The 71,194-nt window shown below is 48.7% G+C and overlaps 2 protein-coding genes across 2 annotated transcripts; one reads left to right on the top strand and one right to left on the bottom strand.

Annotated features, from left to right (window-relative positions):
• Positions 1–23,800: 23,800 nt before the first annotated feature.
• LOC101412972 (mastin-like) lies at positions 23,801–25,744 on the top strand. The gene is made up of 5 exons (XM_058286732.1): positions 23,801–23,861; positions 24,021–24,201; positions 24,412–24,683; positions 25,335–25,480; positions 25,580–25,744. The coding sequence occupies exons 1-5, from the start codon at positions 23,801–23,803 to the stop codon at positions 25,742–25,744; spliced, it is 825 nt and encodes a 274-aa protein (XP_058142715.1).
• Positions 25,745–47,707: 21,963 nt separating this feature from the next.
• On the bottom strand, positions 47,708–50,087 carry LOC131275656 (mastin-like). The gene is made up of 6 exons (XM_058286708.1): positions 49,957–50,087; positions 49,824–49,884; positions 49,479–49,659; positions 48,980–49,251; positions 48,203–48,348; positions 47,708–48,101 (listed from the first exon to the last, which is right to left on the bottom strand). The coding sequence occupies exons 2-6, from the start codon at positions 49,882–49,884 to the stop codon at positions 47,937–47,939; spliced, it is 825 nt and encodes a 274-aa protein (XP_058142691.1). The 5' UTR covers positions 49,957–50,087; the 3' UTR covers positions 47,708–47,936.
• Between the last annotated feature and the right edge of the window lie 21,107 nt (positions 50,088–71,194).

Raw genomic sequence — 71,194 nt, 5'->3', positions numbered from 1 at the left:
AAGGCAGGAAATACGTGCCCAAAATATCACTGACATTTGGGGGACCAAGAACTAAGATGCACCCGGAGTCCAGAAGGACAGGAGAGGAAAGACATTAAAACTGACAGTTGAGGAAGAAATGGCCAAAACCTTTCCTTATTTGTTAAAAATTGTCAACGGATGGATCCAGCCATCTCAGAACCCCAGACAGAATAAACCCAGCAAATGTGTTAAGGCACATCAGGAATTGCTGGAAACCAGTGACATGGAAATAAATATGAAAAGCACCCAGGGTTTGAGTGGGCTCTCACCAGCCCTCGCAGAAAACCACTGAGTGGGGACGAGACCCACCCGGGAGCTGTTCTGGGGACCACAGAGCAGGGGCCCCGGGCGTGGACCTGGAGGGAGCTGGACAAGGAGATAAACTGCTCAGCGTAAAAGCCTGAGGTTCTAGGCGGCTCCGCCCACCTCAAGGCAAAAGCCTCCTGCTGGCCCAGCGTTCTCTGAAGGTGGGAGGGTCCTGGTGGAGGGTGGGCAGGGGGTTCCCCTGTGGGGGTTGGTCTCCTGACCCCTGTGAGCTTTGGGGAGCACAGCAGCGGCTCGAGGCGGCACCGGGGAGGGGGGGCGCCTGATGCTCCTGACCGCCCGGGTGGGGGGCCTGGCCTGGAGGGAGTCAGGCCACTGACTGGTCCAGCTGAAAACCACCGAAACGTCACCTCCCCTCAGGGAGGCGGGTGGTGGGAAGCTTCCAAGAGCCTGTTTAGGTGCCCTGGAGGAGGGCTGCTCTCAGAGAGGGCTGAGAGGCGTTTCTTTCCACATGAGTTGAGTCACCAGGGCCCATGTGAGATTCAAGAGGGAACTGCTCCTGCTCCCTGGAGAGAAGCAGTAGGAACAGAGAGGGGCAGGGAGGGCTCCAGATCCACAGGATCCACCCAACTCCAGAGCCACCCCTCCAGGGAGGCGACGGGACAGCTTTCTAAAGAGCTGACTGGCCAAGAGGACGCTTAGCTCAGTGGGGGGCTCCCGCCTTGATACACGAGGCCCCGAGTTCAATTCCCGCTCCTCTTAGAGCAGTGCCCACCAGGACATCCAGCATCCAGTGACACTTCAGGACAGGGACAACAAAGTCATTATCCCTGTATCAGCTTCTCCTGGGTCTCTTATTTTCCCTAAAAATAAAATTCGACTTAGTTTACTTGCTAAAACCCACTTCAGCACCTGCGGAGGGCAGGCTGCAGGCAAGTGGAGAGCAGCACAGCCGAGAAGCCCCTCAGGGCCCAGAGGGGAGGCTGCTCGTCCTGAGGTTTTCTGTGACTGCTTTCTGTGGGTTTGTGTGTTTGTACCGTTTTCCTGTTTTTTCTTCCCTCCTTCTTCGAACCCCCCCCCTTTTTATTTTCCAGATTGGTGCTGCTGGATTGTTTCTTGTTCCCTTGATTTCCCCTTTTTGTGTACGCTGATTTTGTCTGCCAAGGCTCTTTTCCTTCCTTCATCTTCCTACCTTCCGCTCTCTGGTTGTTCTTATGTTCCACCTCTCTTTGTTTAGTCCTCAGATTTTCTGGCTTTTATTTCTATCATGTCCATTCTGTTTTCTTTCTTTTGTCAACTGTTTTTCCTTTTGTCCTTTCTTTTCTCTTTCCGTCTCTCCTCAGCATTCTGGCCTTTTAGTTCATTATATATATTTTTCTTTATTCAGTTTCCCATTTCATCATAGGTTCTCCACTTTTTAATTCTTATTCCTCTACACTGCTTACATGAATTAAGCATTCATTTTCATGGTAGTGGATGTGGCTCAACTGGTAGAGCATCCGTCTACCATATGGAGGGTCCAGGGTTCAATCCCCAGGGCCCCCTGACCCATGTGGTGAGCTGGCCCTTGCGCAGAGCTGCTGCGTGCAAGGAGTGCCGTGCAGTGCAGGCGCACCCCCGCGCAGGGTTGCCCACCTGTAAGGAGTGCGCCCCACAAGGAGAGTAGCCCTGCATGAAAAAAGTGCAGCCTGCCCAGGAGATGCACCACACACATGGAGAGCTGAAACAGCAAGATGACACAACAAAAAAGAGATGCATTTTCCCAGTGCTGTTGGATAATGCCAGTGGACGCAGAAGAACACACAGCAAGTGGACACAGAGAGCAGACCAAGGGGGGAAGGGGAGAGAAATAAATAAAATAAATCTTTAAAAATAAAATTCATTTTCCTAGGTCTTATACGGTTCCTCTTCTAACTTTTACTATTATTATTACTATGATCCTTTTTCATTTCTTAAATTTTTTGCTTTCTCTGACCCTAATCTTTTTCCTTCAAGGGAACACAGAAAACAGCAAGGGGAAATAGAACAAGAAGAAAAAAGTGTTAAAGAGAAAACTTAACACACACACTAACAGCTGCTAAGTAAAACCCTAGAGTAGAGAGAGAAGTCATCTGAATAAACCCATCAAGATAAAAAGATGACCAGAAACAAGAAAGTTACAAACCATACCAAGAAACAAGAAGACATGGCCCAGTACAATGAACAAACTAAAAATCAGAAAGAGATGCAAAACATCAAACAACTAATCAAAGCTGTCCAAACAAATATCATGAACCAATTTAATGACATGAAGGAAGAGATTAAGGATGTTAAGAAGACACTGGGAGAACATACTGAAGAAATTGTAAACAGATGTAAAAAGATAACGAATATGAGGGTGATGAATGGCACAACCCAAGAAATCAAAAATATACTGGAAGCAAATAACAGCACATTTGAACAGGCAGAGGAAAGAATTAGCAATGTGGAAGACAGTACATCTGAAATCAAACAGATAGTAGGACAGATAGACAAAAACATCATAAAAAGCCAGCGGGGACTTAGGAATTTGAACGACAATGCAAAACACTCAAGCATATGCATTATAGACATCCCCGAGGGAGAAGAGAAGGGAAAGGGGACAGAAAGGGAGTTGGAGGACATAATGGCTGAAAACTTCCCAAACCTATTGAGGGAGATGCAAGTACATGTCTAGGAAATGCAGCACACCGCAAAGTATAAATCCCAACCAGCCTACTCCGAGACATCTGCTTGTCAAACTCTCCAATGCCCAAGACAAAGAGAAAATACCGAAGGCAGCAAGAGAAAAGAGAACCACCACATGCAAGGGAAACTCAATAAGATTAAGTACTGATTGCTCATCTGAAATCATGGAGGCAAGAAGGCAGTGGTAAGACATAGTTAAGATACTAGAAGGAAAAAAAAGTCTATCAGCCAAGAATTCTCTATCCAGCAAAGCTAGCATTCAAACCTGATGGGGAGTTCAAAATATTAACAGATAAACAGAAATTAAGAGAGTATGCCAATAAGAAACCTGGCCTCCAAGGAATAATAAAGGGGGTTCTGCAGGTTGAAAGGAAAAAACAGAAGAGAGAGAGAGAGAGAGAGAATTGGAGGAGAGTGTAAGAACAACTAAAAAGACAAAAAGAGGAATAAAAACAACATATGACATACATAAGTGCAAAGAAAATATGACTAATGTAAGTAATTCCATGAGAGCAAAAACATTTGTATTAGTCAGCTAAGGGGTGCTGATGCAAAAAATGAGAAATTGGTTGGTTTTTTTAAATAAAGGGTATTTATTTGGGGTAGGTGCTTACAGATACCAGGCCATCAAGCTTAAGTTAATTCCCTCACCAAAGTATATTTTCAGATGTGGGAGCAAGATGGCTGCCGACATCTGAAAGTGTTCAGGCTTCCTGGGTTCCTCCCTTCCAGGGTCATGCTTCCAGGGTCTCTTCCAGAGGCTTCCTTCTCTTTCTTCTGTGTGCTTACTTCCTGGGGATCCAGCTTAAGATTTTAGCATCAAACTCCAACAAAAGAACCCCCAACCCTGTCCTTTGCCCTGCCTTTTGCCTGTCAGTCCCCACCCACCAAGGAGTGGGGATTCAATGCCTAGTTATGCCGCCCAGTCAAAGCCCTAATCATAACTCAATCGCTCCCAGGTATAGACCAGATCACAAACATCAACCAATATCTATTTTTGGAATTCATAACCATGTCAAACTGCTACAACACTGAATATTAATGGGAGATGCAAATAGACAAAATAAGAAATGAGGAAGGGGATATCACCACTGGCCCTACAGAAATAGAGTATCATAAAAGGATACTTTGAAAAATTATATGCCAACAAGAAGGACGATTTAGAGGAAATGGACAAATTCCTAGAAACACATAAGCAGCCTTCATTAACACAAGAAGAAATTGAAGAACTCAACAGTCCAATCACAAGTAAAGAGGTAGAATCAGTTATTAAAAATCTCCCAACAAAGAAGAGCCCTGGGTCAGATGACTTCGCAGGTGAATTCTACCAAACAACCTGGAAAGAACTAATGCAAATCTTGCTTAAACTCTTCCAAAAAATCTAAACAAAAGGAACATTGCCTAACTTATTCGATGCCAACTTTACTGTAGTACCAAAGCCAAACAAAGACACCACAAAAAAGGAAAATTATAGAACAATCTCTCTAATGAACCTAGATGCAAAAATCCTCAACAAAATACTTGCTAATTGTATTCAGCAACCCATCAAATGAATTACACGCCATGACCAAGTGGCTTTCATCCTGGGTGTGCAAGGGTGGTTCAACATAAGACAATCAATGTATTTAATACACCACATAAACAGATCGAAAGAGAAACATGACATGATCATCTCTACAGATGCAGAAAAAATATTGGACAAAATACAGTGCCCTTTCCTGATAAAAACACTGCAAAAGACAGGAATAGAAGGAAACTTTCTGAACATGATAAAGGGTATATATCAAAAACCCACAGCTAGCATCACCCACATGGTGAAATCCTAAAAGCTTTCCCTCTAAGATCAAGAACAAGACAAAGATGCCCACTATCACCCCACCTATTTAACATAGTGTTAGAAGTACTTGCTCAAGCACTGAGGAAAGAAAAAGGTATAAAAGGCATCCAAATTGGAAAGGAAGAATTAAAAATTTCACTATTTGCAGATGACATGATCCTATGTGTAGAAAGCCCTAAGAAATCAACAACAAAACTTCTAGAACTTATAAATGAGTTCAGTAAAGTTGCAGGTTGTAAGATCAATGTACAAAAAAAAGTAGCATTTCTGTAGACCAATAATGGGCAATCTGAGGAGGAAAGCAAGAAAAAAATACCATTTACAATAGTAACTAAAAAAAATCAAATACTAGGAATAAATTTAACTAAAGATGTACCTGACTTATACACAGAAAACTACACAGCGCTGTTAAAGGAAATCAAAGAGGACTTAAATAAATGGAAGAATATTCCCTGTTCATGGATAGGAAGACTAAATAGCATTAAGATGTCTATACTACCCAAACTAATCTATAGACGTAATGCAATCCCAATAAAAATTAATCGCATTTTTTTTTACTGAATTGGAAGAATAACTATGAAATTTATTTGGAAGGGCAAGTGGCTCTGAAGAGGCAAAGACATTTTGAAAAAGGCAAAATGAAATCAGAGGAATCACACTACCTGACTTTAAAGCATAATAAAAAAGCTACAGTGGTCAAAACTGCTTGTCATCGGCACTAGGATAGACTTACTGACTGATGAAACATAACTGAGAGTTCTGGCATAGATCTTCACAGACACAGTCATCTGATGTTCAGCAAGGACACCAAGCCCACTGAGCTGGGAGAGAATGGCCTCTTCAACAAATGGTGCTTGGACAACTGGTATCCATACCCAAAAGAATGAGAGAGGAACACCAACTCACACTTTATACAAAAATCAACTCAAATGGATCAAAGATCTAAATAGAAGAGCCAGGACCATAAAAACCTTGGACGATAATGTAGGGAAGCATCTACAGGACATTGTAATAGGAAATTGTTTCATGAACTTCACATCCAAAGCAGGACCAGTGAAAGAAAACATTGATAAATGGGACCTCCTCAAAATTAAAACCTTTGCATGTCAAAGGAGTTTGTCAAGAAAGTGAAAAGGCAGTCTATCCAAAGGGAGAAAATATTTCATAACCATATATCTGATAGGGGCCTAATATCCAGCATATAGAAAGAAATCCTATATCTCAAAAAGAAAAAGACAAACAATCCATTTAAAAAATGGACAAGTGATTTATTTGAACAGACACTTCTCCACAGAAGAAATACAAATGGATAAAAATACATGAAAAGATGCTCATCATCATGAGCTATTAGGGAAATGCAAATCAAAACTACAATGAGAGACCATCTTACACCCATGAGGCTGGCAGTTATTAAAAAAAGAAAGGACTACAAGTGTTGGAGGGGATGTGGAGGCATGGGAACCTCACCCACTGCTGGTGGGAATGTAAAATGGTCCAGCCATTGTGGAGGACAATTTGGCGGTTCCTTAGAAAACTAACTATAGAACTGCCATATGATCCAGCAATTCCACTGATATATGCACAGATATATGCACGCTAATGTTCAGAGCAGCATTACTCACTATTGTCAAAAGTTGGAATCAACCCAATTGCCCATCAGCAGATGAATGGATAAATAAAATGTGGTATATACATACAATGGACTACTACTCGGCTCTAAGAAGGAATGCAGTGTTAACACACGGGGTAACATGGATGAATCTTCAGGACCTTGTGTTGAGTGACGCAAGCCAGGCATATTACGTGAGCCCTCTGATATGCATTAAGCAGTTCGAGCTGACCTAGAGAGCTAGAGCCTGGAAGAGAGGGGTAAGGACATAGAAAAGGAGAAGTCTGTGAGCCAATGCACAAGTGGGTGAAATCTATGATAAGATGGAAGTGAGCAGTTGTGCAGTGAAGGGCTGTGACAGGAATGTGGGGATACGTTGGTTGGGTGGTGCAAGCTTGACAGGGGGCTAGGTTGGAGATGGTGGGTTGGATTGTCCATGGAACTGGGGGGAGGGTTGGGGGAGGGAGCAGGTGAACACTGGGGATTGGCAGGTATGTGGTTGAAACTACAATGTTGAGAAAGCTCTTTTGGCAACATGGCAAGGAAGGGCTACTGGTTTAAGGTGTTGGGAGGGGGCAATGAGGATAGGGCACACCTGGGGCAGGTTTCTAGAGAATGTGCGAGTGATCATTTTGTATCAGTGGGGGGGGACCCACATAATGAGCAGGAACACATTTTGGAGCACTGCTGCACCACGTAGATAATAGTTTATCCTCTGGCTCACACTCTCCCCCAGCACATTCAGTGGGTTGTGGCAGGATATATAAAGTCCAGCATCTGGCCCTGCAAAATCATTTAGGACGACCCAAAGTCCCAAAAATACCCCCACATCACATCTCTTCTTCCCCCTCCCTGCCCTCAGCAACTACTGTGGCCACTTTCTCCACCTCAATGCTACAATTTCTTCTATTACTAGTCACAATAGTTATATAGTAGAATATTAGTAAGTCCACTCTAATCCATATTTTATTCCTCCATTCTGTGGATCCCGGGATGCTGATGTCCACTGCACCTCTAGATCAAGAGGGGACTTAGCTTCCACATGGATGATGGATGCAATGCCTCTGCTTGCAGTTGTTGGCACTCCTGGAACCCTGGTGTGGTGGTTGACCATCTTCACCTCCCTGTTAGCTGACCTGGATAAGTCCCATGAACCAGAGAGTAGGAGTCACAACTCTGCTGAGGCTTGGCGCTCATGTGGCCCATGGACAGTCCAGCAATTCAAGTCCCCTGATATGCATCATCTGTAGCACCAACCACATGTTCAGTAAAAGTGACTGAAGAGGCATGTGTAGAAAAGTCACATCTGAGTCCAGCTCCATCACACCCAGGAGCACAAATTCCTAAGTAGGGCCCTCTGACATGGCACAGAAGACCAAATCCATCTGCCATGACCAAATACCCAGTGGATCGCCATAGACTAGAGGACAGCCAGCACCTAAGGTTGTATCTGCTTTGGCTCTCTCTGGGTTCCTGTTGAGGTGTGCCTTAGCATGACCCCTCTGATGACCTCCTGACTCTTTTTGAATAACTCTTAGGCATATAAACTCATTTGTCTTTGCCATTTCCCCTTTTTATTCAAGGTCAAAGAGCAGTTTTTATAACTTGAACCAACATGTAGGCTGAGATATTCTGCAGATCTGAGTTGGCCCTTTTGTTCAAGGTCTCTTCCTAGTTGCATCACCAGTTAGTGATTGGTAGTAATCCCTTGGCACCAGGCTCATCCCCAGGGGTCACGTCCCATGCTGGGGGGAAGGTAATGCATCTACATGCTAAGTTAGGCTTAGAGACTGGCCACATTTGAGCAACATGGAGGCTCTCAGGCGGTAACTCTTAGGCACCCTGCAGCTCTAGGCCTACTTCATATTTCAGGCACACAGGCTCACAGGCATAGTCATCAGTATCAAGGGCTCATTATTGGACCACCCTTCCTTGCTGGTCTTTGCCGTTGCACTTGGGGGATTATTGCTGTTCCATTGGCAAATGTGACAGACCTCCCCTGGGTAGGAACTCTGCACTCCTTCAGTTGATGTTTGTAACTGTAACTACTATAAAAATACCCAACATATATCAGAACATGTTTATGTCCCCTATATACATGTCCTGGAGAACTCTGCCCCCCTACTCGTGTGCCCCCATCAATGTCACCCCACACCAGGGTTCCTCCCCTGCCATAGTTGAACCTCTCTGTGTCCAAAACTTCTTCAACAATGAAGCCTAACATACTGCCAAATTCAGTTCATAGGAAATGGAAATATAGTGATGGGTTTAAAGTTTAGAAACAGAATACATACAAATTTAGAAATACTAAAGTAAAGTAAAAATAAATTGGTGTATTAATAAAATGAAACATTATAAAGATTGGTTTCAAACATTTTGCCTTTCATCAGCGTAATAGGTGCTGCGCTGTATGTACAGTGGCAAGGCATTTTCTTTCATTTCTTCCTCCTTGTCTACATCCTTTCTTTTCTTTTCTCATTTTTAATTTTGTCTTCAAAAATGTTTTAGATCACAGTAATTCACATATACAATATAGGGGAATTCCATATATCCAATATCAAATCCTTTTCCTATTTCCCCAGCAATGATCTTTTTATATGTTACATTTGCTGCAGCTGATGTACAGATTTTGAAGCACAGCTATCAACCATGATTCCAGTTTGGTTTACGGTATGCGCAAAATGTGTTCACTGAGTGCGATGAGTGTGCCCCAATGATGGAGGAGGTTGTTGGTGTGGGAGAAGTGGGGTGGGGGGTGGGAGGTATATGGGACTCTATATATTTTCTAATGTAGTATTGTTTTGTGATGTATATATCTTCGAAAAAATACAATTAAAAAATGATTGGGAGGGGGATGGGGAGTGGGTATATGGGAACCTCTTATGCTTTTATGTTTTCTTATGTTTATTAATGTAACATTCTTTATGATTTATTAACTTTAATTTTAAAAGTGTAAAAAATAAAAAGTAAATTACAATGTGACATGTTAAAAATAAAACTCATTAAATGTGCACACACACACACACAAAATAAAAATAAAAATTAATGAGCAGGAAGGAATTGGACTCCCCTCTCGGGGAGGCCCGACATGTTCTCAAACAGTGGGAGGGCGTCTCCCGAGAGCATGGGCGGTTCCTAACGGGGAGGACAGGCCAGTGGGTCCAGCCCTCAGCGTTTTTGCAAGTGTCTATGAAACTTGTCCTTCCAGGAGTCAAGCCTGGTGGTCGCCGTAGGCCCTGAGGGGAGGGGGAGGGAGGAGTGAACTAGATGGAAGAGGGGGTAGTTAGGGCAGTGGAAGTGTTCTGCCTGATCTTGCCATGATGGATACAGGCCTTGTTGAATTTCATAAACAATCTATAAAAGCGTATAGTCTAAAATGTAAACCATACTGTAAACTACTGACCATGGTTAGGAGCTATGTTTCAATAGTTGTACATCAGTTGTCACAAATGTACCACCCACATATAAAAAGATTATTAATAGGGAAGGGGGAAAAGAGAGAGGATGTTGGGTACATGGGAATCCCCTATATTTTGTTTGTGACTTTACTGTGACCTAAAACTTCTTTGAAGACAAAATATGAAAAAGTAAGACACTGAGGAAGAAATGGAAGAAAATTCCACTGTACATCCTGGACAACAGTTTTTACAGTGATGAAAGGCAAAAGGTGAAAAAAAATTTTAATACCCCAATTTTTAAAAAAACTTTAGATTTAGTTTTTCTAAATTATTATATATTTTATTTCTTATGTTTAAACCTATCCTTACTCTCTCATTTTCCTATTAATTGAATTTGACAATATTCTTTGTTTCACTTTTGAGGAAGTTTAAGATCACAAAAGGGTTACCACTATGGCAGGGGAGGACCATTGGTGTGGGTGTCAGTGATGGGGCCTCATGGGAGGAAGTTCACCTGGGCATACATGTAAGGCATATAAATACAATTGAATGTTCATGGGGTATGGCCACAGTGGGTAGAGATTCACACAACAATGGAAAGAACATCGAATTCCCATCCTGGGGAGCTCTGCCACATTCTCTACTGGAGCAGCAACACTCTCCCAAGTACAGGGTCAATGACTGGTGAAGAAGGATGGCCCATGGATGGGCCCTAGATACGGACAATTATGCTTATGAGCCTTTTGCTCTTAAAATTGTAACTTAGCTTATTTTTCTAGGTTGCCTAAGTGTTACCTCCTGAGAGCCTCCATGTTGCTCAAATGTGGCCACTCTCTAAGCCAATATCAGCTTTTTAAAATTGAAGTATATCATTCATACATGAACACAAATAAACAATAAGTGTTTAGTAAAGATTGTGAACTTACAAAATAAATATGCATAACATCACACAGGGTTCTCGTACATCACCCCTCCACCAACTCTTTGCATTGGTGTGAAACATTTGTAACACACTATGCTAGAGCATTGTCAAAACATTACTACCAACTATATTCCTTGTCTTACATTTGGTGTATTTTTCCCCTCACCCATACTATTTTTTTAAACGTATTTTTGTTGCAGATATTGTGAACTTGCAAAACAATCATACAGATGTGTAGATTTCCCATACAACTCCACACCCTGGTGGAACATTTGTTACAGATTATGAGATAATATCATCAGACTATTACCTCCAATCATGGTCTATAGCATATATTTGGCACATTTTTTCTGTATACCTCCATTATCAACACAGTATGCCTTGGCATTAATGCAAGAATATTATAGTATTGTTGTTAACCACAATCTATAGCTCACACCAATTGTAGTTTTCTCCCTTGTTTGTCCATATTCCCATCACCCTGCAATAGTGATGTACATCTGCTCTAGCTCAGAGAAGGACCCTCTTGCATTTGTACCCTTAACCACAATTCTCAACCACCTCTGGGTTCACTGTGTAATTCAGTCCCTAGATTATTCTTTAGCTTTCTTTCTATTGACATTTACTTCCCCAGACTAACCTTTTCAGTCACAATCCCATTTACAAACCAGTTACTACTCACTATAATGTGTTACTATCAACTCTATGCATCTCCACACTTTTACAGTCAAGTTAATTAAAGCTTCTACATACATTAAGCATCCATAGTTCTTTTCAACCCTCCTCTTATCTCCTGATAATGTATACTGTAGGTTTTAATTCCATGTGGTTATTATTTGTATTTAATTCATATTAATGAGACCATGCAATATTTGTCCTTTTTTGTCTGGTTTACATCGCTTAGTAGAATGTCTTCAAGACTCATCCATGTTCTCACATATGTCCCCATTTCATTTCTTCTTATTGCAGCATAGTATTCCATCGTATGTGTATACCACATTTTGTTAATCCATTCATTCGTAGGTGGACAATTGGTTGGTTTCCATCGTTTGGCAATTGTGAACACCACCGCTATGAACATTGATGTGCAGATGTCTGTTTGTGTCATAGTTTTTAGTTCTTCTGGATATATTCTTAGTAGAGGAATTGCTGGATCATATGGCAGTTCTATATTTAGCTTCTTGAGGAGCTGCTAAACTCTCTTCCACAGAGGTTGCACCATTTCACACTCCCACCAACAGTGAAGGAGTGTTCCTATTTCTCCACATCCACTCCAGCACTTATTGCTGTCTGTTTTTTTTAAAATAATGGCTACTTCTATGTGGTGATAGATTGTTGTTTTAATTTGCGTTTCCCTAATAGCTAGTGATATGAAACATTTTTTCATGTGCTTTTTGGCTATTTGTATTTCCTCTTTGGAGAAACATCTATTTAAATCTTTTGCCCATGTTTTACTTGGATGGCTTGCTCTTTTATTGTTGAGCTGTATGATCTCTTTATATAGAATGGAAATTAAACCCTTATCGGATAAGTGGTTTCCAAATATTTTCTCCCATCGACTGGGTTACCTTTTTAGCTTCTTGATGAAGTCCTATGAATCAAAGAAATGTTTAAGTTTGTGGAGGTGCCATTTATCCATGTTTTCTTTTATTGCTTGAGCTTTTGGTGTAAGGTTTAAGAATCCACCATCTACCACCAGGTCTTGAAGATGTTTCCCTACATTTTCTTCTAGGAGCTTTATTGTATTCCTTTTCTATTTAGGTCTTTGATCCATTTTGAGTTAAGTTTTGCATAAGGTGTGAGGTAGGGATCTTCTTTCTTTCTTTTGGCTATGGATATCCAGTTCTATCAACATCATTTATTGAATAAACTGTTCTGCCCCAACTGGGAAAGCTTGACAGGTTTGTCAACAATCACTTGGCCATAGACGTGAGGGTCTGTTTCTGAGCCATCAATTCAGTTCCATTGGTGTATGTGTCTATCTTTATGCCAGTACCGTGCTGGTTTTACCACTGGAGCTAGGTAATATGATTTAAAGTCTGGAAGTGAGAGTCCTCCAACTTCACTTTTCCTTTTGAAGATATTTCTGGCTATTCAGGGCCTCCTACCCTTCCAAATAAATTTGATCATTGTGTTTTCCATTGGCTTAAAAAATGCTGGTGGAATTTTTATTGGGATTGCATTGAATCTGTATAACAATTTGGGTAGGATTGACATCTTAATGATATGTAGTCTTCCAATCCATGAGCATGGAATATTCTTTCAATTATTTAGGTCTTTTTAAAATTTCTTTTAGTAATGCATTATAGCTTTCTGAATACATGTGTTTTGCATCCTTGGTTAAGTTTATCCTAAATATTTGATTCATTTAGTTTCTATTGTAAATGGAATTTTTTCCCCTGACTTCCTTCTCAGATTGTGCATTATCAGTGTATAGAAACACGACTGATTTTTGCACATTGACCTTGTATCCTGACATGCTACTGAAATCATTTATTAGCTCTAGCAGCCTTGTAGAGTTTTTGGGATTTTCTAAATATACAATCATATCATCTGTGAACAGTGAAAGTTTTAATTCTTCCTTTCTAATTTGGATGCGTTTTATTTCTTTTTCTTGCCTGATTGCTCTAGCTAGAACTTCTAGCACTATATTGAACAACAGTGGTGACAGTGGGCCTCCTTGTCTTGTCCCTGATCTCAATGGGAAAGCTTTTAGTTTTTCATCATTGAGTACAATGTTAGCTGTGGGTTTTTCATATATGACCTTTATCATGTTGAGACAATTTCCTTCAATTCCTATTTTTTGTAGTATTTTTATCAAGAAAGGATGTTGTATTTTATCAAATGCCTTTTCTGCATTAATTGGTAAGGTCATTTGATTTTTCTTCTTTGATTTATTAATGTGGTGTACTATGCTGATTTATTTTCTTGTGTTGAACCAGCCTTGCATGCCTGGTATAAAACCCACTTGCTCATGCTGGATAATTCTTTTAATGTGTTCTTGGATTCGATTGGCAAGTATTTTATTGAGGATTTTTGCATCTGTATTCATTAGAGAAATGGGTAATTTTCTTTTTTTGTAATATTTTTATCTGGCTTTGGTATTAGGGTGATAGTGGCTTCATAGAATGTTTGTTAGCATTCCTTCTTGTTGAATTTTTTGGAAGAGCCTGAGTAAGTTTGGTAAATTTTGAATGCTTGGTAGAACTCACCTATGAAACCACCTGCTCCTGGACTTTTCATTTTGGGGAGCTGTTTGATGACTGTTTCAATTGCTTTACTTGTGATTGGCTTGTTGAGATCTTCTATTTCTTCAAGTGTCTGTGTAAGTTGTTTATACATTCCTAGGAATTTTTCCATTTCATCTACATTGTCTAGTTTTTTAGCATAAAGTTGTTCATAGTATCCTCTTATGATCTCCCTTATTTCTGTTGGGTCAGTAATAATGTTCCTTTTTTTATCTTTTATTTCATTTATTTGCTCCTTCTTTCCTTTTTTCTTAGTCGGCCTAGCTAAGGGTTTCTCGATTTTGTTAATCTTCTCTAAGAACCAACTTTTAGTTTTGTTCGTTTTCTCTCTCTTTTTTTTTTTTGTTCTCGATTCCATTTATTTCTGCTCTGATCTTTGTTATTTCATTCCTTCTGCTTGCTTTAGGATTAGTTTGCTGTTCTTTTTCTAGTTACTCCAACTGTGTAGTTAGGTCATTGATTTTAGCTTTTTCTTCTTTTTAAATGTAAGCATTGAGGGCTATAAATTTTCCTCTCAACACTGCCTTCACAACATCCCACAGGTTCTGATATGTTGTATTCTCATTGTGATTCATCTCGAGATATTTACTGATTTCTCTTGAAATTTCTTCTTTGACCCACTGATTATTTAAGAGTGTGTTGTTTCCTCTCCATATAAATGTGAATTTCCCCTTTATTTGCTGCTTATCGATTTCCAGCTTTACTCCATTATGATCAGAGAAACTGCTTTGTATGATTTCAATTTTGTTGAATTTATTGAGATCCTCTTTGTGTCCCAACATATGGTCTACCGAGAGAAAGATCCATGAGCAGTTGAAAAGAATGTATATACTATTGTTTTGGGGTGCAGTGTTCTGTATATGGTTTAGTCCATTTATCATATTATTTAAACTCTGTTTCCTTATTGATCTTCTGCCCAGATGTTCTATCCAGTGCTGAGAGTGGTGAATTGAAGTCTCCAACTCTTACTGTAGAGATGTCTATTTCTGTTTTGCCAGTGTTTGCCTCTGGTATCTTGGGGCATCCTGGTTAGGTGCATATATATTCATGATTGCTATTTCTTCCTGGTGAATCATCCCTTTATTAATATGTAATGTCCTTCCTTGTCTCTAATAACCGTTTTTCTTTTAAAGTCTGTATCATCTCATATAAGTACAGCTACCCCAGCTTTTTTTTTTTTTTGGTTACTGCATGCATGGAATATCTTTTTCCAGCATTTTACTTTCAATTTATTGGTATCCTTGGGTCTAAGGTGAGTCTCTTGCAGACAAAATATAGATGGCTTATATTTTCTTACCCATTCTGCCAGTCTGTGTCTTTTGATTGGAGAGTTTAATCAATTAACATTCAATATTATTATTGTAAAGGCAGTTCTTATTTCATCCATTTTGATCTTTGCATTTTGTCTGTCATTTTATATTTGACATTTTTAGTTACTGTTACTGATACAGTTGTCAATTCTAGACTCTCTTCCAGGCCTCTCTCTCCTGTCTTTTTTTTTTCCAGGTTGTAACAGTTCCTTCATATTTCTTGCAAAACTGGTCTTTTTGTTATAAACACTCTCAGTTTCTGTTTATCTGTAAATATTCTAATCTCACTCTCCTTTTAAAAAGATAATCTTGCTCGGTATAAGATCCTTGGCTGGCATTTTTTCTCCTGCAGTATCTTTAATATATCATACCACTGCCTTCTTGCCTCCATCGTTTCTGATGAGAAAATGGCACTTAATCTTATTGGGTATCCTTTATATGTTATACATTGCTTTTCTCTTGCTCCTCTCAGAATTCTCTCCTTGTCTCTGGCATTTGACATCCTGATTAGTATGTGTCTCAGAGTTGCCATATTTGGATTCATTCAGATGGGAGTATGTTGTTCTTCTTGGACATGGATATCTATGTCCTTCAATTGGTTTGGGACATTTTCCATCATTATTCCTTCAAATATTCTTTCTGCCCCTTTTCCCTTCTCTTCTTCTTCTGGGACACCCATGACACCTATCCTATGTTTGCGTGCTTCTTGCTGTCATTTTGTTCCCTGAGACCCTGTTCAAAATTTTCCATTCTTTTCTTTATCTGTTCTTTTGTTTGTTCACTTTCAGAGGCAATGTCTTTGAGCTTGCCAATCCTTTCTTCTGCTTCCTCCAATCTGCTGTTATATGCCTCCAGTGTATTGCACCTTTCATTCCCATAGGGTCTGCTATTTTTCTATGTATGCTTTCAAATTCTTTTTTGTGTTCACCCAATGTCTTCTTAATATCCTTACTCTCTTTAGCCATCTCATTGAATTTATTAAGGAGATTTGTTTGAACATCTAAAATTAGTTGTCTATGTCTTTATGCCATCTGCAGGCTTATCTTGTTCCTTTAATTGGGCCATCTCTTCCTGTTTTTTGGTATGGATTGTAATTTTTTGTTGGTGTTTCTGCGTCTGGCTTGCTAGATGTATGCATTCTGGTTGCAGGTTCTCCCTTCAGTTTAGGGATTTCTTATCCTTTCTCCCTTGCTGGTTGTGTATTAGGAGCCAAGGATGTAGTTGGTGCTGTAAGATGTGGAGGCTAAAGCTGCCCACAGTGCTCCAGGAAGTGATGAAGTATCTACCACCTTGCTCGTCTGTCAGGGGCAGGGACAGAGCTGTAACCGTGTATAATAATCCCAACTGGACACAAGACTGTCTGTAGTCACCGGAAGACACTGATGAAGCTTCACACCCCTTTCTCCCCTACATTAGGCAGGGATGGAGCTATAGTTTTGGTCAGCAATCTATGCTGTGTGGGTCCAAAATGACCACAGTTGCTCAGGTAAACTGATGTATCACCAGACCCTCTTCCAACCAGGAGTGGGAATGGACCCTCTGGAGTGCCCAACAATCTCATCCTTGTGGGCCAAATATGCCTGCAGTTTCCCTGAGAGGCTGAGGGAATACTGTCCCTTCTGCACTTTAGGGGGTGGGAACAGAACCACAAACGCTCAACAGTTCAGTCCTGTTGGCTGAAAGTATCCACCATTGCCCAGAGACGCTGAGGAAGCACCAGCTCCCACCTATCCTATGGGGTGGAAGGGGTGGTTCTATGGGTGCTCAACAGTTCAGTCCCTTTAGGCTGAAAATACCTGCCCTTGCCTGGAGAGGTTGAGGAAACACCAGCCCCCTTCTGTCCTCTTAAGGCATGGGGTTGGATCCACAGGCACCCGACAGGTCAGTCCCTGTTGGCTGAAAGTACCCACCGTTGTCCAGAGAGGCTGTGGAGACACCAAAGCCCTCCTATCCTATTGGGGGTGGGAGTGGGGGGGATTCATAGGCATCCAATATTCCAGTCCATGCAGGCTGAAGGTCTGCTGTTGTCCAAAAAGGCTGTGGAAAGATCAGTCCCCTTTTTTCCTACAGGGGTGAGGGTAGGTTCACAAGTACCCACCAGACCAGGCCGTGTGGGCCAAAAGCACCTGCAGTTACCGAAAGAGGCTGGGGAAACACAGTTCATCTCTTGTCCTATTGGGGATGGAGGTGGAGCCACTTGTGCCCAACAGTCAGGCTTGTGTAGCCCAAAACTGTTGCCCTGAGAGGTTGAGGCAACACCAGCCCCCTCCTGTCCTGTGGGGGGACAGAAGTGGGCGTGGGCTCAAAGGCACTCAACAAATCTGTGTGGGCTGAAAACTCCTGCCATTGCCTGAAAGGCTGAGGATACCCAGCTCCTCTCCTATTCTCTTGGGGTGCAGCGATGCCGCCCCAGGTGTCTGACTATTCAGCCTCTGCAAGTGGACAGCAACTGCACTTGCCTGGAGAGCCTGGTGCAGGTCCTGCCAGCTACCTCTCTGCCAGAGGTGGGCTGGAGCCTAGGCTAGGGCTGCAGTCCGATTGGTGGAAAGAAACCAGTCCCTTACTTCACTGGATTTCAGTCCACCAGGCTCCCCCTCATGCTGGGGGCAGGGTCAAGATGGCAGCTACTGGACTCTTTCCCACTTGGACAGGCTCAGACCCTACCTGGCTCTAGGATTATACTTTAGCCAGCCGAGTCCACTAATCAGTAGCTGAGGTCAGTGGACATCTGTCTCTTCCTGCATTGTTTGTGGGAAATGGAGCTTCCAACTCCAGCCACAGAATAGCTCCTGAGGTGGCTTGCGCCCCTAGAGTAGGAAGGGCACCAGCCTCTGTGGTGTGGCTTGCAGCTTCCCAGAGAGGTGGTGCAAGTCCCCCCAGCTTCCTCCCTGCCTGGAGGTGGGACTCGGGGTTAGGCTAGACCTGCACTCCAACCTGGGTGGAAAGAAGCCAGCCCTTACAAGCACTGTGAGTTTCAGTCAGTGCCGCTTCCCCTCATGCCCAGGGCAGAGTCAGAATGGCAGCCACCGGCTTTCCTCTCAACTAGAGAGGCTCAAAATTTAGTTGTTCTTAGGAATCTACTTTAGCCTGTCCAGTCCACTAATCATTAGCTGAAGTCAGTGTCACACCATGTTTTCCTCCAGTTTTTATTGGGGAAGATGGAACTTCCAATCCAACCATGGAATAGCTCCCGAGGCAGCTTGCCTGCCACAGGCACCAACCTCCATGGCGTGGAGGGCTCCACTCACTATTTATTTCTCTGTGCAGCCAGGTAGTCACCTCCTTCTACACTGTCAAGGATGTTGCAGGATACTCCTCTGGTCTCCTGGGTCCTCCAAAAGGTGCTTTAGGTGGCTCTGGGTGACCAACAACTGCTTTGTTTCAGGAGCTGTCTCCAGGAGCTCCTTACTCTGAAGCCATCTTGGCTCCACCCCCCAAACTCAGCTTTGAATTGCATTACCTTCTTCTCAGCATGGGACATGATTCCCAGGGATGAGCCTCCCTGACACTGAGGGATGACTATGAAGAAGTGGCCGGTAATGCAACTGGAAAAAGACCTTGAATAAAAGGGGGGAAAGGTAAAGACCAATGAGTTTATATGACTGAAAGACTTCAAAGAGAGACAGGAGGCCATCAAAAGAGGTAACACTAATGCATGTCTCAGCAGGATCTCAAAGACAGCCAAAGTAGATACTACCCCAAATAGTGGGTCTCCTGAGGGCTCCTGAGACACCCAGGTCCTATGATCGTGGTAAATAGCTCCCGAGTTTGGAGCCTTGCCAGTGGGCCGTACATTAGAGTTTGTGCTCCTGAGTGCGACAGAGTTGGACCTGAGTGCGACAGAGTTCTCTCCTCATGCCTCTTCTGTCCCTTCTATTTGAACCTATAGTTGGTGGTGGTGTTTGTAGGTGTACATCCAAGAGACTTGATCTTTGGGCTGTCCACTTGCCAGCTGAAGTTGCAACAGCTACTCTCCAGTTCATTTGATCCATCCAGGACAACTAACAAGGAGGTGAAGATGGTCAACCACCATACCAAGAACCAAGAGGGTCTGCAACCACAAGTGGAAGTCCCGTCCGTCAGCCATATGGCATAGAAGCCCCCCTCAATTAGAGGGGTAGGGGGCATCACCATCCCAGAATCCTCAGGACTGAGGAATAAAATACGGACTAGAGTGGACTTACTGGTTTTCTCCTGTGGACTTACGTGATTCTAGTAATGGAAGAACTTATGTCATTGATGTGGAGACAGTGGCCACTGGAGGCGCTGAAGTCAAGGAGAGGGATAAGGAGGTGTGATATGGGGCCACTTTCGGAATTTGGAATTGTCCTGAACGACAAGCAAAGAGAACTACAGGCCATTATACATCCTGCCATAACCTACAGAATGGCGTGGGAGAGAGTGTAAACTACAATGTAAACTACAATTCGGACTGTGCATCAATCCTCCAAAATGTGTTCATCAATCACAATGAATGTTCTACCCTAAGGAAAGAAGCTGTTAATGTGGAAAAAGTGGGAGGTGTGGGGAGTGGGGCATGTGGGAATCTCTTATATTTTTTAATGTAACATTTGATGTAATCTAAGTATCTTTTAAAGATAAATAAAAATAAATTTAAAAAAGCACTCAGAGAAAAAAGACATTCTACCTAGAAATAAAAGCAAGTAGGAAAGGAGGCTTTTCATCGCAAAGGAAGAAGGCAGTGGAGGGTGGAGGTGCAGCACGGAAGAATCACAAGAGTAAGAAAAGGGGAAACAGACTTGGCCCAGTGGTTAGGGCATCCGTCTACCACATGGGAGGTCCGCGGTTCAAACCCCGGGCCTCCTTGACCCGTGTGGAGCTGGCCCATGCGCAGTGCTGATGCGTGCAAGGAGTGCTGTGCCACGCAGGGGTGTCCCCCACGTAGGGGAGCCCCACGCGCAAGGAGTGTGCCCGGAAGGAGAGCTGCCCAGCGTGAAAAAAGTGCAGCCTGCCCAGGAATGGCGCCGCACACACTTCCTGTGCCGCTGACGACAACAGAAGCGGACAAAGAAATAAGACGCAGCAAAATAGACACAGAGAACAGACAACTGGGGAAGGGGGGGAATTAAATAAATAAATAAATCTTTAAAAAAAAAAGAGTAAGAAAAGATGGTCAGCAGGAAATGGTTTACTGAGTGAAAACATCTTTAAAAAAATAAAGGCGCAACTAAGACTTTTTCAGTCAAACTTTGAGAGAAATTTGTTGACACAGAACTGCACTGCAAGGAATGTGACGGCAGTTCTGCTGATGGAAAGGAGAGGATAGATGAAAATCTAGAGCTACGCACAGGAAAGGTCTGGAAAGAGAACTAACTGAAATTATAAAAGATGGTTTTCTCAATAAAAACGTTAAAAAGATTGTTGATAATGTGTTATGTGGTTTGCAGCGTATGTAGAAGTACCCTTGTGACAACAATGCAGAGGAGGCGAGAGGGAAATTGAAAGCCTGTCCTAAGTTCTTACACATAAGCGAAGTTGTGTAACTTTTTTTTATGATTTAGTAGACGTTTCAGGTTGACCCAAAATTGAGCAGATCGTACAGAGTTCCCATGAGCCCCCTTTCTTTCCTCCTCCTCCTCCTGCTCAGTTTTCCCTGTTAATTCCATCTTGAATTGTTACAGTGGATGAGCTGATACTGATCCTTCTCATAAAGCAAAGTCCACAGTCTGCATCAGGGTTGACTCGTCGTGCTGCACGTTTCTGGGGACTGACAGATGCATCACGTCATGTGTCTCCACAGTCCTATCATAGGGTTGTGTCAACGCTCCCCAGACTACAGGTTCACACTTCAACACAAGCTCAAGGAAAACCCCAGCAGAGTTTTTTGGTAGAAATCGACAAGCTGATTCTAAAATTTACATGGAAAAGTGAAGGAACTAGAATCACCAAAACAAATTTGAAAAAGAACAGCGCTGAGAGACACACACCCCCTGCTCTCAGGCTGCATTTGCTGGAAGGTGAGGTGCTGCGCAGGGAAAGCTCAGCGCTCAGTGGGCCAGGAGGAGGGTTCAGAGACACACCTGTGCGTCTGTGGTCAGCAGCTTTTCAGAAGTGCCTGGAGGATTCGTGGAGAAAGGACCGTCCTTTCAGCCAAGATCCTCAGGTGTGAGGCCGGTCACCCGTGGGCACAGCCGAAGGCGTGTGGAGATCACCAGGTGCAGCGACCCCTGTCGCTGGCGTGGGGGTCGGGGCGCCCCGGCCCTTTGGGGTCCCGTGCCTTCTGTGGGCACAGGCAGGGGAGAGGCCTGGGCTCCAGCCTCAGGCAGCGAGTCTGCAGGGTGCCCAGGGCCGGCCTGAGCCGGGCTCGCCCCGCGGGAGAGGACAGGCGCCCGGGTCCCCCGCTTAGCCCCCCAAAGCCAAATGGCAGCATTGGAGCGCCCCGCCCTCGTGCTCCGGCCCCGAGTCCAGCACGATGCGTGGGCAGACTGGACTTTCAACAGGACTCCCCGGGGCGGTGGGGGGCGTGGGGCGTGGCCGGGGAGTGGCCGCCCCCTGCTCCAGCTCCAGGCGCTGCGGCTCCGGCCTCGCCCCCCTCCCCGGGCCCGCATTGGAGCGCCCCGCCCTCGTGCTCCGGCCCCGAGTCCAGCACGATGGGGTCCTCAGGTGCGTGGGCAGACTGGATTTTCAACGCTGCTCCGTGGGCGGTGGGGGGCGTGAGGCGTGGCCGGGCGTGGCCGCCCCCTGCTCCACCTCCAGGCCCTGCGGCTCCGGCCTCCCTCCTCCCCACATCCGCCGGGGGAATTGCCTCGAGGGGAGCGTCTGCGCCCCCGGCCCAGGCCCTGCAAAGGAGCGCGGTGGACCCCCGTGTCCAGGGCCGGGCGCACGCTCCACCCACCCCGGAAGGAGTCTGGACGCGACTGGGGGCACCCGGGGCCAGCGTCGAAGGCCAGGGCACGACGACCCGCGGGGGTCAACCAGGCCCGGGACCCCGCCCCCACGCCAGGGTGAGGCCTCCCGGGGACCCCCCCCTGGGTGGGGGCCCGAAGCGTCTCCCCATCCAAGGCCTCGGCCCCCCTGCTCCTCAGAAATCCTGGGGGACAACGAGGACGCGGAGGGCGGGTTTTCTGGCCCCGAGAGCGTAGAGTCCCGCGGGGTCGCCCGCGCGTCTGCCCTTCCAGGAGAGCCGAGCCCCGGGGGGATGGACTCGGTGCCCCAGGCCCAGCCCCTGCCCCCAGCCCCAGTCCCTGCCATCTGCCCCCAGGTACTGCCTCTGTCCCCAGTCCCTGACCCCTGCCATCTCCCACCAGCCCCTGCCCCAACCCCTGCCATCTACCCCCCAGCCCCTGCCTCCTGCCATCTGCCCCTGGTCCCTGCCCGAAGCCGCTGTCCCCAGCCCCTGCCATCTGCCGCTGCCCCCAGCCCCTGGTCCCTGCCCCTGCCTTCTGCCCCCAGCCCCTGCCATCTGCCCGCAGTCCCTACCCCCAGCCCCTGCTACATGCCCCCAGCCCCTGCCTTCTGCCCCTCTGGATCTCGGAGGCTGAGGCTCCGGGGCGTGCAGTGCGGATCCCGCTAGAGAAATTACAAGTGGGCTCCTCTCCCCTGCCCCCGCCCCCACTGACATGTCCGGGACCTGGGCGCAGGGAAGAGCCCCCCGACTCTCCTCAGGCCTGGGAGGGGGCGGGCGGCTTGGGAATGCCAAGGCGGGACCGCCTGATGGCAAAGGGCCGGCCAATCAGGAGGCGCCTCCCCGGGAAGGGCTGGGGGGTCCGTGGAGGGCCTGCGGGGTCCCCACCGAGCCCCTGTCCCGAGGCTCCCCTGGAGGGGAACCTGGGGGAGGTCGGGGGACCTGCGGGCAGCACCTGCAGTTCTCCCGTTGCCACGCGGGGGCGGGGGCGCTCCTGGCGGAGGGAGGCGGCCGAGGCGGGGCCGGGCGGGGCTGGACGGTGCGGCCGGGGCCCCTCCTGGGCGGCTGGGGCGGGGGCCCCTGCCGGGACAGCACCGTGCGCGCGTGCGTCGTGTGCCTGGGCGTGAGCACGCACACGTGCACGTGCTGGAGGGGAGCCCTGCCTTCCCGGGGTCCCTCGGCCGGGCTGGTCCCCCCACCGCGCCAGCCCGTCCACTCGGCAGACGAGCCCCGGGTGCCGACCACGCGCGCCCAGAGGCCGCCCAGGACGGCGCCCGCACGGCGAGGGGGGCCGCGGGCGGCAGGGCGTTCCCCGGGGGGCGGCCCCGCTGGTGCCCGGGGTGCGGGGTGGGGTCACGTGGGGCAAGCCCCTTGTCTCCTCCATCTCTGCTTGCGACACTGACCTGGGGGGACCGCGGGAGGCGAGAGGCTCAGGCTGCCCCGCCCCTGCGGGACCCCCAGGAGGCGGGCTGCCCACCCACCACTTCCTCTGCAGGACAGATAAAGGGGCGCCCGCACCCCAGAGTCGCAGGCAGCACAGACCTGGGAAGGTAAGGGCCCTGCCCCTCCCCCCCCAGCCGGGGCGCCCTGGCCCCCCACCCACCCCCGCCTCCCCTGCAGATGCTGCGGCTGCTGCTCCTGGCCCTGCCCTGCCTGGGGGGCTCCGTCCTCGCCTTCCCGGGTGAGTCCCGACCCCGGCCCTGCCCCTGCCCAGCTGCCCTGTCCCCTCAGCACCAGCCAGGGGATGGGGACAAGGGTGGCGCCTCCTGGGGGGCTGAGAGGCCAGCTGGGCTGCCAGGGCCTGCCTGGTCCCTGTTCACTCCTCGCTCTGCTCACACAGCCCGGGGTCCAGGGTCCGAGCTGGTGGGCATCGTGGGGGGTCAGGATGCCCCCACCGGGCAGTGGCCCTGGCAGGTCAGCCTGAGGATCTTCATGGCAGAACACAATCGGTGGATGCACGTGTGCGGGGGCTCCCTCATCCACCCCCAGTGGGTGCTGACCGCCGCCCATTGTGTTGAGCCGTGAGTGACCCCCCAGCCCTGATGCAATGTAGGGGGTGGGAAGTGGGTGCTCAGGGTCCTGGGGTGGGGTGGGTCAGGTTCGGGGCACCCTCTCTCCAGGGTCTGGGCTGTCCCTGGCTCTGAGCCCCTGGGAGGTCCCTGCTCTGCGCTGAGCCCAGGTCCCTGGGCCACCCCCCAGGCTCCCTCTGAGAAGCTTCTGGTCTCCCCCAGGGAAGATTTGGGAGCTTGTGCCTTTAGGGTCCAGGTGGGGCACGTGAAGCTCTACGAGAATGACTGGCTGACGAAGGTGACTCAGATCATCCGGCACCCCAAGTACAATGTCCACCTGGCTGCCGCCGGGGGCGGGGACATCGCCCTGCTGGAGCTAGAGACCCCTATGACACACTCCGAGTACGTCTGGCCCGTCCCCCTCCCGCCTGCCTCTCTGAGTGTCCCTGAGATGTCCTGCTGGGTGACCGGCTGGGGAGACACCTGGGCCAATCGTAAGTGCCAGGATCGCCACGAAGGGGCTGTGGGTGGGCTGCCCTGGGCCAGCGGCTGGGAGGGGCAGGGGGTCTTTCTTGAGAAGACCTCGGTCCCTGCCCTTTGGACACGGGGGAGCGGGTGGGCAGGTTCACGCAGCTGCCCAGGACCCAGGGCCCTGCTGGACTGACTCTGGGGGACCCGAGGCCACACTCAGCCCCCGACACCCCAAGAGGAGGCTGCTGCTCCCCTTCTCGAGGTAGTCCTGCCTGGGGCTGCATGCTCGGCTCACCGCCCCTGGGTCCTCCCGTGTCCCTGTCCCCAGCCTGAGGCTCTCCTGTTCCAGGGAACACGTGGCCTGGGGGAAGGTCCCCGCAGCTGTCCTCGGGGTTCCCATGGGTGTGGCTCCTGGGCTGGGGCACCTGCACCCTGTGCTGTGGGAGCTGCAGACACACTTGGGAACCTCTCGTCACCCCTCCCCAGGATAGGACACAGAGGGGAACCTGAGGCTCTAGGAGCATAAAGGACCCTTTCAGGATCCGCAGGGCAAGTGGTTGCAGGTTCCCCCTCCACCGTGGAGGCGCATCCTGCCCTGCCCCCTCCCAGCCAGGAGCTGAGGTCTGAGCAGGTGGTGGGGAGGGGGGGGCGCCTCACTCGCCCTCTCCCCACAGATCACCTGCCTCCCCCCTGGAACCTGCAGCAGGTGGAAGTCCCCATCATGAACAGTGAGCGCTGCAGGAGGCAGTACCAGCAGGTGAACATCCCCATCACAGAGGACATGCTGTGTGCAGGCGCCACGTTACAGAGCATCTGTCTGGTGAGACACCCCGACCTCCGCCAGGTGCCCCTGAGGAGGGGCCAGAGCCTCAGGAGGGGAAATGCAGGCCCTGGGGCTGACCCGCTCCTCTCCCCACAGGGCGACTTCGGGGGCCCCCTGGTCTGTGAAATGAACAGCACCTGGCTCCAGGTGGGCGTGGTGAGCTTTGGGCATGGCTGTGGACTTCCCAACTTCCCCGGAGTCTACACCCGAGTGTCGTCCTACGTGCCCTGGATCCGCCAGCACGTCCCCCTGCAGCCCTGACCGAGGCGCGTCTGGGGCGGCCCCCTATGCTTCTCCCCCGGGGCTCAGCCTTCTGCTCCCCACGGCGCTGCCCCCTGGGCCCTGCTCCCAGCCCTCTGCCCCTGGCTCCAGCGTGCTGGCCTTCCCGGACAGCGGGGAGCAGAGGCAGGGGACAGGCTCCCAGGCTCTGGGTCGCATAGGGGGGTGGAGATGGCCCAGGACCACCAACACCTCCCCCATCTGTGCCTATTAAACTCAGTGGAAAGCAGCTGGTGCTCGGTGTCCTTGTCTGTGGGTGTGGCCGGGTGGCCTAGGGGGCTCTAGGGGCTGGGGGGTGGGGCCAGCCTGGGTGTTTGCGCCTGGCGGCCTCCTCCTGCCCTGGCCATGCGGGGTGGGGTGGCTGGTCCCCCAGACTCAGCAGCCCCTGTCCTCAGGTCTCCCCCCCCATTCCAGCCTCTGCTCTTTCCCTCCTCCCTGCCCCTTCTCCTCTCTCCTCTCTCCATTGTCCTTTATTCCTCCTCTCTGTCCCTCCTCCCATGTTTTCTTTCCTTACTCCCCCTCCTCTCCTTTCCCTGCTCTCCTCCCTTCCTTCCCCTTTCTTTTGTTCCCTTTTTCTTCACTTTCTCCCCTTCACTTAAAACTGCTTTATGATGCAAAGGAAAATATACTCACAATTAATGAAAGGTAAAAAAATCTCGGCAGAGAAATAAAAAAATATGAAAAAGAACCAGAGTCTCTTTTCCATTAAAAGCAGTACCCCGTTTCCTTCTCTTTCTTCAATTGGGTAATTTCACTCACTGCCTCCCTTTCCATGGCCTCGTTCCTCTGTTGATTTGCTCAGCTGCTCACCCCACACGACCCTCTAGAAACAGCGCTTTTGGGTTTTCAGGTTCTGTTTTTACGTCGTGTTTAAACTGTCAGTTGGCACAACCACGTTTTTAATGGTGGCTGTGATCACAGCGGGACTGGGAGATCCTGAAACCAGCCTCCCGCCTTGGAGCTGCTTGAGCTGCCTCTCGCGAGCCCCGTGGGAGGTGGTCTCGGCTGAGCCCAGCCCGCCCCAGCGCCCACCCCAGGTCCCCGAGGGCCGGGGCCGCCCCGAGCACGAGGCCAGGCTGCAGGTGGGCCTGGGGTCCGCTCTCCAGGGTGGTCTGAGCAGCACCCACCGAGCTCGGCTGGGCAGAGACGACAGCGGTGATGGAAACCCTCCCGTGTGGCCGCTCTGCAGGGGGCACACCATGTCGGTCTCTTATGGCCCCTCCGCCTGCACCTATTAGGTGGTCCGCACCCCGAGAGCCTGGGGTCTGGGGGTGACCCTGGGGGGGGCATGCAGCAAGCAGGGAAGGGCGAAGCTGGGGAGGCAGGGGGCGTTTCCACAGTGTCTCCTTCCCCAAAGCCCCCAAAGCCCCCAGCCCCTGCCAGGGCAGCCCTGCAGGCCGGGGGTGCACGGGGCGCCAAGCCAGAGGTGGGGCGCGGGTCCCCTGACTGAAGCGGCCTCTCAGCAGCCCAGCCGGGGCCCGGCAGTCCCTGGGCTCTGCCGGTGGTCAGTGCGCTGGGCTGGGGTCCCGAGGCGCTGGTGCGGGCAGGGAGGGCGCTGGGTCCCACACACCCGCGCACGGCCAGCTGCTCGGGGGGCCTGGGAGCAGGAGCCCCTCCCGGGAGCTCAGGTGCAGGCTCGGCCTCGGCGGCCCCCGGAGCCCTCAGGGTGGGCCCTGGGAGAGGACGCAGCCCCCCGTCCCCCATGGCCCCGTGCCCAGCCCGCCCTCTGCATCCCGACGTGGTGTCCCCTGGGTCATTTGCTGGCACCTCGCCCCTCTGCTCGCCCCCTCCTGCTCCCCTGACCCGGCGGCCTGGGGGCGGCTTTGGGTTCAAGGGCAGCGGAAGCTTCTGGTCAGTGGAGAGGACCAGCCCCAGGCCCGAGGCCGCTCACGGCATCTCCACGACCCGCCCCATCCCCAAGGGCCCTGGACACGCTCAGATTGCCCTGCCCCTCCTGGTCCCCACTGGACCCCAGGAGGAGGGCTGCCCCACCTGCCCACCTCCTCTGTATGACAGATAAAGGGGCGCCCAGGGGCCAGAGCAGAAGGTGGCAGGGACCTGGGGAGGTGAGAGCCCCCTGCCCCTCCCCGCCCTCCCAGCCAGGTGCCCTGGCCTCCGCACCCACCCCCACCTCCCCTCCAGATGCTGCAGCTGCTGCTCCTGGCCCTGCCCTGCCTGGGGGGCTCCATGGTGACCCCAGGTGGGTGCTGACCCATCCAGTTCCTGTGCTGCCCAGTTGTGGGTGGCATGGTTCACCTGGCTCTCCTGGCTCACCTGGCCCACCTGGCTTACCTGGCCCACCTGGCTCACCTGGCTCACCTGGCTCTCCTCACCTGGCCTGGTTCTGTGCAAACCAGCTCTGGGAAGATTGTGGCCTGGGCCCCCTGACACCTCCTCAATCTCCCCCCGAGATCCCTGCCCAGGGCATGAGCTGATGGGCATCGTGGGGGGATGTGACGTCTTGGGCAGGAAGTACCCCTCGTCAGCCTGAGGTTCTATGATCAAAGTTCTTGGCAGAGGAAACATCAGTGGCTTCCAACGGGGTCCCCCAGGCTGGGTGGGGTACGGGGTGAGGCAGCAGAGGGGCTGGGGCAGTGGGGGGTGTGCATCTTTGAACTGAGCTGAGCTTGCTCGGGGCCCCATCCCCAAGGACTGGCCCCTCACCTGCTCGTGGGCCCCTGGCTCCCGGGCCCTGAGGGGTCCCCACTGCTGCACTGAGCCCGGGTCCCCGCCCCCAGCCAGCACCTCTGAGAAACTTCTGGTCTCCCCCCACCCAGGGAAGATTTGGAAGCTTGTGCCTTTAGGGTCAGGTGGGCAGCTGAGGCTCTAGGAGCACGACCGGCTGAGGAGGGGGACTCAGGTCACCCGGCACCCCAAGGTCAACGCCAGCCTGTCTGCCGAGGGGGAGGGGCTGTCGCCTGCTGGAACTGGAGGCCCCCGTGGTGCTCTCGGGGCCTGTCAGGCCGGTCGACCCCCGCCTGCCTCGTTCAGGGTCTCCACCAGGAAGACGTGCTGGGGGACTGGCTGGGGGATGCCGGCCTTCCAAATGAGGGCCAGGGGGGCGCTGGCAGCGTGGGAGGAGCGGGGGGCACCAGGAACAGTTCATCGTCTCTGCATCTTCTGGGGTGCCCTGTGGAGCGGGGGCAGGCTGGGGTGGCAGGTGGGCCCCTGGGGGGCTCCGGGTCCCGCCCTCGAGGCGGAGGCACCTGGGGGAGGAACTCCAGGCTAAGGCCCGAGGGCGGAGGCCGCTGGAGCCTCGGGGGCCGGGGCGGGACGTGGCCCCCAAGGCTCAATTCCCCTCCTGGTGCCCGTCTTGGGGTGTCCTGGCCCTTCCTTTCCCAGCACAGGTTTCCGAGGGGAGAACCCTCTGTCGTGCTGCTGCCGTGGGCCCCCGCGTCCCGGGGCCTGGCCGTGGCCCCTCCCCTCTGCTGAGGACCCTGCCCCGTGCCCCCTCGATTCTCCCCGCGGAGCCGCTCTCCTGGCCCTTCACCTGGGGAGGTGACGGTCCTGCCAGGACGGGGACGTCTGTGATGGCAGCTATCTCAGCGCCGTCCCCACCAACACCCCAGGCCCGCCTCTCCCGCCGCCCCCAGCCCAGGAGTTTGGGGCCCGCCGGCCCCGTGGCTGGAGGCGTGTGCAGATGGCCGCTGAGCCCGCCTGTCCCCAGGGTGGCCCCGGGGCCCTGGTCTGCCGCTGGACCTGCGCCTGGCTCCAGGTGGGCGTCGCCAGCTGGGACCATCGCTGCGGCCACTGAGACTCCCTGGGGTGTATGCCCGAGAGATGTGCTGCGTGTCCTGGATCCGCCAGCACGTCCCCGCGGCCCCGGGCCTTAGAAGATCTCGCATGGGGTCCACGAGGCCTGGGGGACCCCTTCCCTCCCCGAGGCAACCTCGTCCTCCAGCACCCCAAGGAGCTCCTCACCCCAGCCCTGCCCACGGACCCGCTGCCCCCGGCCTCGTCCTTTCCCTGCCCTTCCTGGGAGCTCTGGGCTGGGGTCTCCCCTGAGAGCGCTGGGCAAGGCCCAGGATCCCCGCTTTCCACTCGCCCTTGAATCTCATTAAACTGTTTGCCAAGCAGCCCCCTCGTGGTTGTGTGTGTTTGTATGCGGGGGAGTGGCGCTTTGGGGGTCCAGGTGCCGCCCCTCAGGTGGGAAGGATACAGGGGAGGTGCCCCGGGCCCACGTCCCCTCCCTGCAGGGGTCCCGGCCGTGCGCTGGCGCTCCCCGTCCCCCTCCTCTCGCCCCTTCTCTTGAGCACGCCGGCCTTGGGGGCACGGAGCTGACAGGGCTGTGGCTTCATGGGGTCCTGGGGGGGCAGCACCTGCGCGGGCTCCCCTGGGGACGCCAGCCCTTTTCCCTGTCCCCATCCCATTGTCAGGGCCACTGCTGTTAATGGGGGGCGGGGTACCCCGAGCCTGGAAAGGCTCCTGGAAGCACTTAGATGGCACTCGGGGGCGGGCTGGAAGGGGCGACGGGCGGGAGGCCCAAGGGGAGGCAGCCAGTTCCATCGGGGGTGCACAGAGGACGGAGGACAGAAGGGGGACGTGGTGCAGGTGCAGCACCCCAGCTCTGCCTCGGAGGAGGGCCGAGGGCAGCGCACAGAGCAGGGCCGTGTCATCCTGGTGCTCGGGGACGGCCCAGCCGCGGTGCGTCTCCCTGATCAGGGGCTGTGACTCCGGAGCTCCCCAGCACCGCCCGCAGGGTGTCCTCCTGCCCACGGAAGGAAGAGGGGGCGTCCTCGGGGAGATCTTTCCAGCGAAGGAGCCTCAGGCCTAACGGAAAAGATGCTGCGATTTGGGGTCTGGAGACCCGTATCTGCTCGTGAGCATAATCACGTGCAGAGGAAAGTGCAAACCACAGGCTGGGGGGGCACAGAACGTGGGGTCAGGGGCTGCCGGGTCCTGGGGAAAGACCTCGACACGAATGCACAAAACCTAATTCTGGGGTGCTGGCCCCCAGGACTCGAGGAGAAGCCCCCTGGCTTGTGGTCCTTTCCACGAAGCCCCAGGAAGCTGCGGTCAGGAGTGGGACACCCACGGGAGAGATTGCTCTGCAGATCTGCAGTCAGTGCCTCCAGTCACCCAGGGTGAGAGTGGACAGCTCGTCCCCCCGGCCGAGGGTGGGGGCTCCCTGGAGGAAGGGGCTCATCCCCTGGGTCATCAGCAAATTACAGCCCTCCTGAGAAGCCCCCACCACGTGTGGGAAGGAAAGGCGGGGGGTCTCGGCACAGGCAGCCGAAACTGGGGGCGGGAGGACCAAAGGGGCAGCTGCCAGGAAACAAGGACCATTGAAACACAGCCCGTCGGCAGAGCCCTGGGCAGGGGTGAGAGCCTCTGTGAGGGCCCAGAGCAAATCGCTGCAGAAAGCAGGTGGGAAGCCAAAGCGCGGGCTTGAGGACGGCAGACCCCGCAGCGCCCCTTCCTACCAAGCGACAGCCAGCACGGGGGAGCCGGGACTGCAGAGGGTCCCCTGCCTCTGAGCCGTGTGTCCGAGGTCAGGCCCGGGACTACCAGAAGGGAGTGGGCAGGAAGATTCCTGGAGCTCACGTCTGCGGGAAGATCCCACAGTCCCCCAGCCAGGGGAGACCCCAAACACGGGGGCGCTGGGTAGGGTCCTCACAGAGGGCTGACGAGTGAGGGGCAGTCAGCCCTGGACAAGAGGCTGCTCTGGACCCGTCCTAGCAAGGCTGAAACACAAGCCCCGGAGAGCAGGCGACTCCAGGGACCTTCCCTGCCTGCGAGAACACAGCCCAAAGCCACGAGAGAGAACCTCACAAGCCCAGGCGCCATTCGTGTGACGTTCCCAAGGTCCAGCGTCCTGTGGAAAGTCAGCAGGCAGGACAATGGACAGGGAGACGAGCCACCATCAGGAGAGTAACCCATCACTGGAACAGGCCGTCCAGGACGGAGGCGACGAGCCAGTGATGCGGACACTGACGCGGCTTCCGGAGGCTTCCTCCATAGTGCACAGAGGCAGAGGAAAAGCGAGGCTGACGAGAGAGATGGGAGCTACGAGGAGACCCAAATGCAGTATTAGAGGCGAAAAACACAACTGAACTGTAAAAATAGACTGGGTGGGTTATGAACAGCTTAGACAGTGGAGAGGAGGGCAGTGAAATTAAAGACAAAGTAAGAGAGTCAAAAATGAATCTCTGAGGGGGAATGCAGGAAATACGTGCCCAAAATATCACTGACATCTGGGGGACCAAGAACTAAGATATCCTCCAGTCCAGGAAGACAGGAGAAGGAAAGAAATTAAAAATGACATTTGAGGAATAAATAACCAAACTTTTCCGTATTTGTTAAAAATTGTCAACTGATGGATCCAGCCATCTCAGAACCCCAAATAGAATAGACCTAAGGAGAAACATATTAAGGCACAACATAAATTGCTGAAAAGTAATGATATGGAAAAAACATCAAAACCACCCAGGGTTTAAGTGGGCTCTCAAGAGCTCTTGCAGAAAACGACTGAGTGGGGACGAGACCCACCCAGGAGCTGTTCTGCGGACCACAGAGCAGGGGCCCCGGGCGTGGACCTGGGGAGCTGGACAAGGAGATAAACTGCTCATCGTAAAAGCCTGAGGTTCTAGGCGGCTCCGCCCACCTCAAGGCAAAAGCCTCCTGCTGGCCCAGCGTTCTCTGAAGGTGGGAGGGTCCTGGTGGAGGGTGGGCAGGGGGTTCCCCTATGGGGGTTGGTCACTTAGACCCCTTTGAGCTTTGGGGAGCACAGCAGCGGCTCGAGGCGGCACCGGGGATGCTCCTGACCGCCCGGGTGGGGGGCCTGGCCTGGGGGGAGTCAGGCCACTGACGGGTCCAGCTGAAAACCACCGAAACGTCACCTCCCCTCAGGGAGGCGGGTGGTGGGAAGCTTCCAAGAGCCTGTTTAGGTGCCCTGGAGGAGGGCTGCTCTCAGAGAGGGCTGAGAGGCGTCTCTTTCCACATGAGTTGAGTCACCAGGGCCCATGTGAGATTCAAGAGGGAACTGCTCCTGCTCCCTGGAGAGAAGCAGTAGGAACAGAGAGGGGCAGGGAGGGCTCCAGATCCGCAGGATCCACCCAACTCCAGCGCCACCCCTCCAGGGAGGCGACGGGACAGCTTTCTGAAGAGCTGACTGGCCAAGAGGACGCTTAGCCCAGTGGGGGGCTCCCGCCTTGATACACGAGGCCCCGAGTTCAATTCCCACTCCTCTTAGAGTAGTGCTCCCAGGACATCCAGCATCCAGTGACACTTCAGGACGGGCACAACAAAGGCATTATCCTTGTATCAGCTGCTCCTGGGTCTCTTATTTCCCTAAAAATGAAATTCGACTTAGTTTACTTGCTAAAACCTGCTTCAGCACCTGCAGAGGGCAGGCTGCAGGCGAGTGGAGAGCAGCACAGCCGAGAGGCCCCTCAAGGCGCAGAGGGGAGGCTGCTCGTCCTGAGGTTTTCTTTGACATCTCGCTGTGGGTTTGTATGTTTGTATCATTTTCCTGTTTTTTCTTCCCTCCTTCTTCACACCACCTCCCCCCTCCCTTTTTTTTTTTACAGATTGGTGCAGCTGGCTTGTTCCTTCTTCCCTTGATTTCCCCTTTCTGTGGACACTGACTTTGTCTGCCAAGGCTCTTTTCCTTCCTTCATCTTCCTACCTTCCGCTCTCTCTGGTTGTTCTTACGTTCCACCTCTCTTGTTTAGTCCACCATTTTTCTGTCTTTTATTTCTATCTTGTCTATTCTGTTTTCTTTGTTTCATCAACTTTTTTCTTTTTGTCCTTTCTTTTTCACTCTCTGCTCATCATTCTGGCCTTTTGGTTAATTACATATATTTTTCTCTATTTGGTTTCCCATTTCATCGTAGGTTGTGCTTTTTTTTTTTTTAAAGATTTATTTATTTAATACCCCTCCCCTCCCCCGGTTGTCTGTTCTCTGTGTCTATTTGCTGCGTCTTGTTTCTTTGTCCCCTTCTGTTGTCGTCAGCAGCACGGGAAGTGTGGAAGGCGCCATTCCTGGGCAGGCTGCACTTTCTTTTGCGCTGGGCGGCTCTCCTTACGGGGCGCACTCCTTGCACGTGGGGCTCCGCTACGCGGGAGACACCCCTGCGTGGCAGGGCACTCCTTGCGCGCATCAGCACTGCACATGGCCAGCTCCACACGGGTCAAGGAGGCCTGGGGTTTGAACCACAGACCTTCCATGTGGTAGACGGACGCCCTAACCACTGGGCCACGTCCGTTTCCCGGTTGTGCACTTTTTTATTCCTATTACTCTACACTGCTTACATTATTAAACATTCATTTTCAGGGAAGGGGATGTGGTCAACCGATAGAGCATCCGCCTACCATATGGAGGGTCCAGGGTTCAATCCCCAGGGCCTTCTGACCTGTGGGGTGAGCTGGCCCTTGTGCACAGCTGCTGTGTGCAAGGAATGCCATGCCACAGAGGGGTGCCCCAGCACAGGGGTGCCCCCACACAAGGAGTGCGCCCCACAAAGGGTGCAGCCCCATGTGAAAAAAGTGCAGCCCACCCAGGAGTGGCACCACACGTATGGAAAGCTGATGCAGCAAGAAGACACAACAACAAAAAATACGCAGTTTCCCGGTGCTGCTGGATAGTGCAAGCAGATGCAGAAGAACTCACAGCAAATGGACACAGAGAATAGACAATGGGGGGAAGGAGAGAGAAATAAATAAAATAAATCTTTAAAAAAATTATTTTTCCTATGTCTTATACGGTTCCTCTTCTAACTTTTATTGTTATTATTACTATTATCCTTTTTCTTTTCTTACCTCTTTTGCTTTCTCTGACCCTAATCTTTGTCCTTCAAGAGAACATAGAAAACAGCAAGGAAATAGAACAAGAAGAACAAACTGGCAAAGAGAAAACACATACACACAAACAGCAGCTAAATAAAACCTTAGAGTATAGAGAGAAGCTAATCATCTGAATAAACCCATCAAGATAAAAAGATGACCAGAACCACCACACCAGGGGGCCAAGAGTGCCTACAACTGCAAGCAGGAGAATTGTATCCATCATCCATGTGGAATCTAAGCCCCCTCTTTATGTAGAGGGGGACTGGACATAACCATTTCAGTGTCCATAGGATGGAGGAATAGAGTATGGATTAGAGTGGACTTACTGGTGTTCTGCTGGGGAACTATTGTGATTAGTAAAGGAAGAAATTGTAATATTGATGTTGAGAAAGTGGCCATGGTAGCTGCTGATGGTGGGGAGAGGGAAGAAGAGATGTGATGTGGGCACATTTTCAGGATTTGGAGTTGTCCTGGGTGGTGCTGCAGGGACAGATGCTGGACATTGTGTGTCCTGCCATGTCCCACTGGGTGGAATGGGGAAGAGTGTAGACTACAATGTAGACCGCTGTCCGTGTGGAGCAACAGTGCTCCAAAATGTATTCGCCAGGTGCAGCGAATGTGCCACGAGGATGGAAGAGGTTGTTGATGTCGGAGGAGTGGGGTAGGGGGGTGGGGGGTATATGGAGACCTCATTTTTTTGAATGTAACATTTAAAAGAAATTAAAGAAGAAAAAATAAATAAACACATAAATAAATAAGTAAAACAAATGACCAGATAGCAAGAAAAAATTTCAAACCATATTAAGAAACAGGAAGACATGGTCCAGTACGATGAACAAACTAAAAACCAGGAAGAGATGCAAAACATCAAACAACTAGTCAAAGCTGCCCAAACAAGTATCATGAACCAACTTAATGAAGTGAAGGAAGAGATTAAGGATATGAAGAAAACACTAGGAAAGCATACTGAAGAAAGAGTAAACATACGTAAAAAGATAACGTATATGATGGTGATGAGTGGCACAACCCAAGAAATCAAAAATACACTGGAAGCTCATAACAGCAGATTTGAAGAAGTAAAGAATTGGTGATGTGGAAGATGGTACACCTGAAATCAAACATTGTAGAATTGATAGATAAAAAGACAGAAAAATCCAACAGGGACTTAGGGATTTGAAAGACAACACAAAACGTACAAGCATATGCATTATAGGCATCCCAGAGGGAGACGAGAAGGGAAAGGGGACAGAAAGGGAGTTGGAGGACATAATGGCTGAAAACTTCCCAGCCCCATTGAGGGGGATGCATGTACATGCCCAGGAAGCACAGCACACCCCAAACAGCATAAATCCCAACAGGCCTACGCCAAGACATATAAATGTCAAACTCTCCAATGCTCAAGACAAAGAGAAAATACTGAAGGCAACAAGAGAAAAGAGAATCACCACATACAAGAGAAACACAATAAGATTAAGTGCTGATTTCTCATTTGAAACCATGGAGGCAAGAAGGCAATGGTAAGACATAGTTAAGTTAGTAAAAGAAAGAAAAAACCTTTCAGCCAAGAATTCTCTATCCAGCAAAGCTAGCATTCAAACATGATGGAGAGTTCAAAATATTCACAGATAAACAGAAATTAAGAGAGTATGCAAATAAGAAACATGACCTCCAAGAAATACTAAAGGAAGTTCTGCAGGTTGAAAGGGAAAATAGAAGAGAGAAACAGAGAGAGAGTTGGAGGAGAGTGTAAGGACAAATAAAAAGACAAAAAGAGAAATAAAAACAACATACGCGCTCAGGGGGTATGGTCTGATGCGGGACGGACTCCGGAGGGAATGGCTGAAGGCTCATTTTGCCAAGGTGGGTTCTACCATTGGGTGGGATGGACCCATATCCTGGGGAAGACTAATGCTGTTGAATAGAGAGAACTGTATCTCTCGTGAGAAAGGACGGCTCCCAGGGCATTAGATTGGCAGGCGTTGTGGGCCCTAAGGGGAGGGGAAAATGGATGTGGAATGGATGGAACAAAGGTAAATAAGGGGGCAAGAGAGGAGTTATGTGAGAGTACACGAGGATGAATATAAAACAGCTAATATTACACCAAAAACATATAGGGGATGACAGACTAATAATGAAAACCATAAGACAAAACATAGGATAACTAAAAAATTTAGAAAACTGTACAACCTAAAGTATGGACCACATAGTAAGCACAGATGTCACCTTGTTTGAAAACTATAGTTTCGGAATCTGTACATCAGTTTCAGGAAATATGATATGAATAAGTTAAAAGATTATTGCTGTGGAAGGGAAAAGGTTTTATGGTGGATCTGGGGAAGTACTGTATATTGTATATATGAATTTCGGTGATCTAAGACTCTTCTGAAGCTGACATTATGTTGGGATTCACTTTACAGGAAGTTTTGGATCACAGAGTGGTTCAACAATGGCAGCGGAGGAATACTGATATGGGATGTTATTGACAGGATATATATGGTTGACAGGGAGTTATACAGGGCATATGCCCAGGGTATATGGTAATGTCTATATATACTCATAGTGGAAACAATTAAAAACAACAGCTGGGGGGGTAATGGGCTCCTGGCCGGGGGGTCACTGTTGTGGGCCCTGGGAGAGCAGCTGCAATCCTCCAGGTGCAACGGCAAGAACGAGGAAGGAAGGAGGGCTCTTGATACTAATGGCTACACTTTTGAGCCTATACACCTGCAATAAGAACAAGGCCTAGAGTAGTATTGTGCCTGGGGGTTTCCTCCTGACAGCCTTCATGTTACTCAAATGCGGCCACTCTCACAGCCAAACTCAGCGTGTAGATGCGATGCATTCCCCCCAGCGTGGGACATGACACCCGGGGATGAGCCTCCCTGGCACCGAGGGATCACTACCACATACCAGCTGAAGAAGCAACTAGAAAATGACCTTGAATTAAAGATTCAATGTGGAACAGCAGAATATACCTGTCTACATATAATAACATGACTTCGGGAAGCTGTTTGACCTAATGTAAGGGGGAAATGGAAAGGAGAAATGAGATTATAAGGCTGTGAGTCTCTAAAAAAGAGTCTGGAGGTTGTCAGAAGGAATACCCCTATGTACAACTGAACAGAGTCTAAGAGACAGATAAGGTAGATATAACCCCAGGTATTGGTTCTTTTGAGGGATAAAGAGACCCACGGGTTCTATGGTCATGGCAGAAGGGGTTCACTGCCATGACAGATGGCCCTTCTTTGGAGCTGGTGTTTCTGCGTGATGGAATTGGACTCAGAGGGGATCTCTTTTCACAAGACTTGCATGCTACTTTATTGGAATTGTAGTTGGTGCTGGGGTTTAAGATATATGTAGGGGATTTGAATCTCTGGACTGATAATATGACACCCAGGCCCAGAGCCTCAACAGACTTCAGCTCCTACACTTTGATTTATTGGACTTACTCCACTCAGCTAACATGGAGTTGAAGAAGGTCAACCACCACAACATGGAGCCTAGAGTGTCTACAACTGGAAGCGGGAGGAGTGCATCCAGTACCCATGTGGAATCTAAGCCCTCACTTGACATAGGTGTGCAATGGACACAACCAATCCAATGTCCACAGAGAAAATGTGGAATGGGTGTGGGAAGGGTAGCCATGGTGGCTGCTGGGTGTGGGGAACGGGAGGAAGAGATGAGATGTGGAGGCGTTTTCGGGACGTGGAGTTGTCCTGGATAGTGCTTCACGGACAATTACGGGACATTGTAGATCCCCCCAGGGCCCACTGGATGGAACGTGAGAGAGTCTGGGCTATGATGTGGACCATTGACTATGGGGTGCAGTGATGCTCAGAGATGAACTTACCAGGTGCAATGGATGTGTCATGATGATGGGAGAGAGTGTTGCTGTGGGGGGAGTGGGGGGCGGGGGCGGTGGGGTTGAATGGGACCTCATATTTTTTTTAATGTAATTAAAAAATAAATAAATAAATAATTAAAAAAAAACCCATACGACATACATAAACCTAAAGAAAATATGGCTAATGTAAGTAATTCCGTGAGAATAAAAACACTTGTATTAGTCAGCCAAAGGGGTGCTGATGCAAAATATCAGAAATTGTTTGGTTTTTATAACGGGAATTTATTTGGGGAAGGAACTTACGGATACCAGGCCATCAAGCATAAGTTACTTCCCTCACCGACGTCTCTTTGCACGTGTTGGAGCAAGAGGCTGCTGACGGCTGTGAGGGGTTGGGCCTCCTGGGTTCCTCCCTTGCAGGGTCTTGCTTCTCTCTGGGCTCAAGGCTGGCTTCTCTATCCTCTGTTTGCTTCCTCCCCAGGGCTCCAGCTTAAGACCTCAGCATCAAACTCCAACATCAGAACGCCAACATTAAGAACCCCCAACTCTGTCCTTTTCCAGCCATTTACCTGTGAGCCCACACTCACCAAGGAGTGGGGACTCAATGTGCTAATGATGCGGCCCAGTCAAAGCCCTAATCATAACTCAGTCATGCCCAGGTACAGAGCAGATCACACCATAAACCAACATCTACTTTTGGAAATCATAACCATATCAAACTGCTACAACACTGCATGTTAATGCATTAAACCCACCAGTCAAGAGGCGCAGACTGGCAGAACAGACAAGGAAATAAGACCTACCTCTATGCTGTCTACAAGAAACCCACCTTAGACCCAGGGATTCAAGGAGGCTGAAAGAGAATGGATGGAAAATAACCTTATAGGCAAACAATAACCAAAAAAGTGCGGGAGTAGCTATACTAACAGCAGACAAAACAGACTTTAAATATAAAACTATTGTAAGAGCCAAAGACAGACACTATATATTAGTAAAAGAAGTAATCTTTAAAGAGGAAACAACAATCATAAACATTTATGCATGCAACCAGGGTGCCGCAAAATACATGAGGCAAAAACTGGAAAAATTAAGTGGAGAAATAGATGCTTCTACAATTATAGTGGGGGACTTTAATACACCATTACCACCATTAGAACATCTCAACAGAGAATCTATAAAGAAAGGAAGACTTTGAGTAATATATTAGAGGATTGGACCTAATAGACATATACAGAACACTACACACAAGAACAGTGGGCTATACATTTTTCTCTAGAGCACATGGATCATTCTCCAAGATAGACCACATGCAAGGCCACAGAAAATTCCTCAATGATTCAGAAAGATTGAAATTTTACAAAGTAATTCCTCTGACCATAGTTAAATGAAGCTGGAAACCAGTAAGGGTCAGAGAACCAGATTAGGCACAAAGATATGGAAGTTAAACAACACACTCTTAGACAAACAGTGGGTGAGGTAAGAAATCTCAAAAGAAATCAGTAACTACCTTGAAATGAATGAAAAATGACAACAAAACATATGAAAAACCTCTGGGGGGGGGGGAAGCAGATGTGGCTCAAGTAATTAGGCTCCCATCTATCATATAGGAGGTCCAGGGTTCAATGCCCAGGGCCTGCTGGTGAAGGCGAGCTGGCCTGTGTGGTGAACTGGCCCTCCCAGAGTGCATACCTGTGTGGAGTACGGCCCATGCGAGAGTGCTGCCCCAGGTAGGAGTGCGGCCCTGAACAGGAGCTCTGGCCCATGTGGGGAGCTGGTGCAGCAAGACGATGCAATGAAAAGAGACACAGAGCAGAGACAATAAGGGATGCAGCAGACCAGGGAGCAGAGGTGGTGGGAGATAATGATCACCTCTCTCCCACTCTGGAAGGTCCCAGGATCAGTTCCCAGAGCTGCCTAATGAGAATATAAGCAGACACAGAAGAACACACAGCAAATGGACAAAGAGGGCATGCAATGGAGGGAGGGAAGCAAAATAAATGAATAAATAAATGTTTTAAAAAAACCTATTGGATGCAGCAAAACTGTACTGAGAGAGAAATTCATAGCCACAAAATGCACATATCAAAAAAGAAGAAAGAGCTAAAAGTGAAGACCTAAACACATACCTGGAGGAATTAGAAAAAGAAAAACAAACGAACTCCAAAAGAAGTAGAAAGAAGGAAACAACAAAGATTAGAGCAGAACTAAATGAAATAGAATATAAGAAAGCACTAGACAGGCCCCTGGCAGGGGGGTCTCTGTCGTGGTCCCTGGGGGAGCAGCAGCAGTCCCCCAGGTACAACGGCAAGAACCAGGAAGGAAGGAGGGCCCAACAGTGGGCTCCTGATACTAATGGCTATGCTTTTGAGCCAGTACACCTGCAATAAGAACAAGGCCTAGGGTAGCACTGTGCCTGGGAGTTTCCTCCTGACAGCCTTCATGTTACTCAAATGTGGCCACTCTCACAGCCAAACTCAGCATGTAGATGCAGTGCATTCCCCCCAGCGAGGGACATGACACCCGGGGATGAGCCTCCCTGGCACTGAGGGACCACTACCACTTACCAGCTGAAGATACAACTAGAAAATGACCTTGAATTAAAGGTTCAATACGGATCAGCAGAATATCCCTGTCTACATATAATAACATGACTTCAAAATGCTGATTGACCTAATGTAAGGGGGAAATGGAAAGGAGAAATGAGATTATAAGGCTGTGAGTCTCTAAAAAAGAGTCTGGAGGTTGTCAGAAGGAATCCCCTTGTGCACAACTGAGCAGAGTCTAAGAGACAGATAAAGTAGATACAACCCCAGGTATTGGTTCTTTTGAGGGATAAAGAGACCCACGGGTTCTATGGTCATGGCAGATGGGGTTCACTGTCATGGCAGATGGCCCTTCTTCGGAGCCTGTGTTTCTGCGTGATGGAATTGGACTCAGAGGGGATCTCTTTTCACAAGATTTCCATGCTACTTTATAGGAATTGTAATAGGTGCTGGGGTTTAAGATATATTTAGGGGATTTGAATCTCTGGACTGATAATATGACACCCAGGCCCAGAGCCTCAACAGACTTCAGCTCCTACACTTTGATTTATTGGACTTACCGCACTCAGCTAACATGGAGTTGAAGAAGGTCAACCACCACACCATGGAGCCTAGAATGTCTACAACTGAAAGCAGGAGGAGTGCATCCAGTATCCATGTGGAATCTAAGCCCCCACTTGACATAGGTGTGCAATGGACACAACCAATCCAATGTCCACAGAAAAAATGTGGAATGGGTGTGGGAAGGGTAGCCATGGTGGCTGCTGGGTTTGGGGATGGGAGGAAGAGATGAGAGGTGGAGCCGGTTACGGGTCGTGGAGTTGTCCTGGTTGGTGTTTCACGGACAACTACGGGACATTGTAGATCCCCCCAGGGCCCACTGGATGGAGTGTGGGAGAGTGTGGGCTATGATGTGGATCATTGACTATGGGGTGCAGTGATGCTCAGAGATGTACTTACCAGGTGCAATGGATGTGTCACGATGATGGGAGAGAGTGTTGCTGTGGGGGGAGTGGGGGGCGGGGGCGGTGGGGTTGAATGGGACCTCATATTTTTTGAATGTAATTTTTATAAATAAATAAATAATTAAAAAAAAAAAGAGAAAGCACTAGAAAAAAATAAAGAAATGAGGAAGGGGTTATCAACACTGACCCTACAGAAATAAAGGGTATCACAACAGGATACTTTGAAATATTGTATGCCAACAAGAGGGGCAGTTTAAAGGAAGTGGACAAATTCCTAGAAACAGGTAAGCAGCCTACATTAATGAATGAAGAAATTGATGAACTCAACAGTCCAGTCACAAGTAAAGAGGTAGAATCAGTCATTAAAATCCTCCCAACTAAGAAGAGCCCAGGACCAGACGGCTTCACAGGTGAATTCTACCAAACATTCCAGAAAGAGCTAACACCAGTCCTGCTTAAACTCTTCCAAAAAATAGATGCACAAGGAACACTGCTTAACTCATTCTATGATGCCAGCATTATCCTAATACCAAAGCCAAACAAAGACACCATGAGAAAGGAAAATTACAGACCAATCTCTCTAATGAACTTAGATGCTAAAATCATCAACAAAATACTTGCTAATCGTATTCAACAACACGTCAAACGAATTATACGCCATGACCAAGTGGGCTTCATGCTGGGTGTGCAAGGATGGCTCAACATGAGAAAATCAATGAATGTGATACACCACATAAGCAGATTGAAAGGAAAAAATCACATGATCGTCTCTACACATGCAGAAAAAACATTTGACAAAATACAGCACCCTTTCTTGATAAAAACACTGCAAAAGATAGGAATAGAAGGAAACTTTCTGAACATGATAAAGGGTATATATAAAAAACCCACAGCTAAGATCATATACAATGGTGAAATCCTAAAAGTTTTCCCTCTAAGATTGGGAACAAGACAAGAATGCCCACTATCACCCCACCTATTTTACATAGTGTTAGAAGTACTTGCTCGAGTCCTGACACAAGGAAAAGATATAAAAGGCATTGAAATTGGAAAGGAAGAAGTAAAAATTTCACTATTTGCAGATGACATCATCATATGAATAGGAAGCCCTGAAAAATCTACAAGAAAGCTTCTAGAACTTATAATTGAGTTCAGTAGTGCTGCAGGTTAGCAGATCAATGCACAAAAATCAGTAGCATTTCTGTAGCATTTCTTCAATAATGAGCAATCTGAGGAGGATATCAAGAAAAAAATACCACTTACAATAGTAACTAAAAAACAGCAAATACTGAGAATAAATTTAACTAAAGATGTACCTGACTTACACACAGAAAACTGCACGACACTGCTAAAGGAAATCAAAGAAGACTTAAATAAATGGGAGAATATTCCCTGTTCATGGATAGGAAGACTAAACATCATTAAGATGTACCCAAACTAATCTAGAGACAAATGCAATCCCAATAAAAATCAACACAGAATTTTTTTTTTACTGCATTGGAAAGAGTAACTATGAAATTTATTTGGAAGTGCAAGTGGCCCTGAATAACCAGAGACATATTGAAAAAGAAAAGTGAAATCAGAGGAATCACACTACCCGATTTTAAAACATACTTAAAAGCCACAGTGGTCAAATGTGCATAGCATTGGCACGAGGATAGACCTACTGACCAATGGAATGTAACGGAGAGTTCTGACGTAGATCCTCACAGACACAGTCATCTGATGTTCAGCAAGGACACCAACTCAGCTGGGAGAGAATGGCTCTTCAACAAATGGTGTTTGGACAACTGGATATTCATATCCAAAAGAGTGAGAGAGGAACACCATCTCACACCTTATACAAAAATCAACTCAAGATGGATCAAAGGTCTAAATATAAGAGCAAGAACCACAAAAACCTTGCAGGAGCCTTTCCAGGCTCGGGGTCCCCCGCCCGCATTTGACAGCAGTGGCCCTGACAATGGGATGGGGCCAGGGAAAAGGGCTGGCGTCCACAGAGGAACCCGTGCAGGTGCAGCCCCCCCAGGGCTCCATGAAGTGACAGTCTTGTCAGCTCCGTGTCCCCAAGGCCGGCGTGCTCAAGAAGAGGGGTGAGAGGAGGGGGCGGGGAGCGCCAGCACACGGTGGGGACGCCTGCAGGCTGGGGACAAGGGCCCGGGGCACCTTCCCCCCACCCTGCCCGCCTGAGGGGCAGCACCTGGACCCCCAAGAGTGCTCCCCACCCCCGCAGACAAACACACAACCACAAGTGGGCTGCTTTGCAAACAGTTTAATGAAATTCAAGGGCGAGTGGAAAGCGGGGGTCCCGGCTGTGCCCAGCACTCTTGGGGGAGACCCCAGCCTGGAGCCCCCAGGAAGGGCAGGGAAAGGACGAGGCTGGGGGCAGGGGGTCCGTGGGCAGGGCTGGGGTGAGGAGCTCCTTGGGGTGCTGGAGGACGAGGTGGCCTCGGGGAGGGGAGGGGTCTCCCAGGCCTCGTGGACCCCACGCGGGACCTTCTAGGGCCCGGGGCTGTGGGGACGTGCTGGCGGATCCAGGACACGCAGCATGTCTCTCGGGCATACACCCCAGGGAGTCTCAGTGGCTGCAGCGATGGCCCCAGCTGGCGACGCCCACCTGGAGCCAGGCGCAGGTCCAGCGGCAGACCAGGGCCCCGGAGCCACCCTGGGGACAGGCGGCGCTCAGCGGCCATCTGCACACGCCTCCAGCCACGGGGTCGGCGGGCCCCAAACTCCTGGGCTGGGGGCGGCAGGAGAGACGGGCCTGGGGTCTCAGGGGCGGGACCTCCGTCGGGGGTCCCAGCACACAGCACGTCATCCGTGATGACGGGGCGGGCGACGGTGGGGGACGGCACGGTGATAGCTGCCGTCACAGACGTCCCTGTCCTGGCCAGGCCCGTCACCTCCCGCAGGTGAAGGGCCAGGAGAGCGGCTCCGCAGGGAGAGTCGAGGGGGTGCGGGGGCCAGGACGTGCGCCCCGCTCGGAGCAGGGTCCTCCTGCAGAGGGGAGGGGCCCACGGCAGGAGCACAACGGAGGAGTTCCCCTCGGAAACCTGAGCTGGGAAAGGAAGGGCCCAGGACGCCCCAAGACGGGGGCCAGGAGATTAATTGAGCCTTGGGGGGCCACGTCCCGCCCCGGCCCCCGAGGCTCCAGCGGCTTCCCAGATCCTCAGCTGCCCACCTGGACCCTAAAGGCACAAGCTTCCAAATCTTCCCTGGGTGGGGGGAGACCAGAAGCTTCTCAGAGGTGCTGGCTGGGGGCAGGGACCTGGGCTCAGTGCAGCAGCGGGGACCCCTCAGGGCCCGGGAGCCAGGGGCCCACGAGCAGGTGAGGGGCCAGTCCTTGGGGATGGGACCCCGAGCAAGCTCAGCTCAGTTCAAAGTTGCACAGCACCCCCACCCCGGCCCCTCTGCTGCCCCACCCCATACCCCACCCAGCCCAGGGGACCTGGTTGGAAGCCATTGATGGTTGCACACAGTGGGTGGCAGTCAGCACCCACTGGGGGTGCACGAGGGAGCCCCCACCCACGTGCTCCCACTGCCGAGAACTTTGAACATAGATCCTCAGGCTGACCTGCCAGGGGTACTTCCTGACAGAGACATCATGTCCCTCCACGATGCCCCCCAGCTCGTGCCCTGGGCTGGGATCTGGGGCAGCAGGTTGAGGGGGTGTCAGGGGGCCCAGGCCACAATCTTCCCAGAGCTGGTTTGGACAGAGCCAGGCCAGGTGAGGAAGCCAGGTGAGCCAGGTGAGCCAGGTGAGCCAGGTGAGCCAGGTGAACCAGGCCACCCACAGCTGGTCCTCTGAGACTGGGCAGCACAGGAACTGTATGGGTCAGCACCCCCCTGGGGTCACCATGGACCCCCCAGGCAGGGCAGGGCCAGGAGCAGCAGCTGCAGCATCTGGAGGGGAGGCGGGGCTGGGTGGGGAGGCCAGGGCACCTGGCTGGGAGGGCGGGGAGGGGCAGGGGGCTCTCACCTCCCCAGGTACCTGCCACCTTCTGCTCTGGGCCCTGGGTGCCCCTTTATCTGTCGTACAGAGGAGGTGGGCGGGTGGGGCAGCCCTCCTCCTGGGGTCCAGTGGGGACCGGGAGGGGCAGGGCAATCTGAGCGTGTCCAGGGCCCTTGGGGACAGGGTGGGTCGTGGAGATGCCATGAGCAGCCTCGGGCCTGGGGCTGGTCCTCTCCACTGACCAGAAGCTTCCGCTGCCCTTGAACCCAAAGCCGCCCCCAGGCCGCCGGGTCAGGGGAGCAGGAGGGGGCGAGCAGAGGGGGCGAGTCGCCAGCAAATGACCCAGGGGACACCACGTCGGGACTCAGAGGGCGGGCTGGGCACGGGGCCATGGGGGGCGGGGGGCTGCGTCCTCTCCAGGGCCCACCCTGAGGGCTCCGGGGGCTGCCGAGGCTGAGCCTGCACCTGAGCTCCCGGGAGGGGCTCCTGCTGCCAGGCACCCCGAGCAGCTGGCCGTGCGCGGGTGTGAGGACCCAGCGCCCTGCCTTGCCCGCACCAGCGCCTCGGGACCCCGGCCCAGCACGCTGCCCCCACGTGGGGCCAAGGGGCTGCCGGGCCCCGGCTGGGCTGCTGAGAGGCCGCTTCAGTCAGGGGACCCGCGCCCCACGTCTGGCTTGGCGCCCCGTGCACCCCCGGCCTGCAGGGCTGCCTGGCTGGGACTGGGGGCTTCGGGGGCCAGTGCGGGAGACACTGGGGAAACACCCCTGCCTCCCCAGCCTCGCCCCTTCCCTGCTTGCTGCACGCCCGCCCCTGGGTCACCCCCAAACCCCAGGCTCTTGGGGTGCAGACCAGGCGGAGGGGCCATAAGAGACCGACATGGTGTGCCCCCACAGAGCGGCCACAAGGGAGGGTTTCCGTCACCGCGGTCATCTCTGCCTGGCCTAGCTCGGTGGGTGCTGCTCAGACCACCCTGGAGAGCGGACCCCAGGCCCACCTGCAGCCTGGCCTCGTGCTCGGGGCGGCCCCGGCCCTCTGGGACCTGGGGTGGGCTGGGCTCAGCCGAGACCACCTCCCACGGGGCTCGCGAGAGGCCCCTCAAGCAGCTCCAAGGCGGGAGGCTGGTTTCAGGATCTCCTAGTCCTGCTGTGGTCACAGCCACCATTAAAAACGTGGTTGTGCCAACTGACAATTTAAACATGACGTAAAAACAGAACCTGAAAACCCAAAACCGCTGTTTCTAGAGGGCCGTGTGGGGTGAGCAGCCGAGCAAATTGACAGAGGAACGAGGCCGTGGGCAGGGAGGCAGTGAGCGAAATTACCCAATTGAAGAAAGAGAAGAAACGGGGTACTGCTTTAAATTGAAATGAGCCTCTGGTTCTTTTTCACATTTTTTTATTTCTCTGTCGAGATTTTTTACTTTTCAGTAATTGTGAGTATATTTTCCTTTGCGTCATAAAGCACAGTTTTAAGTGAAGGGAAGAAAGTGAAGAAAAAGGGAACAAAAGAAAGGGGAAGGAATGGAGGAGAGCAGGGAAAGGAGAGAAGGGGGAGGGGAGGAAAGAAAACATGGGAGGAGGGACAGAGAGGAGGAATAAAGGACAATGGAGAGAGGAGAGAGGAGAAGGGGCAGGTAGGAGGGAAAGAGCAGAGGCTGGATGCGGGGGGAGACCTGAGGGCAGGGGCTGCTGAGTCTGGGGAACCAGCCACCCCACCCCCGCATGGCCAGGGCAAGAGGAGGCTGCGAGGTGCAAACACCCAGGCTGGCCCCACCCCCCAGCCCCCAGAGCCCCCCAGGCCCCCCCGGTCACAGGCACAGACAAGGACACCGAGCGCCAGCTGCTTTCCACTGAGTTTAATAGGCACAGATGGGGGAGGTGTTGGTGGTCCTGGGCCATCTCCACCCCCCTATGGGACACCGAGCCTGGGAGCCTGTCCCCTGCCTCTGCTCCCCGCTGTCTGGGAAGGCCAGCACGCTGGAGCCAGGGGCAGAGGGCAGGGAGCAGGGGCGGGGGGCAGCACCGTGGGGAGCAGAAGGCTGAGCCCCGGGGAGAAGCGCAGGGGGCCGCGCCCGGACGCGCCTCGGTCAGGGCTGCAGGGGGACGTGCTGGCGGATCCAGGGCACGTAGGACGACACTCGGGTGTAGACTCCGGGGAAGTTGGGAAGTCCACAGCCATGCCCAAAGCTCACCACGCCCACCTGGAGCCAGGTGCTGTTCATTTCACAGACCAGGGGGCCCCCCGAGTCGCCCTGTGGGGAGAGGAGCGGGTCAGCCCCAGTGCCCACGTCCCCCTTGCCCTGAGGCTCTGGCCCCTCCTCAGGGGCACCTGGCGGAGGTCAGGGCGCCTCACCTGGCAGGAGTCCCGGAGCGTGGCGCCTGCACACAGCATGTCCTCTGTGATGGGCGAGTTCACCTGCTGGTACTGCCTCCTGCAGCGCTCATTGCTCACGATGGGGACTTCCACCTGCTGCAGGTTCTGGGGGGGAGGCAGGTGATCTGTGGGGAGAGGGCGAGTGAGGCGCCCACCCCTCCCCACCACCTGCCAGATCACGCACCTGGCTGGGAGGGGGCAGGGCAGGATGCGCCTCCACGGTGGAGGGGGAACCTGCAACCACTTGCCCTGTGGATCCTGAAAGGGTCCTTTTTGCTCCCAGAGCCTCAGTTTCCATCCTTTGAGGGGAGAGGTGACAAGAGGTTCCCAAGTGTATCTGCAGCTCCCACACGCACAGGGTGCAGGGCAGGTGCCCCAGCCCGGGAGCCACACCCATGGGAAGCCCGAGGACAGCTGCGGGGACCTTCCCCCAGGCCACGTGTTCCCTGGAGCAGGAGAGCCTCAGGGTGAGGACAGGGACACGGGAGGACCAAGGGGCGGCGAGCCAAGCATGCAGCCCCCAGGTGGGCCACCCCAAGAAGGGGAGCAGCAGCCTCCTCTTGAGTGTGGCCTGGGGTCCCCCAGAGCCGGCCCAGCGGGGCCCTGGGTCCTGGGCAGCTGCATGAACCTGCTCAACCACTCCCCCGCATTCAACAGGCAGGGACCGAGGTCTTCTCAAGAAAGACCCCCTGCCCCTCCCAGCCGCTGGCCCTGGGCAGCCCACCCATGGCCCTCCGCGGCAATCCTGGCACTTACGACTGGAGGCGATGTCCCCCCAGCCGGTCACCCAGCAGGACATCTCAGGGACGCTCAGAGAGGCAGGCGGGAGGGTGACGGGTCTGACGTGCTTGGGCAGCGCCACAGGGACCTCCAGTTTCAGCAGGGCGATGTCCCCGCCCCCCTTGGTAGACAGGTGGACATTGTACTTGGGGTGCCGGATGATCTGAGTCACCTTCGTCAGCCAGTCATTGTCACAGAGCTTCACGTGCCCCACCTGGACCCTAAAGGCACAAGCTCCCAAATCTTCCCTGGAGGAGGGGGGAGGGGAGAAGACCAGAAGCTTCTCAGAGGGAGCCTGGTGGGGGGGCCCAGGGCCTGGGCTCAGCCCAGAGCAGGGAGCTCCCAGGGGCTCAGAGCCAGGGACAGCCCAGACCCCAGAGAGAGGGTGCCCCGAACCCTGACCCTCCCCACCCCAGGACCCTGAGCCCCCACTTCCCACCCCCCTACATTGCATCAGGGCTGGGGGGTCACTCACGGCTCAACACAGTGGGCAGCGGTCAGCACCCACTGGGGGTGGACGAGGGAGCCCCCGCACACGTGCGTCCATTGGCCGTAGTTTTCATTGAATTTCCTCAGGCTGACCTGCCAGGGCCACCTGCCAGCGGGGGCATCCTGACCCCCCACGATGCCCACGAGCTTGGACCCTGGGCCCTGGGCTGGGTGAGCAGAGCAAGGAGTGAGCAGGGACTAGGCGCCCCCCCCCCCCAGCAGCCCAGCTGGCCTCTCAGCCCCCCAGGAGGCGCCACCCTTGTCCCCTCCCCAGGCTGGTGCTGAGGGGACAGGGCAGCTGGGCAGGGGCAGGGCCGGGGTCGGGACTCACCTGGGAAGGCGAGGACCGAACCCCCCAGGCAGGGCAGGGCCAGGAGCAGCAGCCGCAGCATCTGCAGGGGAGGTGGGGGTGGGTGGGGGGCCAGGGCGCCCCGGCTGAGGGGTGGGGGGGGCAGCGCCCTTACCTTCCCAGGTCTGTGCCGCCTGCGGCTCTGGGGCGCGGGCGCCCCTTTATCTGTCCTGCAGAGGAAGTGGTGGGTGGGCTGCCCGCCTCCTGGGGGTCCTGCAGGGGCGGGGCAGCCTGAGCCTCTCGCCTCCCGCGGTCCCCCCAGGTCAGTGTCGCAAGCAGAGATGGAGGAGACAAGGGGCTTGCCCCACGTGACCCCGCCCCGCGCCCCGGGCACCAGCGGGGCCGCCCCCCGGGGAACGCCCTGCCGCCCGCGGGCCCCCTCGCCGTGCGGGCGCCGTCCTGGGCGGCCTCTGGGCGCGCGTGGTCGGCACCCGGGGCTCGTCTGCCGAGTGGACGGGCTGGCGCGGTGGGGACCAGCCCGGCGAGGGGCCCCGGGAAGGCAGGGCTCCCCTCCAGCACGTGCACGTGTGCGTGCTCACGCCCAGGCACACGACGCACGCGCGCACGGTGCTGCCCGGGGAGGGGACCCCGCCCCAGCCGCCCAGGAGGGGCCCCGGCCGCACCGTCCAGCCCCGCCCGGCCCCGCCTCGGCCGCCTCCCTCCGCCAGGAGCGCCCCCGCCCCCGCGTGGCAACGGGAGAACTGCAGGTGCTGCCCGCAGGTCCCCCGACCTCCCCCAGGTTCCCCTCCAGGGGAGCCTCGGGACAGGGGCTCGGTGGGGACCCCGCAGGCCCTCCACGGACCCCCCAGCCCTTCCCGGGGAGGCGCCTCCTGATTGGCCGGCCCTTTGCCATCAGGCGGTCCCGCCTTGGCATTCCCAAGCCCCCCGCCCCCTCCCAGGCCTGAGGAGAGTCGGGGGGCTCTTCCCTGCGCCCAGGTCCCGGACATGTCAGTGGGGGCGGGGGCAGGGGAGAGGAGCCCACTTGTAATTTCTCTAGCGGGGTCCGCACTGCACGCCCCGAGCCTCAGCCTCCGAGATCCAGAGGGGCAGAAGGCAGGGGCTGGGGGCATGTAGCAGGGGCTGGGGACAGGGGCTTTAGGCAGGGACCAGGGGCAGATGGCAAGAGGCAGGGGCTGGGGTTAGATGGCAGGGGTTGGGGCAGGGGCTGGTGGGAGAAGGCAGGGGTCAGGGGCTGGGGACAGAGGCAGCACCTGGGGGCAGATGGCAGGGACTGGGGCTGGGGGCAGGGGCTGGGCCTGGGGCACCGAGTCCATCCCCCCAGGGGCTCAGCCATCCTGGAAGGACAGACGCTCGGGCGACCCCGCGGGACTCCACGCTCTCGGGGCCGGATAACCCGCCCTCCCCGTCCTCGAGTTGTCCCCCAGGATTTCTGAGGTGCAGAGGGGCCGAGGCCTTGGATGGGAGACGCTTCGGGCCCCCACCCAGGCAGCCCGAGGCTCCCGTGGGGGGCCCAGGGAGGCCTCACCCTGGCGTGGGGGCGGGGTCCCGGGCCTGGTTGACCCCCGCGGGTTGTCGTGCCCTGGCCTTCGACGCTGACCCCGGGTGCCCCCAGTCGCGTCCAGACTCCTTCCGGGGTGGGTGGAGCGTGCGCCCGGCCCTGGACACGGGGGTCCACCGCGCTCCTTTGCAGGGCCTGGGCCGGGGGCACAGACGCTCCCCTCGAGGCAGTTCCCCCGGGGAGGGGGGCGAGGCCGGAGCCGCAGCGCCTGGAGCTGGAGCAGGGGGGCGGCCACTCCCCGGCCACACCCCACGCCCCCCACCGCCCGCTGGAGTCCTGTTGAAAGTCCAGTCTGCCCACGCATCGTGCTGGACTCGGGGCCAGAGCACTAGGGCGGGGCGCTCCAATGCTGCCATTTGGCTTTGGGGGGCTAACCGGGGGACCCGGGCGCCTGTCCTCTCCCGCGGGGCGAGCCCGGCTCAGGCCGGCCCTGGGCACCCTGCAGACTCGCTGCCTGGAGGCTGGAGCCGAGGCCTCTCCCCTGCCTGTGCCCACAGAAGGCACGGGACCCCAAAGGGCTGGGGCGCCCCGACCCCCACGCCAGCGACAGGGGTCGCTGCACCTGGTGATCTCCACATGCCTTCGGCTGTGCCCCCGGGTGACCGGCCTCACACCTGAGGATCTTGGCTGAAAGGACGGTCCTTTCTCCACGAATCCTCCAGGCACTTCTGAAAACCTGCTGACCACAGACGCACAGGTGTGTCTCTGAACCCTCCTCCTGGCCCACTGAGCGCTGAGCTTTCCCTGCGCAGCACCTCACCTTCCAGCAAATGCAGCCTGAGAGCAGGGGGTGTGTGTCTCTCAGCGCTGTTCTTTTTCAAATTTGTTTTGGTGATTCTAGTTCCTTCACTTTTCCATGTAAATTTTAGAATCAGCTTGTCGATTTCTACCAAAAAAACTCTGCTGGGGTTTTCCTTGAGCTTGTGTTGAAGTGTGACTCTGTAGTCTGGGGAGCCTTGACACAACCCTATGATAGGATCATGGAGACACATGACGTGATGCATCTGTCAGCCCCCAGAAATGTGCAGCACGATGCAGACTATGGACTTTGGTTTATGAGAAGGATCAGTATCAGCTCATCCACTGTAACAATTCAAGATGGAATTAACAGGGAAAACTGAGCAGGAGGAGGAGGAGGAAAGAAAGGGGGCTCATGGGAACTCTGTACGATCTCAATTTTCTGTCAACCTCAAGCATCTACTAATTCATAAAATTAATGTTATACAACTTCACTTATGTGTAAGAGCCTTACATTAGGCTTTCAATTTTCCTCTCACCTCCTCTGCATTGTTGTCACAAGTGTATTTCTACATACACTGCAAACCACATAATACATTATCAATAATCCTTTTAACATTTTTATTCACAAAAACGTCTTCTATATTTCTGTTAGTTCTCTTTCCGGAACTGACCTTTCCTGTGCGTAGCTCTAGATTTTCATCTATCTCCTTTCCGTCAGCAGAACTGCCTTCACTTTTCTTGCAGTGCAGTTCTGTGTCAACAAACTTCTCTCAGTGTTTGACTGAAAAAGTGTTTGTTTCACCTTTATTTTTTTAAAGACGTTTTCACTCAGTAAACCATTTCCTGCTGTCTTTTCTTGCTCTTGTGATTCTTCCATGCTGTGCCTCTACCCTCTGCTGCCTTCTTCCTTTGTGATAAAAAGTCTCATGTCATTCTTGCCTTTATTTCTATGTAGTATGTCTTTTTTCTCTGGATGATTTTTTATAGTTTATTTTTTATTTATTTTTAAAAGATACTTAGATTACATCAAATGTTACATAAAAAAATATTTGGGATTCCCACATGCCCCACTCCCCATACCTCCCACTTTTCCCACACTAACGTCTTCTTTCCTGAGTGTGGTACATCACTGCGATTGATGAGCACATTCTGGACATCGATGCACAGCCTGGATTAGAGTTTACACTCTCTCCCACTCCATTCTGTAGGTTATGGCAGGATGTATAATGGCATGTCGCTCTCTTTGCTTGTCGTTCAGGACAATTCCAAGTCCCCAGAGTGCCCCATATCACACCTCTTTATCCCTCTCCTTGACTTCAGCGCCTCCAGTGGACACCATCTCCACATCAAATACATAAGTTCTTCCATTACTAGAATCACAATAATTCCACCATAGAAAAGCAGTAAGTCCACTCTAGTCCGTATTTTATTCCCCAGTCCTGAGGACTCTGGGATGGTGATGCCCCCTCCCCCTCTAATTGAGGGGGGCTTCTATCCCATATGGCTGATGGATGGGACTCCTGCTTGCGGTTGTAGACTCTCTCGGTTCTTGGTGTGGTGGGTGACCATCCTCACCTCCTTGTTAGTTATCCTGGGTGGGTCCAGTGAATTGGAGAGTAGGTATTGCAACTCCACTGAGGCTCAGGGCCCAGCTGGCACATGGACAGCCTGAAGATTGAAGTCTCTTGGATGTACACCTACTAACTCCAGCACCAACTATAGGCTCAACTAGAAGGGACAGAAGAGGCATGAAGAGTGAATTCACAACTGAGTTAAACTCTGTCACACTCAGGAGCAAAAAATCCAAAGTAGGGCCAATGACAAGTCACCAAACTCGGGACCTATCTGCCATGACCATAGGGCCTGGGTGTCTTAGGAGCCCTCAGGAACCCCACTGTTTGGGTAGTATCTACTTTGGCTGTCTTTGAGATCCTGCTGAGACATGCATTAGTCTTACCTCTCTGATGACTTCCTGTCTCACTTTGCAGTCTTTTAGTCATATAAACTCATTGGTATTTACCTTTTCTCCCTTTTATTCAAGGACTTTTTCCAGCTGCATTACTAGTCAGTTCTTGGTAGTCATCCCTCAGTGTCAGGGAGGCTCATCCCTGGGAATCATGTCCCATGCTGAGGGGAAGCTAATGCAATTCAAAGCTGAGTTTGGCGGGGGGGAGCCAAGATGGCATCAGAGTAAGGAGCTCCTGGAGACAGCTTCTGAAACAGGGTGGTTGGTGGTCACCCAGAGCTACCTAAAGCATCTTTTGGAGGACCCAGGAGACCAGAGGAGTATCCTGCAACACCCTTGACAGTGTGGAAAGAGGAGACTGCTTATCTGCCCAGAGGAATCGTGAGTAGAGCCCTCCATGCTGCAGAGGTGGGTGCCCATGGTTTGCAAGCTGCCTCGGGAGCTATTCCATGGTTGGATAGGAAGTTCCACCTCCCCCAATTAAAACGGGAGGAAAACACTGTGTGGCACCGACTTCAGCTACTGACTAGTGGATTTCACGGCCTGAAGTAGAATCCTAGGAACAACTAAACTTTGAGCCTTTCCAGGTCAGAGGGAAGCTGGTGGCCGCCATTCTGACTCCACTCGGCACGAGGGGAAGCGGCACTGACTGAAACTCACAGTGCTTGTAAGTACTGGCTTCTTTCCACCCAGGTTGGATTGCAGGTCTAGCCTAAACCCCAGTCCCACCTCCACAGGGAGGAAGCTGGGGGACCTGTACCACCTCTCTGGGAAGCTGCAAGCCACGCCACAGAGGCTGGGGCCCTTCCTACTCTAGGGGTGCAAGTCACCTCAGGAGCTATTCTGTGGCTGGATTTAAAAGCTCCATTTCCCATAAAGGATGCAGGAAGAAACAGATGTCCCCTGACCTCAGCTACTGATTAGTGGACTCGGCTGGCTAAAGTGTAATCCTAGAGCCTGCTAGGGTCTGAGCCTGTCCAAGTGGGAAAGTCCGGTAGCTGCCATGTTGACTCTGCCCCCGGCATGAGGGGGTCCTGGCTGACTGAAATCCAGGGAAGTTAGGGACTGGCTTCTTCCCACCAAGATTGGACTGCAGCCCTAACCTAGGCTCCAGCCCCACCTCCAGCAGGGAGGAAGATGGTGGGACCTGCACCAGGCTCTCCAGGCAACTTCAAGTGCTCTCCGCTGGCAGAGGCTGAATATTCAGACATCTGGGGCTGCATCCCCTCACCCCCAAGGGAATAGGAGAGGAGCTGGGTATCCTCTGCCTCTCTGGGAAATCACAGGAGTTTTCAACCATACAGATTTGATGAGTGCATTTGAACCCATCTCCACCTCTGTCCCCCCACAGGAGAGAAGGGGGCTGGTGTTGTCTCAACCTCTCAGGGCAACAGTTTTGGGCTACACAAACCTGACTGTTGGCTACCTATGGCTCTACCTCCATCCCCAAAAGGAAAAGAGATGGACTGTGTTTGCCCAACCTCTTCGGATAACTGCAGGTGCTTTTAGCCCACACAGCCTCTCTGGTGGGTACTTGTAGAAGCACCCTCATCTCTCAATAGGCAAGAAAGAGGCTGGTCTTTCCACTGCCTTTTTGGGCAACAGCTGACCTTCAGCCTGCATGGATGGACTATTGGATGCCTATGAATCCACCCCCACCCTCAATAGGACTGGAGGGTTTTGGTGTCTCCACAGCTTCTCTGGACAATGGCGGGTAGGTTCAGCCAATGGCGACTAAACTGTCAGGTGCCTGTGGATCCAAACCCATTCCCTAAGAGGACGAAGGAGGCTGGTGTTTCCTCAACCTCTCCAGGCAAGGGCAAGTGTTCTCGGCCTAAAGGGACTGAACTGTTGAACACCCATGGAACAACCCCTACCTCCCAATAGGATATGAGGGAGCTGGTGCTTCCTCAGCCTCTCTGGGCAATGGTACTTCGAGCCTACAGGAATGAACTGTTGAGCGTTTGTGGTTCTGTTCCCACCCCCTAAAGAGCAGGAGGGACAGTACTCCCTAAGCCACTCAGGGCAGCTGCAGGCATACTTGTCCACAGAGATTAGATTGAATCGGCCTCCATAGCTTATAGCACCAACTACATCCTTGGCTCCTACTACACAACCAGCAAGGGAAAAAAGGTAATAAATCCCTAAACTGGGGAAAAGGACTTTGGCCCAGTGGTTAGGGCGTCCGTCTACCACATGGGAGGTCCGCGGTTCAAACCCCGGGCCTCCTTGACCCATGTGGAGCTGGCCCATGCACAGTGCTGATGCACGCAAGGAGTGCCCTGCCACGCAGGGGTGTCCCCCGCATAGGGGAGCCCCACGTGCAAGGAGTGCACCCCGTAAGGAGAGCCGCCCAGCATGAAAGAAAGTGCAGCCTGCTGAGGAATGGCACCGCCCACACTTCCCGTGCTGCTGACGACAACAGAAGCGGACAAAGAAACAAGACGCAGCAAAAAGACACAGGAAAAAAAACAGACAACCGGGGGTGGGGGGGGGAATTAAATAAATAAATAAATAAATCTTAAAAAAAAAAAATCCCTAAACTGAAGGGAGAAACTGCAGCCAGAATAAATACATCTAGCAAACCCAACACGGAAACACCAACAAAATATTACAATCTATACCAAGAAACAGGAAGATATGGCCCAATTAAAGGAATAAGATAAGCCTGTGGGTGGCATCAAGGAGTTGGGACAATTAATCTTAGATGTTCAAACAAATCTCCTTAGTAAGTTCAATGACATGGCTAAAGAGATTAAGATATTAAGAAGACGTTGGATGAGCACAAAGAATTTGAAATCATACATAGAAAAATAACAGACCTTATATGAATGAAGGTGCAATAAATGAAATTAAAAATACACTGGAGGCATGTAGCAGCAGATTTGAGGAAGCACAAGAAAGGATCGGTGAGCTCAAAGACATGATCTCTGAAAGTGAACAAACAAAAGAACAGATGAAGAAAAGAATGGAAAATATTTAACTGGGTCTCAGGGAACTAAATGACAGCAAGAAATGTGCAAACCTATGTGTCATGGGTGTCCCAGAAGGAGAAGAGAAGGGAAAAGGGGCAGAAAGAATATTTGAAGAAATAATAGTGGAAAAGTTCCCAACCCTATTGAAGGATATCAATATCGTTGACCAAGAAGCACAATATATTCCCATCCAAATAAAGCTAAATAGACCAACTCCAAGACACATGCTAATCAGAAGGTGAAGTGTCAGGGACAAAGAGAGAATTCTGAGAACAGCAAGAGAAAAGCAATGTATAATATATAAGGGATCCCAATAAGGTTAAGTGCCGATTTCTCATCAGAAATCACAGAGGCAAGAAGGCAGTGGTAAATATATTTAAGATACAGCAGGAGAAAAACTATCAGCCAAGGATTTTATACCCAGCAAGATTATCTTTTAAAAATGAAAGTGAGATTAGAATATTTACAGAAAAGCAGAACCTGAGAGAGTTTATAACAAAAAGACCAGCTTTGCAAGAAATACTAAAGGGAGTGTTACAGCCTGAAAAGAAAAGATAGGAGAGAGGTCTGGAAGAGAGTCTAGAAATGACAACTGTATCAGTAACAATAACTAAAAGTGTCACATATAAAATGACAGACAAAATGCAAAGATTGAAATGGATGAAATAAGACTGCCTTTACGGTAATAACATGGAATGTTAATAAATTAAACTCTCCAATCAAAAGATTCAGAGTAACAGAATATATAAGGAAATATTAGCCATCTATATGTTGTCTGCAAGAGACTCATTTTAGACCCAAGGATGTTGGAATATTAGCAAGCATAAAGCATGCTGGGATACTTGACATGACTGCTTTAAACAGAAATGTCTGCAGTTGGCATGGAAATAAATGGCTCGGAAAGAAGTCAGTTAAAGGAGACAGTGACTTCTTGTTCCTCATTGAGTAGGTACATTTTAAGATCGATGTGCGTAGTGTTTGCCAAGTTTTTAGTTATAGTTTGCTAGGGCTTTTGCTAAATAGAGCATTGTTTGGAATTATACAAATACTATGATTTGGTACAATAAACTTGTCAGTAGTGTTTTCTCTGATCCTCTGAACCCCGGTCTGCATGATGTTTTTATTTCTTCTTGAGCCGCCACTGACAAGAGGTGCCCAATGTGGGGCTCAAAGAAACTGAGATTGGTAAGTATATTACCATACAAAGATGAGCTTCTCTCAGGATTTAGTGAACATTCAGGGTAACATGGGAATTCACATAGTAAATGGGAAGAATATCAAGCAACTTCGAAGGCTTTATTGAAAGCCTTGGAATATCCAGTCAAAGAGTTGACTCTTAAGAAATTTATATTAGTAGGAAAGGTTTGTCCATGCTTTCAGCATGAAGGAAAAAAATTGTTAAGTTATCCTCAATGGCTGAAGGTCTTACAACAATTAAAATTACATTACAGAATTGGTAATCCTATTTCTATCAAAATATGGACATTATCTAGTGCTTTGTGTATTGTGCTTAAGCCATTGCATCATTCTGATTCATCATCAGACAGTTCAGATCCTAGTTCTGAGTCTGACTCATCTTCTGATGAATCTCAGGCCTCAACACCTTTGCCTTCAAAACAAAAGAAGTATGGTACATTTCCTGTACAGGCGTGAGCACCTGAAATTAAAAATCCTAGAGAAACTCCTGCTTCGGTTCCACCTGGTTATTCTGGAAATTGGCCTCCAGGAAATTATAATCCTCATGATTTTCATGATTCATTAGATCCAGTTTGTGAAAGTGAAAGAGGTGCTATACACGGTAAGGGGACTTTGTTACAAGTCTTCTCCTCTGGTAGACCTTGAGAATGATAGGAAAGGTGAGGAGGACAACTCTGAGTCTTCCCCTATAGCTATCCAGTGACAGCTGTCACAATTGTCTTTAATGGATCAGAAAGTGTTGCAGAAAGTCAGTCAACAGTGCCTTCCCCCTAACGTGGATTCCCCTTCCCTAGTGTTTCCTGTAGCTGTGTCCCCTCCTCTTCTATCTCCTTTGCAAGCTGGTCTCTGGTCTGCCAGGGTGGAGGGTGAGGGTATTTCTGAATTTACTCTTTTTTCTGTCATAGAGCACCCTCATCCCAATAATCCTGGCCAATATGTGCATCTGCTTGAACCCATTCCTTGTAAGTTGTTAAAAGAATTGAAATCTGCGTATAGGACATATGGGCCCACTGCCCCATTCACTTTATCCTTGGTAGAATCAGCAATTCAAAATCCTCTTTGTCCCAAAGATTGGTTGGTTTTAGCTAAAGCTTGCTTGATGGGAGGTTACTATTTGTTATGGAAAAGTAATTTGTTTAAAGAATGCAGTGCTCTGGCTAAATGTAATCAGGCTCGCAATATCGCTATTACCTTGGACGTGCTTATGGGCACTGGAGCTGATGAGCCTTTCAAGAGAGTACAACATCCTGCACAGGCAAAAGTGCTAAATAAAGCCCTGGTTAGTGAAATCGGGCTAGTAAGAAAATTCTCTGCTAAAGTGATAACTAAGATAAAGAAATTATTCTGGCAGCAACTCTGCAAACCCCCTGCTGTCTACATGATAATGTAGCTGAGGGCTAGTGGGGGTTAATAGAGTTAAGCTGCTGGAAAAGGAGGAAAACATTGCAACATTGGTGTTCTGTTTTGTTTCCATGCTAATTCTGATTGGACCTATTTAACCAAAATAATAAAATTGGTACAAAATTTTTTATCAAGGTGTTAAAAGGAATTTTTGGTTTTAAATCAATAGTTTACTCCTAAACTTCAAATCTCAGTGTAGTCTTAAAAAGTAGTAATCTAAAAATTTGTGTTAACGGTCTGTTTAAAGTGCTATATAAAAGGCTTAACTACATTTGTGCTGCTCAAGTTTTCTTAACTGGTTGCCGATAACTAATAAAAGTGTTTCTAATCACAAGCTTGCATGTTACAGGCAACATGGATTCCAGAAAAAAATCTTAAAAACAGTGAAATCTAAGATGTGAAATGATGGAGAACTTAAAAACAGCTCTAACGAAAATGTTAAAAAAAAGTAGTAATTATGAGTCAAGTTGTTTCTATTGGTGTGTTGTACATGCTTTATGTTTGTCTGTTTTTCAACGCCAGTGTATATTTTGATACCTCTGGATGGTAATATATATTAATAAATAAAAATTTCTAAAAGAGCTCTATTCAAATGGCCAAAAATTAAATAAGTGCTTATATTAATACTTAAGTTTAAATGTTAATAAGATCTCTACAATGATAAAAGTTGTAAGTCTTGATTAACAAAATTACTTTGAGTTCTTTCATAGAAAGTAGTTCTTGTCTAAATTAAAATGAATGGTTTATTTTTCTTCACTAAATAAAGTAAAGAAGGTAAAATTTAAATGAATATTTTAAAAAGTAAAAGATTTGTGGGAATGCTGACTGAAATTTAATAAGTCTGTTCAAAAAGGTGTGTTTTGTCCTAAAATAGGATGGCTAATTTTCATAAACTCAAAATGAAAATGAACATATGCAAGATGAGACTTAAATGTGTATGGCAATTTGTAGAAGGTATTGTGGTAACTTTAAGTAAGGGAATGGGTTCTGTGAATCTAAAATTTGTCTCAAAATAATATAATTATAGTCTATATAGTTATAAATAATTATAAGAAGCTTAAGGAAGCATTGTTTAAATTAAGGTATTTAAATGACTAATTCCAAAAAGTCATTATTAAACAAAACCTGAACTGATAATAATAATAAAAGGTAATTTTATAATAGGAAAACTTGTCAGCAGCCAGCCTCCCTGCCAACTTGTTTCTAAATGACTGTTTCTGTATTGCATGCTACAAAGTACTTAAAGTGAAGAAAAGTTCATTATTTTAACAAGATTGTTTAGTGTTGATGGTAATTATATGTTGTAAAAAGTTTGCCTGGTAACTTATATATGTGGGATGTATGGAATGTATTTTTATTATTAAGGAAACAGAAAATAATATTGTCCTAAAATAAAATGATTGGTTACTAAGAAAAAGTAAAATATGGGACTAAACCTGAATAAATACAGAATGTGCAAAAGGTCCATGGAAAAGAAATTTTTCATGTTAAAGTTAATAAGATTTGATGAGTCTATCTATAAAGTTTTTAAAAGGTTTAGTATCACGTAGTATACTAATGCAAAGTTAAAAGTTTGTTCTTTCTCAAAGTTTCTCAAGTCATGTCTGTTTTAGCAAAAGTTTATAAAAAGTTTTTATCCTGAATAATCAGTATACAAAGAAAGTCTGTTTTATCAAAATAGCTACTTACGCTTTACCCTTATCATTTCCTCAGTGTTTGAAGAAGAAAAGGTCTTATCTCCTTTAGAGGAACGTAATGTTCAAAACTGCTTTCTGAAAATCAAATCCTGAAAAGTAACTTTTTGTTTCAAACTGGTTACAGGAGATTTGTTGTTTTACTTTGAAAGAAATATTATAGTAATAAAATAGTTGAGTTCATTTAATATGTTATAAGTTGAATGGAAGGTGTTTAAAAGTATTATAAAATTAAAATGATTTTTAACCCTCTGTTAATTAAAGTTGTATGAGTAAAAGGTTCATACGAATACTTAAGAGTGTATAAAATTACCAATATTTCAGTATAATATTTTAAAAAGTACAATTTTGTTAATTATAATAATAATTTATTATTATAAAAAGTATGGGTCACAAAACAACCTTTTATCATCAGTTAAAATAACAACACTGTAGTATGCAGTGATCCTAAATACTGCTAGTTTGTTGCGAGAAGCTAATATCCAACTGTGTCACTCTCACTTTGTTTTAAAACTTGCTAAAACTTTCTTTAGTATCTTCTTAAATAGTTAAGCCAGCCTGCATTCCCCTAGCTGTGGAAAACCCAGCAATGGACATTTGCAGTGCTTCCCCGAGGCTATGTGCACAGCCCAACCATCCGTCCTGGCATGGTGATTAAAAAATCTGACTGTGTAGGAAAAATCTGTGGCTTAACCCCTACTGACGACATCATGTTAACCAGTAATCCTCTTTCCAAAAATTAAAAGAAACATCAGAAATAATAGTATCCTATCTTAAAAGCCTAAAATAGGCAAACAATTAGAACAGGCTGCGAGGTCCCTACCCCTCTATCAGATTCTTAAATGTTGTTTGGTTGGTAAAACAAACTATACCCTCTGTTGTAATTAATAAAGTATACAAAGTTTTCTCATGTTAATAGAGTTTGTAATAGTGTTAAAATACTAAAAATCTTTCTTCCCTCATTTAGCTCAAATATTAAAACCATTGTATGTCCTAATTTGAAAAAGTCCTTCATGGAAGTAGGAAAACCTCCAGCAAGCTGCTTTAAATAATAATAAATGGAACGCAAAGGTGGACATTAACGTAGCCTGTGAATTGGCTGTGGCCAGCACCAATATTGGCTTTGGGTGGGGTTTGTGGCAAAGGCAAAATTCTAAACAAGTACCCCTTGATTTTTAATCACAATTCTGGAAAGAGGCCAAAAGTACAATATAAAAAAGCAATTGTGTGCAGCGTAGGAGTCCCCGCTCAAAGAGAAAGATTTAACCCAACAGTGTCTGGTCACTCTGAAGATGCCTCTCCTATCCAGGGGTGGATTGCAAATACTAAAAGCAAGACAGAAATGATGGACTGTTTTAAATCACCCTCAGATCTATGGAAAAACATCCAGGATGCCTGCTGGTAGTAGCAGGTAACTGTTATGTCCCTGCCCACTCCTCTAACACCCCTTTCAGGACTGTGGAGGCAGATGCCTTCATGAAGATCCAGAGCCACACCACTGAGACCTGAGAAGAAGCTGAGTGGTGTGGAGTTTGGCCTCCTGTTGATTCGGAAAGACTCTGGCAGCTCTCAGTGGAATCTAGTGTACTCTGAGACTTTCTACATCATTACATTAAAAGGACAAAAGATTTATTGGATTGTTAATAGCAGGAATTATTGGACTCATAGGTATAATTACTGCAGCTAGTGTTGCTGATGCTGCTTTGAATAGTGGGATAAAAGCAGCAATGTATGTTCAAGATTAGCATAGAAATGCCTCAGATATGTGGCAAACTCAAACAAAAATTGATTTGGAATTATCTAACCATGTTAATGATCTGGAAAATGCTGTAACACATATTGGGGGTACAGTATATAATACGCAAGTGCAATTAGCTTTAAAATGTGATTATAATGAAAGTTCTCTTTGTGTTACTTCTTTAAAGTGGAATGATTCAGAGGAAAGGAATAGTATTAGAAAACATGTGTTAGGCTATCAACACTCTAATACAACTCAGCAAATTCAGGCATTGCAACAGAAAGCTATATTAATGTCTCAATCAAATTTAGAGATAGAAACATCAGATATGTGGAATGAAATGATTTAAAATCATTAAATTCTGTCTCTTGGTGGAAACAATGGATTCCTACGTTTCATGACCTTATCATGTACTGTTTACTATTCTTAGTGATACTAATAATATGGAACTCTTGGTTGGTGGCAAAACATCATATGGAATGTCATTCCGTGTCTCGAGCCATATTAAGACAATAAAAACCTCCCATAGCAGGCACTTAACTGGTAGCCAATGACAGGTAAGATCTTCAGAGGATGACAACCTAAGACAGGCATAGGTACCTTGCTATAAAATAAAAGGGGGACATGTTGGAGTATTAACCAGCATAAAGCATGCTGGGATACTTGACTTGACTGTTTTAAACAGAAATGTTTGCAGTTGGCATGGAAATAAATGACTGGAAAGAAGTCAGTGAAAGGAGACAGTGACTTCTTGTTCCTCATTGAGTAGGTACATGTTAAGATCGATGTGCATAGTGTTTGCCAAGTTTTAATTATAGCTTGCTAGGGTTTTTGCTAAATAGAACATTGTTTGGAATTGTACAAATACTGTGATTTGGTACAACAAACTTGTCAGTAGCATTTGCTCTGATCCTCTGAAACCCGGTCTGTATGATCTTTTCATTTCTTCTTGAGCCGCCGTTGACACAAGGTTACCAATAAATGGAAAGTGAAAGGCTGAAAAAAGATATTCCACGCATGCAGTAACCAAAAAAAAAAAAAAAAAAAAAAGCTGAGGTAGCTATACTTATATCAGATGATACAGACTTTGAAAGCAAAACTATTCTTATAGACAAGGAAGGACATTACATAGTAATAAAAGGGATGATTCACCAGGAATAAATAGCAATCATAAATATATATGCACATAACCAGGATGACCCAAGATACATGAGGCAAACACTAGCAAAGCTGAAGGAGAAAGAGACGTCTCTACAATAATAGTTGGAGACTTCAATTCACCACTCTCAGCACTGGATAGAACATCTGGGCAGAAGATCAATAAAGAAACAGCTTGAACAATATGATAAATGGACTAAACCTAATAGACATATACAGAACACTGCACACCAAAAGTGCAGGATATACCTTATTTTCAAGTGTTCATGGATCTTTCTCCAGGATAGACCTTATGTTGGGACACAAAGCAGATCTCAATAAATTCAACAAAATTGAAATCATACAAAGCAGTTTCTCTGATCATAATGGAGTAAAGCTGGAAATCAACAAGTGGCAAATAGAGGGAAAATTCACATATATATGGAGATTAAACAACACACTCTTAAATAATCAGTGGGTCAAAGAAGAAATTTCAAGAAAAATCTATAAATGTCTCGAGGTGAATGGCAATGAGAATACAACATATCAGAACCTATGGAATGCTGCGAAGGCAGTGCTAAGAGGAAAATTTATAGCCCTCAGTGCTTACATTAAAAAAGAAGAAAGCTAAAATCAATGACCTAACTACACAGCTGGAGGAACTAGAAAAAGAACAGCAAACTAATCCTAAAGCAAGTAGAAGGATTGAAATAACAAGATCAGAGCAGAAATAAATGGAATCGAGAACAAAAAAACAATAGAGAAAATGAACAAAACCAAAAGTTGGTTCTTTGAGAAGATTAACAAAATCAACAAACCCTTAGCTAGACTGACTAATAAAAAAAGAAAGGAGATGGAAATAAATGAAATAAAAAGTGAAAAAGGGAAACTTACTACTGATCCCATAGAAACAAGGGAGAATATAAAAGGATACTATTAACAACTTTATGTTAAAAAACTAGACAATGTAGATGAAATGGAAAAATTCCTAGGAATGTACAAACAACCTGCACTGACACTAGAAGAAACAGAAGACCTCAACAAGGCAATCACAAGAAATTGAAACAGTCATCAAAGAGCTCTCCAAAATGAAAAGCCCAGGAGCAGACGGTTTCACAGCTGAGTTCTGCCAAGCATTCAAAGAGGATTTAATACCAATCTTAGTCAAGTGCTTCCAAAAAATTCAACAAGAAGGAACACTACCAAACACATTCTATGAAACAACTATCACCCTAATACCAAAGCCAGATAAAGATATTACAAAAAAAGAAAAGAAAAGAAAATTACAGACCCATTTCTCTAATGAATACAGATGCAAAAATCCTCAATAAAATACTTGCCAATTGAATCCAGGAACACATTGAAAGAATTATCCAGCATGAGCAAGTGGGTTTTATACCAGGCATGCAAGGCATGTTCAACACAGGAAAATCAATCAGCATAATATACCACATTAATAAATCAAAGAAGAAAAATTACATGATCATATCAATTGACGCAGAAAGGCATTTGACAAAATACAGCATTCTTTCTTGATAAAAATACTACAAAAAATAGGAATTGAAGGAAATTGTCTCAACATGATAAAGGCCATATATGAAAAACCCACAGCTAACATTGTACTCAATGGTGAAAACTAGAAGCTTATCCATTGAGATCAGGGACAAGACAAGGATGCCCACTGTCACCACTGTTGTTCAATATAGTGCTAGAAGTTCTAGCTAGTGCAATCAGGCAAGAAAAAGAAATAAAAGGCATCCAAATTGGAAAGGAAGAATGAAAACTTTCACTATTCGCAGATGATATGCCTGTATATTTAGAACATGCCAAGAAATCGACAACAAAGCTGCTAGAGCTAAGAAATGATTTCAGTAGAATGTCAGGATACAAGGTCAATACAAAAATATCAGTGATGTTTCTATACACTAATAATGCACAATCTGAAGAGGAAGTCAGGGAAAAAATTCCATCTACAATAGCAACTAAAAGAAGGAAATATTTAGGAATAAACTTAACCAAGGATGCAAAGCACTTGTATTCAGGAATCTATAATGCATTGGTAAAAGAAATCAAAAAAGTCCTAAATACATTTTCGGGACTTGGAGTTGTCCTGGGTGGTGCTTCAGGGACAATTACCGGACATTGTAGATCCTCCCAGGGCCCACTGGATGGAACGTGGGAGAGTATGGGCTATGATGTGGACCATTGACCATGAGGTGCAGTGATGCCCAGAGATATACTTACCAAGGGCAATGGATATGTCATGATGATGGGAGAGAGTGTTGCTGGGGGGGAAGTGGTGGGGTGGGGGTGGTGGGGTTGAATGGGACCTCATATTTTTTGAATGTAATATTTTTACAAAATGAATTTTAAAAAAAAGTCCTAAATAATTGGAAGAACATTCCATGTTCATGGATCGGAAGACTAAATATCATGGAGATATCAATTCTACCCAAATTGATATACAGATTCAATGAAATCCCAATAAAAATTCCACCAGCATTTTTTAAGCAAATGGAAAGCACAATTATCAAATTTATCTGGAAGGGTAAGAGGCCCCGAATAGCCAGAAACATCTTAAAAAGGAAAAGGGAAGTTGGAGGACTCTCACTTCCAGACTTTAAATCATATTACCTAGCTCCAGTGGTAAAAACAGCATGGTACTGGCATAAAAATAGACACATATACCAATGGAACCAAACTGATGGCTCAGAAACAGATCCTCACATCTATGGCCAAGTGATTGTTGACAAGCCTGTCAAGCTTTCTCAGTTGGGGCAGAACAGTTTATGCAATAAATGGTGTTGGGAGAACTGGATATCCATAGCCAAAAGAAAGAAAGAAGGCCACTACCTCACAGCTTATACAAACCTTAACTCAAAATGGATCAAATACCTAAATAGAAAAGGAAGTACAATAAAGCTCCTAGAAGAAAATGTAGGGAAACATCTTCAGGAACTGGTGGTAGGTGGTGGATTCTTAAGCCTTAAACCAAAAGCATGAGCAATTAAAGAAAACATGGATAAATGGGACCTCCTCTAACTTAAACATTTCTGTGATTCAAAGGACTTCATCAAGGTGAAAAGGCAGCCTAGTTGATGGGAGAAAGTATTTGGAGACCACTTATCCAATAAGGCTTTGATTTGCATTCTATATAAAGAGATCATACAATTCAACAATAAAAGATCAAGCAATCCAATTAAAAAATGGGGAAAGGATTTAAATAGATATTTTGCAAAAGAGGAAATATAAATAGCCAAAAAGCACATGAAAAAATGTTCCATATCACTAGCAATTAAGGAAATGCAAATTGCAACAACGGTGAGGTATCATCTAACACCACATAAAATAGCCATTATTAAAAAAACAGACAACAATAAGTGCAGGAGAGGATGTGAAGAAATAGGAACACTATTTCTTCTGGTGGGATTGTAAAATGTTGCAGCCTCTGTGGAAGAGAGTTTGGAGGCTCCTCAGGAAGCTAAATATAGAACTGCCATATGATCCAGCAATTCCTCTACTAGGACTATATCCAGAAGAATTAAAAACTATGACACAAACAGACATCTACACACCTATGTTCATAGCAGTGTTGTTCACAATTGCCAAAAGATGGAAACAACCCAAGTGTCCATCCACTGATGAATGAAGAAACAAAATGTGGTATACACATATGATGGAATACTATGCAGAAATAAGAAGAAATGAAATGGGGACATATGTAAGAACATGGATGAGTCTTGAAGACATTGTACTAAGCGAAGTAAGCCAGACACAAAAGTACAAATATTGCATGGTCTCATTAATATGAACTAAATACAAATAATAAACACATGAAATTAAAACCTAGTGTGTAGGTTATAAGGAGATAAGAGGAAGGTTGAGAAGGTCTATGGATGCTTAATGTACATAGATGTTTTAATTAACTTGACTGTAAAAGTGTGGAGATGGATAGAGTTGATAGTAACACATTATAGTGGGTAACAACTGATTTATAAATGGGATTGTGACTGAAAACCAGTCTGGGGAAGTAAATGTCAATAGAAACAAAGCTAAATAATAATCTAGGGACTGAACCCAGAAGCGGTTGAGAATTGTGGTTACGAGTACAAACGCAAGAGAGTCCTTCTGTGAGCTAGAGCAGATATACATCACCATTGCAGGGAGATGGGAATATGGAGAAACATGGGAAAACTGCAATTGGTGTGGCCTTTGGGCTGCGGTTAACAGCAATACTATAATATTCTTGCATTAATGCCAAGCTATACTATGTTGATAAAGGAGATGTAAGGAAAAAGTGTGCCAAATGAATGCTATGGACCATGGTTAGTGATAATAGTTTGATGATATTATCTCATAATCTGTAACAAATTTTCCAATGTGATGTGGCGTTGTATGGGTAACTTACACATCTGTATGATTGTTTTGCAAATTCACAATATCTGTAACAAAAACACATTTTCAAAAAAAATAGTAGGGGTTGGGGGAAAAATACACCCAAAGTAAGATAAGGAATATAGTTGGTATTAATATCTTGACAATGCTCTAGCATAGTTCGTAACAAATGTTTCACACCAATGCAAAGAGTTGGTGGAGGGGTGAAATACGTGGCCCCTGTGTGATGTATGTTTATTTTGTAAGTTCTCAATCTTTACTATACACTTATTGTTTATGTTTGTTCACGTAAGAATGATATACTTCAATAAAAAAGTAAAATAAAATAAAATAAAAAAAAAGCCAAGTTTGGATTAGAGAGTGTCCACATTTGAACACCACGGAGGCTCTCAGGAGGTGACTCTTAGGCACCCTACGACACTAAGCTAAGTTGCAATTTCAAGAGCAAAGGGCTCATAAGCAAAGTTGTCAGTAGCTAGGGCCCATCCATGGACCATCCTTCTTCACTAGTCATTGCTCCTGTACTTGGGGAGTGTTGCTGTTTCATTAAAGAATGTGGCAGAGCTCCCCAGGATGGGAATTTGATATTCCTTTGGTTGTTGTGTGAAACTCTACCCACTGTGGCAATGCCCCATGAACATTTGATCATATTTATATACTTTATATATATGCCCAGGTAAACTTCCTCCCATGTATCCCCCATCACTGACATCACACACCAATGATCCTCCCCTGCCATAGTTGTAAACCTTTTGTGAGCCAAAACTTCTTAAAAAATGAAGCAGAGACTATTGCCAAATTCAATTAATAGGAAAATGAGAGAGTAATGATAGATTTAAACATAAGAAATAAAATACTTAATAATTTAGAAAAACTAAAATTAAAATAAAGTAAAAAAATTGGGGGTATTAAAAAAATGAAAAATATTAAAAACTGGTTTTTCACCTTTTGCCTTTCATCCCTGTAAAAGCTGTTGTCCAGTATGTACAGTGGCATTTTCTTCCATTTCTTCCTCAGTGTCTTACTCTTCTACATTTCATCTTTGAAGAAGTTTTAGGTCACAGCAAAGTCACAAACAGAATATAGGGGATTCCTATATATCTAACTCCTCTCCCTTTTCCCCCTTCCCTATTACTAACCTTTTTATATGTGGATGGTATATTTGTTACAACTGATGTACAACTATTGAAACACAGCTACTAACCATGGTCAGTAGTTTACATTATGGTTTACATTTTAGACCATACACTTTTATAGATTTTTTACGAAATTCAGCATGGCCTGTATCCATCATGGCAAGATCATGCAGAACACTTCCACCACCCCCTAACTAGCCCCTCTTCCATCTATTTTATTCCTCCCTTCCCCTTCCCTCATTGTCTAGAGTGACCACCAGGCTTCACTCCTTGAAGGACAAGTTTCGTAGATACTTGGAACAACGCTGAGGACTTGACACACTGGTCTGTCCTCCCGTTAGGAACCCATGCTCTCAGGAGACACCCTCCCCTCTGTATGAGAACTTATCAGGCCTCCCCAGGATGGGAGTCCAACTCCTTCCCACTCGTTACTTGTATTTTTATTTTGTGTGTGTGCACATTTACTGAGTTTTATTTTTTTATGTCACATTGCAATTTATTTTTTATTTTCACACATTTTTTATTAAAGTTAATACATCACTAAGAACATTACATTAAAAAACACAAGAAAACATAAAAAAATAAGAGATTCCCATAAACCCCACTCCCCATCCATAAACTCATCATTTTTGTAAATTGTAGTTTTTTAAAGATATATACATCACAAAAAATATTACATTAAAAAATATGAGGTTCCCGTATACCCCTCACCCCACCCCACCCCACTCTTCCACACCAAAAACAACCCCCTCCATCACTGAGGCACACTCATCACACTTGGTGAACACTTTTTGCAGATAACATAAACCAAAATGGAACCATGTTTGATAGCTATGTTTCAAAATCTGTACATCAGCTACAGCAAATATAACATGAACATGTAAAAAGATCATCGCTGGGCAAAGGGGAAAAGGGTCTTATGTTGGATATGTGAGAGTCCCTTATATTGTGTATGTGAATTACTATGATCTAAAACTTTTTGGAAGACAAAATTAGAAAAGAGGGAAAAAAAGGATGTAGACACTGAGGAAGAACTGAAAGAAAGTGCCTTGCCACTGTACATACACAGCAACACCTATTAGAGTGAAGAAAGGCAAAATGTTTGAATCAAATCTTCATAATATTTTTCATTTGATTAATACACCAATTTACTTTTATTTTATTTTAGTATTTCTAAGTTAGTACGTATTCTATTTCTAAATTTTAAACCCTTCACTATACTTCCATTTCCTATGAATAGAATTTGTCAATATATTAGGCTTCATTGTTGAAGAAGTTTTGGACACAGAGAGGTTCAACTATGGCAGGGGAGGAACACTGATGTGGGGTGACATTGATGGGGACACATGAGCCGGGGGGAGTTCTCCAGGGCATGTATATAGGGGACATAAAAATGTTCTGATACTTGTTCAGTATTTTTATAGTAGTTACAGTTACAAACAACTGAGGGAGTG

This window comes from Dasypus novemcinctus, chromosome 23 (genome assembly GCF_030445035.2).
Source record: "Dasypus novemcinctus isolate mDasNov1 chromosome 23, mDasNov1.1.hap2, whole genome shotgun sequence".
NCBI classification, from domain to species: Eukaryota; Metazoa; Chordata; class Mammalia; order Cingulata; family Dasypodidae; genus Dasypus; species Dasypus novemcinctus.
Note: the sequence above shows the minus strand (reverse complement) of the source record. Positions and strands in the feature narration are given on the sequence as shown.

Bases quoted from the DNA above. Each gene is read 5' to 3' on its own strand.
- LOC101412972 (XM_058286732.1), top strand. From the start codon at position 23,801: ATGCTGCGGCTGCTGCTCCTGGCCCTGCCCTGCCTGGGGGGCTCCGTC. The intron at 24,202-24,411 runs GTGAGTGACCCC...GGTCTCCCCCAG, and splicing joins GCCGCCCATTGTGTTGAGCC to GGAAGATTTGGGAGCTTGTG. The intron at 25,481-25,579 runs GTGAGACACCCC...CTCTCCCCACAG, and splicing joins CGTTACAGAGCATCTGTCTG to GGCGACTTCGGGGGCCCCCT.
- LOC131275656 (XM_058286708.1), bottom strand. From the start codon at position 49,884: ATGCTGCGGCTGCTGCTCCTGGCCCTGCCCTGCCTGGGGGGTTCGGTC. The intron at 49,252-49,478 runs GTGAGTGACCCC...CCCCTCCTCCAG, and splicing joins GCTGCCCACTGTGTTGAGCC to GGAAGATTTGGGAGCTTGTG. The intron at 48,102-48,202 runs GTGAGGCGCCCT...CTCTCCCCACAG, and splicing joins CGCTCCGGGACTCCTGCCAG to GGCGACTCGGGGGGCCCCCT.